At 41.1% G+C, this 51192-nt stretch overlaps 1 protein-coding gene across 1 annotated transcript; it reads left to right on the top strand.

Moving 5' to 3' along the window:
- The first annotated feature begins 12509 nt into the window (after positions 1–12509).
- SLC30A8 (solute carrier family 30 (zinc transporter), member 8) lies at positions 12510–32803 on the top strand. Its single transcript, XM_009878600.1, has 9 exons — positions 12510–12589; positions 20162–20184; positions 20947–21107; positions 24775–24913; positions 28024–28177; positions 28612–28801; positions 29196–29301; positions 31546–31680; positions 32658–32803. Exons 1-9 carry the CDS (start codon positions 12510–12512, stop codon positions 32801–32803), a joined length of 1134 nt encoding a protein of 377 aa, XP_009876902.1.
- Positions 32804–51192: the final 18389 nt, after the last annotated feature.

Here is a 51192-nt window from a genome sequence, read left to right as displayed (position 1 = left end):
GAAAGAGTAAAAGCACTGCAATGAAAACTGAAAAGGGGATAACTGGTGCGGAGGATGCTTGGCAGGTTCAGGGCTCCACTCTGGAGCTTAACATGTACCCTGTGATTTGTGAATGTGTGGGGCAAAAGTCATGAAATTTCAGCCATGAGGTCTAACATTGAAATTCAGGTTGTCCTACAGCTGTAACTGTGGTGTGGCTGGGAATCAGGGATGTACTTAGGTGTGTACTCAGCACACTGAATTCCTGCTCCCAGAGCTGTCTTTGCACTCATGAAACAAGGGCTCTGCCCAAGACACGAGACTGCATTGCAACAAGTTCCTTGCCTGAGCTCCCAGCTCCTGCATAGCAAAGCTGTTGGGCATCTGCTTTAGGAGCCTTCCAGGTGGAGTTTCAGACTGGCATGGACATTCACCTGGGCAGCTCCTGCTGTGCCTGGATGGACTGACAGATGGGCACAATTTATGTGTTAGATGTGTTGCTTAACCTGCCTGAGAATTTGGATGTCCAAGAGACTTACCCAGGAAGTTCCTGCTACAGAAATGACCAGACTGCATGTAGGTGAGACACTTGAAAATACTGGAAATTGTACTTGCAGAGATGCAGAAATGGCCACATAACACAGTCTTTTGTACATAGTCAGGTTAGTCAGATGTTTCGTGCATAACTTAATACTATCAGTAGGAAGAGACCATGCATGTGCAGGAGTGGTCATATAGGACCATGGTCCAGATGGAACATAATAAGCGGGCAGAGTTTAGGGGAATTTCCCCAGCCTCAATTGAAGATGCTGCTGAAAGGGCCCTCAAAACAGACATTTCCATTACCATCTGGGCAGTAACCAACCATGCTATTTGAGAGACTGGAGCCTTACCCTAAGGAAACAACCCTCCAAACCTATTTATTTTTAACAAATGGTCTGTCTGTGAGTGTCCATGCAATGAGCATACTATTTGCTCCTGAGGCACTGAGAGAGCATGCGTAGGAGCAGCAATACACAGAAAAGAGAAACATGATTTACCTGATCTAGTTAAATATGTCCCTGCTTACTGCAGGGGAATTGGACTAGATGACCTTGAGAGGTCCCTTCTATCTCAACACATTCTATGATTCTATGATTTCACCTCCATTAGAGTATCCCTCCTTTGGTGTAGAAAGCAAATTGAGCCTGTATCTTACTCCTGAAACTCCTGCTTTGGACTTCATCTCTTTTGCTAATGCATATTTTATTATTTTACTGAAAGCGGGACGCCTTTAGCAAAGATCTGCAATCTTATAGGCATCATATGGTGATTAGACAGTCTCCTGACAGGGAGAATTGTATCAAATCTTTTCATGGATAATTAAACAAGGGTCATTCATATCCCAGGAGTCTATTGTAACTTTGAGTGAGATCCCCTGCAATCTCCTCTGCCATCTTGCTTGGCATTCCACTTAGCTAATATTGGGAGTCTACTTAAAAACTAGGAACTCATGACTTTCTTTATAGGATGCATTTTGGAGGAGCAATTCCTGTCTGTCTTAAACATATCTCAAAACCTTTAGTTACTTGTTCCGTTGACTAACTGTTCTTCTAACTAAAGAGTTTCCTTGCCCAGTTTCCTCTGTTGCTGAAAATTATCCTCATCTTCTTCTTGTTCTTCTTGTCCTCCATCCCTCTGCACAACCTCTGCAATATCGCCTTCTGCCTTCCCATTTTAGCTACTAAGCTAAGTCAAACCCATTTTATTTCAGCCGTCCCCTGTAAAAATATTTTCTAAATGCCACTTTTCTTAGCATCAGACAGAGGGTCTTCATCTCTGTGGGCATGTAACATCTAAACAAGGTCACGACACTCCTTGTCAAGCTTCAGAAGTGCTGATGAGAGGAGAACTACTGTCCATTTTCCAGGATAGAAGCTGCCTTTCTGACAATAGCATGATGTCAGTGATATCGTGTTTAGATTATGATCCCTAAATCCATCTTTTCTGCTCTGCTGCTGCCATGTTCTTTTTCCTTTTTCAATTTATTCCTCTTTCCAAGTGTAGCACTTTTTGCACTTGTCTATGCTGCACTTCATCTTCCTGATTTTGGAACATTTCTGCAATATATCGTTTTAAATTCTAACCCTCTCAAGTGCCTTCAGTCCCCCTTTGCTCATTATTTTCACATTTGAGGATGTCCATGGTGTTCTGTTGTCCAGGTTGTTAATGGGGATATCAGGCAGTACATCTGATTGTGCAGGACACAGCCTGTTCTGAGGTATTGAAAATTCAGTGCAGTCTTCCAGCAGTTTGTGCATTCACCTTTATAGTTTTAATCCACTTAATTCATGCTTATTTCATAATCTTCATTAAAAAACCAGAGCTATGCAAGCTAGGCAGTCAAAACCAAACTGTGGTTATGAGGAACTGGGCAGCCAAAGTACCCATTTAGTCAGATTTTCAGCAATAAAACACTAATCAAGCTTTTTCTAGAAATCTTCCCAAATCTTTTGCAGAACCTCTAGTTTCAGCAATGGAAAATCTGTGGGAAAATGGGACTGACCATCTCATACTTTACTTACAACACTTTATGCCCCAAATGCCATGATTCAGTATCATTGCTAAGCTTATGTTTTGAGCTCTGCAGAATGTCTTTACTTTTTATTTAAGATCTTTTTTTTTTAAGATCTACTACAAGTGAGCATCTCTCTGAACATCAGTGTAATAGAGATGTTATCTACATACTTGTAGTAATAGTTCAAAAAATTTTGGCTGAGTAAAATCTGGGACTCTGGCTACTGTTAAAGTTATTGCTGGCTCAGGTTACTAAATTTTTTAACTCCTTGGTAAGTCATTCGAAACATAAGCTTCACAGACTGTTTCAGTTTATTACTCTTTTTAAGTGAACTGATCTAAATTAGAATCTCCTGAGATCAATAGCTCATTTTTATCACAGAACATTTGAACTGTACCGTATAGATCAGATAAATCATCTTTCACTGCACTCAGAAGTTTTAAACTGCAAATCTATGGTTTAAAACTACTGTAGATCTGGTGTTAGGAAAATGATACATTACCACTATTTCTACCTACCTATGGCTCTTCCTGAATAAATGCCATGTTCCAGCACAGCAATTATTTTAATTGCAGATGTTTCCTCAGACTGCATGATGTATTTCTATCTCTTAAAACAGGTTGTTTACTTCTACATTACAATCAGTGTCTCCTCAGTGGGTGACATAGGTGCTGTTCAGCTTATTTACACCGTGAGAAACACTAAATAATGTATGTGACTACCTGTGTGATACGAAGCTAAAGGCATGAGCAGATTCAAAGTGAAAGTTAAAATCACTGCTGTGACATGTGCTGGTCAGTGTATGAATCATAGAATCATTGAAAATTCATGCTGAAAGGGACTTGAGATGATCTCTAGCCGATCTCTAGCCCAGCATCCTGTTCAAACCAGAGTCAGCTCTGACGCAGGTTGCTCAGGGCTGTAACCAGCGGGGCTTGAAATGCTTCCAGGATGGAAACAATGCAACCCCACTGGGTGACCTGCTCCAGTATCTGACTGTCCTCACGGCGTAGAAGATTCTCCTTATAACCAGTCTGAATTTCTCTTTTTCTCATTTTAGGCTTTTTATCTCTCCTCCCACCAGGCACAGCTATGGAGAGCCGGGCTCCATCTCTTCAGTGACCTCCTCATAGGCACTGGGGGCTGCTGTCGGGTCTCCCCTTTAACCTGTCTCCTCTCCAGCTGAACCAGCCCTGCTCCCTCAGCCCCTCCTCACAGGGCAAATGCTCCCACCCTGAATATCTCAGTGGCCCTCATCTGAACTCCCTCCTGTTGACTGATGCCTTCCTTGTGACATTTTGCCATCCAGAGATGATTGCTCTTTGATTTTGATACTGCTTCAGTTCATGCATTAAGACATTATATGCTGTTGGCTGATCAAGGACTGCCACAGCTAAGGTCATTACAGGGATTTCAGAGGCAGATGACATGAGATGGCATAGAACAACTTGAATTTTTTTTCTGAAACACTTTTTTAACAAAGAAAATTAGCTTTGCAACCAAACCAGATGTGGTGTTCATAGTAATTTTTCATTTTTTTTCTCTTTCACTTCTTTCAACAGAAAAAGTTCTTAGACACATTGGAGATATTGTTTCCTTAATTTTGCCTAATTTGTGATATGTAATGGACTTTCTATGTCAGTTTGAAGTATAATTCTTCTGAAGCAACTAAACCTCACTTCAGGCCCTATAGAAAAGCTAAAGGCTCCTGTGAGTTCCAAGGCAGCAGGAAGCCTGATGTAAATGGAGACCCTGCAGAGCCACATGAGCAGGAAACTGCTCAGTACTGGGAAGGTTACTGGTGCAGAGCTGCAGTCACTGAATCTTCACAATTAATCTACTCTCAAAGCATTCACCTAAGTCTTTCCATGTGGCAAATGTGAAGAGCAAATTTTCAGAAAAATATCAGATACAGACCAACATTTCCCCATGTTCTTGGACACAAGTGTTGAAGATAATCCTGAGGACTTTTTCCAGGACACCTCGTATTATCATGGTCAAAGTGTGGTTCCAGAAAACATTTACACTCCTGGTAGCACATAAGGATAACTTCAAAGTTTTTCAGTTTGTTATCATTACTTCTGCCCAAGTTGCAGCTGTGTATTACCATATTACAGCACGGCCATAGTGATCACAGGAAATGCAGGTAGGTATCCACGTCTGTGAGTTCAATGCTAAATCAGTTGCAAATTGTGTGCTTTCATGTACTTTAATTCATTAAGTTGAGGTTTTGTTGTGGTCTGTCCTTCACCAGCACTACTCAGTATTTTCATTATTGCTATGAACAGAGGCATGGAGAATATGTTTATTAATTTTTCAGATGACCTCAATCCAGAAAGGGTTACCTGGAGGAGTGAAAAATAGGATTAGAGTTGAGAATACCTTTGTCAAATTGAACAAATGATTAAAACAAGAAAAGACAATGCAATTCAATCATACCAAGTGTAAGGTATTTATACACAGGTAGTAATAATCATCTGCTTAAATATGCAGTAGCCAAAAGTGGACTAAGCACCAGTCCAACAGGAGAAAATTTGACTGGGGATGGGAGGGCACTTAGTAAATCACAAGGTGAACCAAAGTGGGTAGCATTATATTGCTTCCAGAGAAGTATCTATTACCATGAGACATATAAGCAGGATTTTGTCTATGTGACACATAGTGGAAATCTTCCGTATTTCAGTGCTGGCATGACCCCAGCTGGAGCATGTGCCTGGCTGCCGCAGCTCTGCAGCCGCTGGTGAGTGTCCAAGGGAGAGCAGTCCAAAACCACAGCCTGGAGGAACTGGAATTGTTTGCCAAGAGGAAAAGAACAGAGAGGCACGACTGTGGCTTCTAACACATAAAAGGTAGCTGCAGAGAGGGAAGGAATTAATTCTCCATTATGAAATAATGGCTTAAGTTACAGTGAGATTTAAGTTAGGCATTAGGAAGAGCTTTCTAACAGCAAGAGTAATTAAACACAGAAATAAACTGCCTGAGGAATATCCATCACTGGAGGCTTTTAAGAGGAACCTAGAAAAGTGTATGTAACCTGTGCAGAATGGACAATCCAGACATGGGGCTGGAAAGAGGGAAGAGCTGTCCTGATTTCTAGAAAGTGGGAAAGATTTACACTTTTTAAGTGCAAACCTCATGGTTGTGATATACTGTTGTCTGTGCTGCACTAGCCCAAAAATGACCTGGAGCAAGTACTTCATTTATTGATGTGTACAAATCCCCGTTGAAGGCTCATTTTTATTGATGACACTTCAAAATATTAGGCATACATGGAACAGGGCATCAAAGCAAACCCACCGATTCACCCCTTGGTACGAGGTTAGCCAAGATGCTCTGCAGGAACTGGGGTCCCACTGATGCTGCACTGTACTAATATTTATAGCCACTAAAAAGCCTAGCAGGAGAGTGCCACCAACCTTTGTAATAACCAGCATGTTTTTACTTAGATGACATCCTGCCGGATTTTGCTTGGATCAAATTTTTAATTGATACTTGAAAGTTGTAGACAGTAGGGAAGTGTGGAGGGAGGCTGGTGAAGAAGGTTTTTAAAGTAGGAACACTAACTCGCCTTTTACTAAATCATCTCACATGTTGGTATCATAAAGATATCTACAAAGCCCAGCTACTTTTAAAAGAGAGAATTAGATCCAAATTTATCAACAGGCTTTTAGTATTAGAAAAAGCAAGAGCTAGACTCTTTAAATGTCATATTAAATGCAAACTTATCAGTATTTACCAGCTTCACGCTACCCCTGGTATCATCAGGTAGCTCAGGGACTTGATTACAGTCATCATGACAACGCTATAATAAAAGATTATGAATAGCTTGTTGCTGACTTGGGAGCAATCTGGAAATCTCGTATCATAAAACCAGCATTCAGTCTCTTTAACTTTATTATATTAAAAAAGTTATAAAAACTCACTGCGTAATTTTAACTGTGCTCCATACACAAGAGAGCCATTATTTAACTCTTCATTTAATTTCCAGGTGCTGTATATGCACCATGTAAAAGGTACCCAGAGAACCCAGGCAGGAAATAGGCTTATGGTAGGCAGCTCAGAAGTATGCATGTGTGGAAAATGCTGTTAATATTCTAGCTTATCTAGCGTGTTTTGCTTCCCTGAAGTAGAAGCCTTTCAACTGTTTCCATTGCTTGAGCTTCAGGCTGCAAGGTCGATGTCCCTTCATCCCGGCTGGGAGTCCAGGTGGGCGCTGCCTGAGGCTCACGCATGAGCTGCACCTCTGAGATGCCACATCCAGGGTCCTGTGGTGTCGTCTGCCTTGAAACACAGCTGGTGTGACCTGCTGGAGTCCCTTGCATGGGTGCACTGCAGCGTGTCATCAGAGAGTGCAGGAGTGACAGTCTTTGAAGTCCAAGCCCTGGGCTTAGACTGAACTTTCAATGTTTCCTTTATCAGAAAAGAAAGAGGAAAATATGTGGCTGTAGAGAAAATCGGACTCAGGTAACAAAACACAGGGGACAAGAGCAATGTGGGCTGCATTTCACCAAACAGTTTTTTATCACACCCTCCCTGTGCTTGTGTGGCTGGGGACACCCCACACTGCAGCTGGGATGCACCTGGCTCTGCTGTCTGAGCACATTGTCCAAACTCAGAAGCTGGAAAGGGAACAAAAGAAAAACAGCTCACTTTTCCGAAGTCTTACAGTTCTCGCGCATTTGAATTATGAGCCCTGGTTTCCGACCTCCCTGTAATTCGACCCCTTATTGCAAAGAAAAGTTTAAGTTCTGCAGGAAAGAAAAAGTACTCAAGCAACGGCCAGTGCCTGCACAGCACAGGCGAGAAGGTTGTGAACACTGTTTAAACATCAATTGCAGTTCGACAATTGAGAAATCCTGGCTGCTGGGAAGCCTTTATGCAGGATGTCCCTGCAGATGCTTTTACCAGGTTGTTCTGAACTTTTCCTAATTCAAACTGCAATTATAGGGATGATAAAATGGAAAATAAAAATATACGCAGTAGCTGAGAAAAACCAATTAGTTTTGCACTGGCGAGAAATAATGCAGAATTCCTCATGTCTTTTACAAACTGGCTCTCAATATATATTGTCATGTATCTTCATGACCCAAATATACGTAGGAAGAGTACGACAACAAAATGTATGTTGGAAGTGTAATAAAGGAACTACTGCAGTAAAGTTACTATATTTTATTAGTAGAAGAAAACAATTAAAATGATATCCAGGTAGTAAGTTAGGAACCAAATGTCATAGCTGTCTCTTTTGCTGCCAAAATATGTGTACTCTGTTCCTAACAGCGTCTTTCCCCAAGGAAAAATAAATGTATCTAAGAAATACTTGTTAGCAATGCAATTACAGGCTTAATTCCCCAACCAACTTCAGACATCATAAAAACAAAAACAAGCAGAAGCCCTTTGCAATAGCAATGAAAAAGAGACAGAAAAACACTGAGTGTTCAGAGAAAGATAATAATATATTTTTATAACAAAAGCTGACACAGTCTTTGACAATAACATTTGAGAAGTCATTAGCATTTGGTTTTCAGCTGTACTGTCTTTTTCTTTTAAGCTACAGCCTAGAATGAAAAACTCATTCTAAGGCTAGACCCTTGCTATTCCTGAACAGGTCTTCTGGGACCCTCAGACACCAAAGTAGCTTGCCAGGCTCTCAGAAAAGCAAAGCAGCTGTATGAAAATGAAATTTCTTGACATTACTTACTCCTGAAGGTCTAGTCCCTCCAAGGAGCTTAATGAGAGCTGTGTTATTTGGACAATGTGGATTCAACCGTGAGACCCAAGATGCTGGGAAGCTAATTCAGAGCGCTTCCAAAATGTTGTCCCTAAGAAAGTAAGATTAAATGAAGATTTAAATGAAAAAAAAAAGTGTAAAAAGTGCTAAACCTTATTTTTCCTGTGACCATACAGATTAGACTCATATTCATATCACACCTTGGAGGAAGAAAATCTTCAAGAGGCCTGACACAGGCCATATGAAGTTTGTAGCCGTGCAAAGGCTCGTGTATGTGGTGTCCTTCAGGACTCCCATGCTGTGGTGTGCATTCATCCCACATCTCCTCATGCACTCACCAGTGTGCTCCTTGCCCAGCCCGGGCACCCTGGTCTCTCCTGCTTTCCATAGCCAGGTCTTGAGCTCCTCCAGAGGTACTTGTCTTGGGAGGGGCTGTCTCACACCATTGTCTTCACTAGAAGAAATGCTGAGCTTGGTCTTTCCACTACCTGAAGGGGGCCTGCAAGAAGGCTGAGGCAGGACTTTCTACAAAGCCGTGTAGTGATCAGATGAGGGGTAATGGGTGGAAGCTGGAAGAGCGAAGGTTTAGACTGGATCTAAGGAAGAAGTTCTTCACCCTGAGGGTGGTGAGGCCCTGGAACAGGTTGCCCAGGGAGGTTGTGGATGCTCCATCCCTGGCAGTGTTCAAGGCCAGGCTGGATGGAGCCTTGAGCAGCCTGATCTAGTGGGAGGTGTCCCTGCCATGGCAGGGGGGATGGAACTAGATGATCTCTGATGTCCCTTCCAACCCAGATCGTACTACTAGGATACTACGATTTCCCCACTTGGGGAGTAGGTGTCTGATATACTTGGCCTGAGGCTCCAGCCTCTGTAGAAGAGTTGATTTCATAGCAGCATAGACTTTTACTGTTGGAGGCAGTGGTGTACACCACAAAATGGCATGTTCCTGCTGGATCACCACTCCCAATGCAAATTTGAATTCCTTTGACAAAGGCCTGAAAAGTAAAAGGTTTTTTTCTCCCCAAATACCCTGTGTAAGTTGAAATATCCATCTAAGTCACTGCAGGGGCCTTCCGCCTCTCAGTGGAGGCATAGTCAGTTGCTATCAAAAGTCTCCGTTCTTTTGAAACATTGGCATCAAACCCAAGATAAAAATACTGAAGTTTAAAAATTCAGTATTTTAAATATTGAACATTAACACCCTTTTAATGATTTTTAAATTGGCTTTAAATCAGGGTAGATATTTTCCTTTTGACAGTCACTTACAAAAGGTTACTGCATTACTAGTTTCACAAGAAAAGGGAAGCACTTTTTCTCTCAATTTGTCTTGCCTCCAGCCTTGAATCCCAAAAAGACAGATGGCTGGAGAGGTTCCAGTCAAAGGCACTGGGTGAAAAAGCACTATAAATGCAAAACTGTAATAATTAATTCACAGAAACCACAAATGCCTGAATCTCAAATTTCAGGCAATGCAGTACACAGCTACATCGAGTTGATTGCAAAGAAAAGTGGAGGACTTTGCAGATGATCTCTAAGACATTTCATGCCTGATAAAATTGACCAACTTCACTGGCATTTTTGATTAATAGATGCACCAAATTTCCCTCTGTACATTTAAGCTTCAGTATCCACTCCAATAATGGCAGATGAGAGTTGGTTGGGGTTTTTTTTCATATTTAAAGTGTGGCTGATTAAAGTTGAAATGAGATCAAGGGTATGTTTTTTTTAGTGGTGGAGATTTTGGATAATAATGATGAGGAGCTTTCATTTGCAAAAGCCAATGTGATGCCTGACATGTCTGCACTGGATGAAAATCTTGAGAAATGTCCTTGACAGGGGTCATTAGAAACAGTATGATTGGATATGTGACATTTTTGATGTAGACTCAGAAACAAACTGCATTATTACTGAAAGCCAAAGATGAATTTATTAAGATGGCCTGAATAGTTTCTCTGCAGCAGAAATTCCACAGACAGCTGCTGTCTCTCTTTTAATGAGTTTCAGAGTTTGTGTAAGGAGGAAACCCAAGTCTTTGTGGAAAGCTCTGAAGAGACCTCTTTCCATCCTGCCTCACAGCATGTTTCCTGCGAAGCACAACCATCAGCACTGACAACAATAAACACAAAATAAAGGTCTAGATTAAATGCTGGGAATGATCTAGGACTTTTTTTTGCTGGTGTGCACCTGAGGCTCAATACCCTTTTGCAAAATGATGGAAACTGATCCATCCCACTAACAAAAGTTACAGGCTTCCACTGATTTGAAACAGAAACAGGCTTTATCTGTAATATTCTGAGGTGGATTTTGAATTTTCTTTAAATTGAGGGTGCTTGGGCCTAATATTCTGCCTTAGCACCTTAGAAAGACTGAGATCCACTGTAAATCAGGTCCCAGGCCAGGTTTATTTTTCAGGCATCCCCAGTCTGGGACAACATGTTGATATTGGTAACTTCTAAAGGAAAGATGAGTTGAGAAGCACAGAGGGATACAGTAAGAATGGCAGTATTTATGGGCCCACAGAAGACTTTGTTGGGTATGAATTTTATTGTATTGTAAGTGTATTGTAACTGGTATAGCTTGTGTCAGGCTCCAGGATGCAGAGCTGGAAAGGCTATCTGCTTTGTCCTTCCTTCCTCCCTCTTGGCAGCAGAATAAAATCACTGCTTAATGGCATTTCTAGGATAGTAAGTAACGTGAAACTTCTATTTTGTAAGATTTCTACAAATGCCTTGAGTCCAAACTATTCACCCTTGGACCTGATTATCTTCTCAAGCCAGCCTTGCCAGCCATCCACATTAAGTCTAAAGTCCAGTAAGTGGCTGATACTTAAAAAAAAAATCGCATTAAACAGCAGCATTTTAATGTGAAGAAGAAGCTAGGTAGTCCTAGGAATGAGTCAAAAATATGATTTCTTCCACAAAAGGGGCTGATAAGGATGTGTAGGTGGATATAAGGCACCTGGGAAAAGGCTCTTGAGAAAAGGACTTCAGAGAGGCAGAGGTGAGAGATCATTGTTTAAAAAACCCCATGTATTTCTGCTGCTTGCTAGAGCCTGTTCAGAATGGTCTTCGAGATACCATCAGCTCGCTAGCTCACAGTTTCCAGGGAAGTGTTTGCACAGCTGACATGTGGGAGTTGACATGTGGGAGGCAACATGTGGATCTCTGATGGCATAAACCCAATTCTTTGCATTTATATAGTGTATAAATGTTTCTCCCTGCACCCATGAATCTCAGACAGAGTATGTGTTCTGTAAGCTCGGGGAAGGGAGGGAAGATCCTGTCTCATCATATATGGATTAGGCTACCTATGGTAACAAAAAGGCTGCAGAATTTACATGCAGCACCCAGCGTTTACTCACTGCCTATTTCTAGTCCCTTCTGCAAAGGCAGTGGACAAGTAGGGATCTCAATCACAGTCTGCTTCTGCTGAGAAAATGGTGCACAGACAGTGCTTGTGCAAAATTTCCCATTAATGCTGAAGAGTGTGCCTGAGGCCAGAGTTGTGAGAGAGGTGAGGCTGGAGGTCTCCTCCCCTCCAGTAACAGCGGCTGTCGACAGAACTAAAAAACTGAGTAAAGCAGAAATAACAACCCACAGTCCTTCCTGGTGAAATGAAGATTTCAATAACCTTTGTGGCACATGACAATAATAAGCAGCCTCTTCTCTTTCAAACCATTAGGAGAGAACGTGCCAGGGATAGAAATAAGTCTTTAGAGTGATGGCTTAGATTAAAGAGGCTTGTGATGAGCTGGGTGGGAGAAGTGTGCTTTCCTCCCAAGCCGAGGAAGAAGAAAGGCAAACAGTATTTTGACTGTTGCCAGGCAAATTGGACTGTTTCAATCACCTTCACTCTCTTTTCCTATACCTGTGCCCTTTGGTGTGTACACTGCAGTGCCTGACCCCCAGCCAGCGCCTGGAGGAGCACGCACCAAAGAGCATATCACAGTGTCAAATGTGGGAGGAGGGAATGGAAAAAAACAGGGAGGGAGGCCCAAAACCTCCAATCTGGCATGCTCAGCAAGTTGCTGGTTGTCATGTTAGTGATGCCACCAGTACTAGGAAAGCAGCTTTCTCTCACAGTGGGTTTGTTGAGAAGATTATTAAAACCTTTTCATTTAGAAATATTTGGCAGAGACTTCTGCATAAGTCAGGAGGATGCTTTTGCCCACATCTGCTTCCAACAGAGCAAAGAGAGTTTAAGGGGGAAAAAAAGCAAAACCAAAAAACCCCACCAACTTTCCTCATGGCTTCCAAAAGGGGTCTTGAAAGAGCTTGCCTTGTGAGTGAGAGGGACACCAAGAAGTATTCCTTGAGCCTAGACAGGTAACACAACTCTCTGTTTCCTTCACTGTCATTGCTTTGTCACTGAGAGCAATCACCGTGATCACTGATCTGCTGACGCGCTGCAGAAATGAAAGTATGGGGAGTTTCACAGTGTGTGCAGGGAACATCTTTCGCTTCTTTCAAAATGTTTTGTTTGATTTTTTCCTTTCTGAACTTTCTCATTAAATGTTCGATGCATTTACTAGACAGCGGCCTGATGTGTCTGCATCTGTGATGGATTGAACCAATCTACTACTAGAGCAAGTGTCTCCTGCTACGTATTTTGTAAGCTTAGTAGATTTATTGTAGGATGCAAAACTTCATGGATTATGCTGCAGTTTTAAGCTGAATTATAATAGTGCTATCAACATCATATTTGATTCAAGACTCCTTCATGCTTGAATGTCTAAATTATCTACTTGGTCTGGAAGGAATGCAATGTTGGTAAGGACTTGATCCTGCAAAATATTGTGGATGGTCTATCAGACTTGGAGCTGATGTACCCCTTGTGTTCCAGAGGTCCTGTAAGTAAATGTTTGCTTGAGTGAGGAAAGACCCTGTGAAAACATATGATATGCTTTAGCTTGCATTAAAAAATGAGTGTAAATGTCTGTCACAAAAGAGTTTTGCAGTTGAACTTATTTTCAAAAGAAAATAGCTGCTCAGTTACAGCTTAGCACCTCTTGACATTTCCATTATCTCATTGGTTTTCGAGTTATTTATTGCTTGGCTCTCTTTAAATGCGTGGGACAGAAACTTGGTGTAAACACTGTCAGTTCAAATAGAAATCTGTCTCTCCATGTTCGTATACTGGGGTTGCTGCCATTGTATTTCAATTGCTTGAGTGTCTAAGTTATTATTTAACTATTATTACATGGCTCCATAAGTATATATGGCACTGTCCAAAATGAGTTTTGTGGTAATATTTATATTTTTAAAAGATTCCATATGATTCCGCAATTCATTTTAGTTACTGAAGACTCTTAGAGCTTTTTTGACAGCTTGCAGTTTCATGGGCACAGCTTCAGTGCCTGAGGTCTTTAGGCCCCTTGCCACCTCTAGACACAAGGACATCTCTGGGTGAACCCTTTACATAGTGAGGGGAAGGGTGCTGTGAGACAGGGTCAGTTGTTAGGCTGTGAGGAAACCCTTATTTTCCCTGGGTGACCAGGAAGAGGAAATATCCCAAGTGCAAAGAGGGGTAGGATGCACACTGGGGGCAAGAATCCCTGGCAGCTGATCTCCCAGCTGAGAGCTTCTGGAGGAGTCGGTTTCTTTCTGACAATTATTTCTTAATTTAGGATTTAAGTTAGTTGGGGTGATTTGCTGAAACGGTGTCAGTCATTGAGCTGAATGCTGCAGATACATCCAACAGTCCCTGAGCTCCAGGGCTGGTCCCAGGAGGGTCCATAGCAGAGGTCCAGAGACTGTTGAGTTCTGGCAGTGGTAACACATTTCTCCAGAAGCAGCACTTGTCATCCAGGCATGGGCTTTTGTGCTGCACCTCCTCCTGGCTTTTCTTTCCAGGTGAAATATCAGCAGCTGCACAAGTTAATTACTCCATCCTGGTAATAGCCAGAATGGGGGAACCTGAGAGATGTGATCTCCCTCCTATTTGGAAGAGCTCAGGGGAAGCCCTCGCCCTGCTCCCCTCCCCAGTCCAGCCACCCGGGATGCTGGCCTGGGGGCTGGGGCCAGGGTGGTGGGGGATGCAGCCTGCTGGGCTCAGGCTTGCGCAGACTGGCTGCATGCACAGCTTCAGGTGTCTTAAGCCGATCAGTAGCAATAAGCTCATCTTAGCCTTTGATATAAATTACCACATTTTTCCATTCCCTGCATGTAGGCTTAATGAACAAGCTCTAATACTTTCAACAGAATTTATTTTGCACACAGACTTCTTATTTCTTTGTCGTCCCCAGCCTCTTTCCTTTTAATAAATGCCATTATTACAACACACAGGGAACAAAACTGGTTTTAGCTTACCCGTGCGAGTAGGAAGTCTGAATATAGACTCCGCTCCCTGCACGCAAGGCTGTGGAGGAGAGTGTTTTGTACATGCCAAGAGGGGCTGTAGTCACTAGTAGGTTTGGATGCATTGACATCTCCCATGCCAGATTTGAAATGCTTACAAAGGCGTGGGATTTAACTGAGTTCTCTGAAAATCAGGTCAGCTGTAGGCTTGTAGGATAATTCAGGCTGGAAGAGACCTCAGGAGGTCTCTGGTCCAACCTCCTGCTCAAAGCGGAGTCAGCCAAGAGATCAAACAAGGTTGCTCAGGACTTTATCCAGCCTAGTCTTGAAAAAATTTCTCAGAATGAAGACTGCATGACCCATCTGGGCGATCTGCTCCAATACTCCAATTATCCTCACTGTCATTTTTTTTCCCCTTATATTCAGTCTGAACCTCTCTTGTTTCAATTTATGACCATCGTCCTCATCCTTCCTCCATGTGCAGCAATAAAGCTCCATCTTCTCAATAACCTCCTCAAAAATATTAGCAGATTTCTGTGAAGTGTCTCCATCTCTTCTCTAGGCTGGATAAGTCCACTTCTCTCAGGGCAAGTGCTCCAGCCCTCAACCATCCTGGTGGCTTCTGCTGAACTTGTGACAGTTTATCGACATTTCTTGTGCTGGCAAATTCCAAAACTGAACACTATAGTCTAGATGTGGTTTCAGAAGTCTGTTCCAGGTGCAGAACTTTACATTTATTCTTGAATGTCATAAGGCTCCTGTTGATTCCTCCTGCAACCTGACTACGGGGTAGCCTTGCACTCCAATCTATCAGCTACACCCCCAGGCTGGCATCATCTGTCAGACTGATCAGGGTGCAATCCACCTCCTTCTCTAGGAAATGGATAAAGAGATTACACAGGACTGCTCCCCAGATAAGACACCACTTCTCACTAGCCTCCAGGAAGAGTATGAACCATAATCGTAACAGAGTGTGAAGCTGAGTACTCAGAATCTCATGTCTTATGTAAAAATATTGTCTGTAAGGTGTATCAAGTAAAATTTATATCATGTCTCTGTAACTTACCTCTGAATTAGGTGTCTAAGATAATTTTCCATGGTCTTTTTACAGTCAGTGGTGGAGGTGGGAGAGGATAGATTCTTCAAATGATTAATCATGTTATTTATTTTTAATTTTTATCAACAATCTAGTGATCAGCATAACTATTTATGAAAAACTAGAGGATGCCTTGCCCAAATTCCTGAAGTTTCCATGAATGAAGATAAGAGAGATGATTTTATTTCTTGTTAACAACAGAATAGTATGATATTGACCAGAAATCTTTAATATCTCACTTCATAAATCAGCAGATTTGCATTAGATCCTACCAGCTGCATTGTGAACCAGATTTTGGGTTGATCCAACATGGACTTCTGGTTTTCTGATCATGTTCTTTAAGTGTCATTATAGTGGGATTTTGAATACCATCACACAAGTGCAGCTCAAGACTTCTAGCCTCAAGCTTTTTAGTCTTATTTTGTCTCTGAGGCAGGAGACAAGAAAAAAAAGTAAGGGGCAATGTTGAAAGCAGGAAAAGTGTGTAAAAACCTCAGAGCTTTTAGTCATGTAAAAATTTTTAGTTCAGGACACTAATGTGACCTGTAGTTATTCCTATCCATCAGAGAAGCCTCAGGCTTATAATTGATTCCTGTCTGCCAGGCTCATACCAGTTGGCAAAAAATTTGGGGTGATGATTTCTTCAGGTAGAGATGGATTTTCTATAATAAACATTTTTCTGCCTTCCTGCAGGCAATATGAAAACTGTTACGGAATCAAAGAGTCCTCATCAAATAAAGGCTTTTCACTCTTTGTGCTTTGCAGAAACCAATGCTTAGGGAAATTTTAGGTGTTTCTTGTGATTTCTGAAGGTGTTTAGCTATGTACCTCGTGATTATCTGTCCTTTGCACTAGCTTGCCAGCTGGACTTAGAAGCACACAGTATTTTAGAGGACTCAGCAAACCCCATTGCACTGCTTTTGCCCTTGTGTTAGCTGACATGAGGACCCCCTAGAAAGGATTGTGTCCACCCAGTACTGGTCTTACACCAGCTCCATTATGCCCACTTCGGTTATGCCCACTTTATCCCAGAAAGAAAATTAGAACTGAGACAGCAAAAGGTATGAAAGAGAAATTAAATAACTAGGACACCAGCTGAGGAAATCAGTGATTCAGAGCTATAACAATCCTATGCAAAATCATGAATGATGTGATGAAGGTAAACAGGGAACTGTCATTCATTATTTCTAACAGTACAAGAACTAATTAAAATATCAGGCAGATACCTTAGGAAAAACAAAGGATGCATTATCTTTACACAAATCATTATTATACTGTGGAAACACTTCCAAGTCAGCCACATTCATGGAAGAAGGATCTGTAAAGGGCTATTAGACACAAGCTCCAATTTAGCCTCCTTCCAGCCTCCAGATTTGTGTGGCCAGGGAGCAGCACTTTTCTAGAAGTGTTCCTCTCTTGTACTTTGTCCTTACATATTCCACTGTGCTCTCAACAGAGTTTGGACACTTGGCTGCATGCACCTTCAGTATAACTCAATGTTAAGGGTTAGAGCTGGACTGGCCACTAAACACTGACAGATGCTCTCTAGACCCTCCCTCTATCCAAAGGGGAAGGGAAAGGCAATAAAGCAGAAAGGCTTATGGATTGGAAAAAAAGAAAACTAAAACAGTTTTAATAAAACAGTAATAGCCCTAATTAAATAATGACTGATATCAAACCTGACTCCCACCCGACAGCAATCCCTACTGGTGCTGCAGAGTAGGGGGCACCGAGGAAGCCTCAGACTCAGTGGCAGAAGTGAACTGGGTACAGGAGCTGGATTCAGGAGCCAAGGATCAGAGTCAAAGGCAGAAGATTGGACAGACTCCTCCTTGGGTGTCAACGATTGAAGAGGAGCCACTGCTGTGCTCTTCTTCTTCAGAAGAAGAAAATTTACTGAAAATGCTTTTATGTTGTACATGGACTAAATAAAATAATCGTAGGACAAATTCACATCTACTAGACATCTAAATGTAGGCAAATACATAAATATTTGCCTTTGTTTTGTGCCCATAGTAAGGAAAAGTAAAATCCGCACAGCCAGGCTATAAGCAGGGTCGTAAATGACTTGGAAATATTCAAGACTGGTACATGAGTTGAAATTGGAGTGGTGCCAGCATAAGAGAGGTGGCTATGGCTTTGATAAATTTTTCTCTGAAAGCAGTTCCATTATCCTTTCAGGCATGGAAAAAATTACTATTTTCCCTTGTGGAGGAGATGATCTCCTGTGGGAAGTGCAGTGATTTTGCATTTTGCTCTTTTGACTAGGGATCTCATAATGGTCTAGGAGGATGGCAATTATTCCTGTCAGCCTGCAGATCAAGGCACCAACAGATCAAGTGAAAACAAACAAAAGGAAGTTGTAATCAAAAGCTCTTGCTAATGATTTGTGTGGAATCTGCAATATGTATTAATACTTTCTACTTCCCCCCTTCTGTGCATGACTCAGTAGGAGCCTTTCTGTGACATTCCCCTTACTATCTTTTCTACAAAGGAAAGAGAATCTGAAATGGAGAAAAGATTATTTTTTAATCTGGGCCTCTGCTTGCAGTGTGCTGGCGCAGAGATCTGATGCTTAAAGGCTGCATCTTGCTCTAACACACTCAGAAGGGGTTTATGGTTTGACAGACCTGATCTCTGAACCTTAAGCTTTTGATTCATGCATTTATAAAACTGTCTCTTAGATTCTTTTAATTAGTGGCAGGCTGCTCTTGGAAATAAAATAATAATGGTTACGCAAGGGAGCTGGCAGGAGACGTCCTAACTCGTCAGGATGGATGCTGGTCTGTGAGTTCAGAGGGAGCAGCGAATGCTCACCACCTCTGACAACCCGGCCACTTTTATTTAGGTACCCTTCAGGCAGAAAAATGTGACTTTTGTGGGTTTATGCTGTCTCTGTTTGCTTTTGCATCCGTCCAACAGGATCTGTGGGCAGTGCTTTCCTACCCCTCAGCGGTACTCTGAGGTTCTGTTAGCTCAGGGAGAGACCTGAAGATTAAAAAAGGCAGGGGAATCTCAAAGCGACCTATTTTGTTAACAGCAAGGAAAGGATTTGGTGGCTCAGAAATCTGCAGGGGTAATTTTGGCATCCCTGCCCTGACAAGCTGTTGAGCTGATCATGACTCATGTTGTTAAGATGATTTTAACATTCAATGCCAGCTAATGAAAATTGAGTTAAAGGAAAATTAATTTTACATGCAAAGTATACAAATGCATTGGAAGTTCACTCCAGAGAGGGAACATGAGAAATAAAAACTTGCATGCCCTGATCTCCAGGGGAAAGTGGGACAACTACAATGTTTTATTCAGCCCTCTGAAAGGAATAATTTTGTAGCACCTTATAATTCATCAGGAAATTGTTGTACATAAGTGACACGGTGCACATGAGGAGCCTCATAAAGGTAAAACTAAAGGACTGGAGAAGGACCAGCTAGCAGGGACCCCGGCTGCCAGAGGGACAGCCCATTCCCCAGACAGCCCAGCTCCCACTTATTTGTTGTGGTGGGGAAAATAAATGAAATCACTGATAAAAGGACTAAGAAAATTCAGTTTCCAGGCATGAGGCATTAAATCTTCCACACAAGCTCCTCAAGTACAGGGGGAACCGGTTGCCACCTGAGCAAACAGAGACCACATGCTAACCTGGCTGGGAAACAGGCTGACTCAGGGGAACATGTTGCATCCTTGGAACAGCTCAATAATATTTACCAAATCCACACTGACTCTCTGCAGTTGCAGGGCTTGGCTGCCAAGGTGGGTCAGCTCTTTTCCTTTTGCTGGTACCTCCACGGTGCTGATGGGCACAGCGAGGGGCTGGGGCACCCGCTGCTCTTGCCTCTCGCCTATCAATGGGGTGGGAGCTGTGGGGCTCCTGGCAGGTCTTTGGACATGCTGAGCAGCTTCAGTTCCCTTAGGCTGCCCAAAAAGGAAGCTGGAAAAAGTTTGTGTTTTCAGTGATTCCTTATTTTTTCTAGACATCAACTACAGCAGTTTGGCAGCCAGTGGCATGACTTCTTTGCAGATTTTATGCATCTTGATACCTCTATAAATAGTATAGACACGCTACAGAAAGTCACCAAGATGCATGTACTTCCCAGAGCACAGGTCTCCTTCATGCAGCTGAAGAAACAATTCTTCCTAGTCCCAAAGGAAAGTCCTTAGTCAGAATGGGGAAGAGGCTGTTATTATTGGGGGCAGCTAAGTCCAGCCCCACATCATGCTCCCAAGGTAATTTCAGACTTGGAAACAGCAATGGAGTATATGGAGAGACAGATAGAATTTTTTTTCCTGGGACAGAGTTTAGGATGTTTGTGGTTTTTTTTGGCTTTTCTCAGTTGAGAGATAAGGAGGAAGGAGCATTTTTCTTATCAAGTTACCTTGGGGCCTTCCCTGGAAGAGTCCCTGGGCTGCTCTGGTGTTAACAACCAGATGTCAGTCATCTAGAAGTTCCTGTGGTCGCAATGCCATGTGCTCAACCCTTATTTCCCCTATTTCCTGTGCAGGAGCTCTGAGAAAGACAGCACTGAGAGTTTGTGGCAAAGCAGATTTGTCTGGGAAATTGCCTTGTGATGGAGCAATGCTCAAAGAGCAACTTTTGTTAAACTTCTCGCCTTTCTATGAAGTCCGTAGCACAAAGGGGTCAGAATACTATGAAAAATTGATTTTTTTGATTTTTTAAGTGCCTTTAAAACTCTTAGGTTCATATTTTCTGTGCTCAGACTCTGCTGGAAGATCGACAGTTTTCGTACATATGTGGAAACCTGGCATAAAGTAGTTCTGCATGCAAAGAGAGGAAAGTTATACTTAACTATATTGAAAAAAAGAAGGTTTATTATTTTAAGAGTCTTCCTGACAAAGCTGTTGGGAATAAAACCATGAATTTTTCCATAGAATTGCCTTGATGCTATGTTGAATTGGGTTACTATTTGAGATAGGTGTAACTTTTTTAAAATCGTATGGTGTGTATAAAATACACAGCCTAGGAAAGTCACTCTGTGCTTCATACACTGCTAAATGATGTAGGAGAGCCCAAGGAGCTGGGAAACAGCCAGAGCAGTCATTTCATGTGCAGCTCTCTCCCACAGAGCCCTACTTCTGCAGGCAAGCCTGCTCCGCTGTTCCCAATGCTGCTTTTATGCTCTGAAAACATTAATTACATAGTTTCTGGGGCTGCAGGGCTAGATGCCCAAATTACGAGGGGTGGTTTTTTTAACCTTCTGTTCCTTTCAATCCCAAAGGATGAGCTGGCATCAGAAGAATTTAAATGAAGAGAGGCAGCAGCAGGAAGCAGAAGTTCCTGAAGTTACTGAAGCTAATCCAGCATATCACTGTCATGGCTACTCCCAAGCCTATGAGAACAGAAAGCGGGAGCAGCATCAAGCCAGGAGGAAGCTCTGTGTAGCATCAGTAATTTGCATCTTCTTCATGATTGCTGAGATTACAGGGGAGTATGTTTGCCCAAAAAGAGCTGGGTTCAGTGCCCAGCAGAGCTGTTTTCATGCCCCTTTGTACACACTCTGACTGCAGGGACCCATGATGCACAGAGGTGAATTCACAAAAGCATCATGTCACAAAAGGTTTCTAACAAATAGGGTTACTTTTTTTGGAAAAGTTTGAGAGATTTTGCATGTTTACTCAGGCCAATGAGACCTCAGCACTGATGAAGGCTGCTAGCAGCAGGATCTGCTATCAAATGCAGCAGTCTTTACAAAATCCAGGGAAATCCAGGGCTGGATTAACCATCTGCTTTTCTTCAGTTAAGTCAATGTATTTATACCAGGGCACATTTTTCTTTTAAATTAGCCTGATAGTGTGTCTCTGTATCAATGGAAGATTATTCCTCTAACTAGCTTTCACTTCTGGACCCATCCTACAATATTTGGCTCAGTTATAGAGCACTAGCTTTCCTTTTGTCCCACTGATCTGCTCTCTGTATGGCTTCTGTTATACTTACACCCACCTGATAGTTCCTGGCTCCTTAATTTCCCCTTCTTTGCAGTGAGGGGAGGTAAAGTAAGGCATGAGGAATCCCACAGTTTTTTGCTGCATGTGCTCCAGGGAATGTAACAAAAACAGCCAGGGAGGCCTCTGAAACTTGTGTTTTCCCAGCTTCAGCATCTCTGGAGCCCCGTGAAAATGAAATAGAAAGGCTTTGTCTACCCCACAGGTGAGAAGTGGAGGCACTGAAAGAGCCGCCGAATTTCTGCCTTCTCCCTTGGCTGCCAAACCCAGCAGGGACTTCTCCAGCTTTTGCCTCCCACACGCTCCATCTGCACGAAGCCCCGTTGTTTGTGGGTCACGTGCATTTCCCCCGTGAACACCGGTGCATACCACTAATCTCCATGCAGTAATTTCCCGTGCCAGAAGTAATGCATTATTAACAAAACCGTATAATCAGTAGGCTTAAGTTTGGTGGATGTGGCAATGCTAGAGGATAATTGGAAGGACAGATGATATGTTAACTAAATGTTTCATTTTGCTTAATGAATCATACAGCTTTTTTGCAGTGACAGCTTAAGTAACAGGCTTGAAGACCATTTTGCTTCAGCCCATTAAACTTTGACAAACCAGTTATTAACTGTAGTTACAGACAGCAGTCTATGGAGATTTTTGTAATTATGAACCATACATTTAATTTTTTTAATCGTTAGGCCAGACCGCCTGTGCCTGATGATTGACTGTGGAGTGACTGACAATTTCGACTGCTTTGTGGTATACAAAAACTATAAACATCCATTTGTGGGTAATCATAAGTCATAAAGGCCACTTGTTCCAAGTGTTGATACAAAGCAATAAAAGCCTGTAACTATTACACAGGCTTTACTATTGAAAATAAAGAATATATTCCCCTTCCTTCTCCTTTTAAGGGCAAACAGCTTCTGTGGGCATTATTATGCTAAATAGAAGAAAGCAAGTTGCATCACTCTCAAAGAGGTTGAAAAGTTGTGCTTCTTCAATCTCGAGATCTTTCTCGTGATATTTTTGCTCAAACCATCTGTGCTGGCCCTTACTGGTCTCTCAAAGGGGACACTTTTGGCTGAGCCTGATACACCAACTGTCTCCAAAAGACAATTATCTTCTGTCCTTCTAATGCAGATCCATCACAATCCTTTCAGAGTTGGAGCTACCAGTCAAACATGAAACCCTGTACACAGCCCTGATATAAAAGTGCTTTCCAAGGATTTTTAGTGGCTAAAGACCAAGTGTGGATTTCAAAGTACTTTATTTCAATTTGGGCAGTAGAAAGAGAGACAAATCCTGTATGTGTCCTCATGTCAGAAAGGAATATAAAGACTTGACGAGGTTGTTAAGATAAGCAGACTAAGATCTCAGAAACTCGCCCATGGCATTAGTTATGCCAGCAATATATAAAATTAGACTTCTCCAGCGTTTTTCAAACACAGCAGGCTAGAAAAAAGCTTTTGTAATGCCATCTCAGATGGAAATATAATATCTAAAATGCAATAGGGTTTTGCAGGCAGCTTTTGCTGTACATATTTGTTTGTTGAAAGATAGCTGATGCCTTGGTTGTTAACATCAATGTACTGTCAGACAAGCCTTCTTTCCTCTACAATGCAAAATTTCTTCCCACTTGAGAACCAGTTACCCTGAAAATAGTGAAAGTCTAGGAGCTGTGTCATGACCAAAAACTATATGTGCATTTATATCTGCATATGTTCTGGGAATCTCTATTCTGTTGAATTTTTCATTTTACTGCAGGGAATGAGATGCCCCCAAATTCTGCAGTCATGCTTGCTCCCTTTTGGGAAGTAATTTTCACGCAGTTGTAAATAGGAAATATAGCGAGGCAACAGAGAAAAATAATATATGCCTTATGTGCAATATACATTCCCCGTCAAGGACAAACCATACGGTATTAGGTATTCTAATATAAAATCTGCATATGGGAGGAAATTAAACAGACAATCCATCCTGCTAGCATGAAGACTTTCCTTATATAAGGAAGCGAAAGATACGTCTACATGTCCCTTTGGGAGTCACACCTTGCCAAAGGTTTGAATGAGGCATTTTACAGTATTTTTCAGGTTTCCCTGATTTTCATATGGGTTCTGTTCAGGAGAAACAGGTAAGCTGAAATCAATTAAATGGTTGAAGAAGGATAGAACTATATTGCCAAATGTTTTGGCTCTATTATTTCACATTTCCATTTTTCTGCATTCCCACTCTGATTACAAGATTCCCCAGCTATAACAAATTGGGACAGCTTCCTGCCTGGGAAGTTTAGAGCAACTAGGGTAGTTTAAAGTAATCTTTTAGTTTCTTTGGATTTTCCTTTAGCCCCAAGACATGAATAGAAGAATTTGGTAAAATAATGATATTTGGTTTACCAGTTGAAACAAATGTGGTTTTGGATAACATAAAATGATCTGGGGTTTTGGTGTTTTGGGGTTTTTTTTCTTCCAGAATTTACATGAAACTGAAACTTTCTAAAGTAAAATGACATTCAGCCACACTTTTTCCATCTCTAGCAGGAAAATTAAATCATGCATTACAGATGCAAAGTGACAGATTAGTCCTGCATACAGACCATTTTTCTCTATGCCCTCACCAAAATTGTTGGTTGTTTATCACAGCTCTTCTACTTGATTCCTGTTTTAGTGCTGTTTGTGACAAATAAACAGTTAGGCATGCAGCCATCCAAACCTCAGGAAGAACATGCATATTTTCCTATAACAAGGAGGAAATCAATCTCATAAGCTAAGTCTCTGAGATTTTGTACATAGAGAAAAATACCAGTAATCTGTGAAAAGATAATGGGATCATACTGGAAATGTGATCTTTAATACTGCTTTTTATGAAGAAATCTGATGTTAAAAAATATAGCCTCAGAGGTAACGTATCACTACTCTTACTGTCCTTAGGACTCTCTCTCTGGGACAAAGTAATTTAGCTTAATTCTTTCTGCTAATTCTTACCTTTCATTGCATGAATGAGGTAGAAAATTAAACTATCTTTGAAGAGTTTCAAGTCATGAGTATGATCACTGAAAACTGAGTGTTCCCTTCGATTCACAGCCGAGCAGGTCTCCAGTTTGATCTGGTCGACTCAAAGTTCTGACCAGAGCCGTGATACAGACACGTTTCCCACAGGTGGGCAGATCGCCGGGAGCTTGGCGGTCATCACCGATGCGGCACACATCCTGGTGGACCTGACAAGCTTCCTGATCAGCCTCTTCTCGCTCTGGCTTGCCTCCAGACCTCCCACCAAGCAGTTAACTTACGGGTGGCACCGAGCAGGTAGCAAACATATGAACATGTAGAAAGGGAAAGGGAAGTCATCATCAAAAAAAGCCAGGGACCAAAAACCTGCTGATGTCCAACTTGGGTCTGTAGATATTTAGCGTTAGTACACAAATGCACTCAAAGTCTACAGCACACGTGACAAACAGAGTAAGCCACTGAACTTCAAATGATAAAGCAAACAATGCAATTATTTTTTAAAAAGACAACAATGTAATGTTTGTAGAAAACTGAGATCTTTTAACAATTGCCATTTTCTAAATCCTCTCCCTGCATAACTTTGTCACTGCTGTTTTTTATCAGATGGAAGCACTGGTAGGTTTTTAAAGTTTTCTGTCCTCAGACAAAATCAATATATTTACAGATGACACTTAATACCAGAAGCCTCACAATCAAACACACATGTTTTTACAAAAGACGAGACATCAGCAAAATATTAACTGTAAGAAAAATTTTCTGGGACTATGATTTTGTTCAAAATTTAGTCTCCTAAATATCAATGTCTACATTACATGAGAGCATAGAAGCACAAGTTCCAAGTTTCTGATACATTCAGCAGCAATCTAGACTGAACATAGAAGTCTACTGCTATATCCCTAGGGTGTCTGAGACTTACAAGAATGGTGACTGTCACACAAGACCCACAGGAGACTGCACAGGATGCCAAGCACAAGACCAGAGAATCTAAAATGCTACCAGACACTCATAGTTTAGAAACCAAGATATGTTCCCAGTCAGTTATTGGAGCAGGGATCTATGTGAATCATCATTAATTTAATGTCCACAAAGGGAGCTTAGACACAGCTAACTTCTACATATAGATATTTTAATTTAGTTGTCTCGATCTGGAAATGAATCCCATGATGGATATCTTAGGACTCAATTTTGTTGCTCATGTGGAAGTGATTTGTGCTGTTTAAAACAGCCTAACGTATTCCACAAAGTCTCCAGCTCCCACTCTAGAAGTCTATGGGTCATCTATACATTTGATGTCAAGCCATACATGGAGGTGTCAGGGTATCTCAAGTGGTTCAAAACACCTGAACTGGGGACTCAAATGATGAATGCCTCAAGGATGTTCAATATCAAGGTCCAGGAGCAGCTTCTGTAGGTCAAGGTTACTTGTAGCTGCAGAATGTACCAGGGAAGACATATGCCATACTCACCCTGCTTTTTATATTGCTTTCTAAGTATATTCTACCAACTATGCTAGAAAGAGGCTACTGGATGAAGCGGAGATGTAGCATGACTGAAGCATGGCTGGCGTTATGTAGACAATACGCAGCTGAATTTTGCAGCCTTGGCAAAATACTACTCACCTGCAGTTGTTCCACAATTACTTTTTATGTTTATGCTCTCTTAGCCTGGGAAGAAAAAAAAGTGAAGAGAGGCTTCTCTCTTGCTCGTATAGGCAGGTTCAGCCACATCATGTAACTTCACTCTCAGCCTGTTATATTTTTTAGTTTTTTGTCAGTGTAATGCAGAACTTCAAAACCAATCTTTTGTTGCGTTTTTTTCCTGGTAGCAAAGAGAACCTTGCATCAAGTGTCAGTGGCTATTTGATTGAATTCCATGACAATTATCCTATTTCTTGCTTATTTTCCCAGCTGTATTTCCAGTTTAGTATGCAGGTGGGTGCCCTAATGAAGTAGCTGAGGGCAGTCAGGTGGATGGCACAGTCATTGTGCACTGACAGTCAAGGTCTTGCAGCTGCAGCCTTCCATGATAGTGGAAGCTGCTTTTCACTGCTGCTTTTCTCAGACTGGTAGACAGGGTTTGTCATGCAAAGACTGTGTATGACAGGGCTCAGGTTCCTAAGGGCTATGAAGATGATTAGGGGATTAGAACATCTTTCTTATGAAGAAAGGCTGAGGGACTTGGGGCTTTTTAGTCTGCAGAAGAAAAGATTGAGGGGAGATCTTATAAATGCTTAAAAATACTTGATGGGTGGCTGTCAGGAGGATGGGGTCAGCCTTTCTTCGATGGTGGCCAGTCACAAGACAAGAGGTAACAGGCATGAACTTGAACATAGGAAGTCCCAACTAAACATGAGGAGGAACTTATTTACATTGAGGGTGGCAGAGCACTGGAACAGGCTGCCCAGGGAGGTGGTGGTGTCTCCATCGTTGGAGACATTCAAAACCTGCCTGAATGCCATCCTGTATAACCTGCTCTAGGTGAATCTGCTCTGGCAGGGGGGCTGGACTAGATGTTCTCCAGAAGTCCCTTCCAACCCCTGACATTCTGTGGTTCTGTGATCCTATTAAAAACAGGGTACGTGTTCATATGAGCATCCCTGGACCTCTCCTATGGCAGTGCAATAAAAGGTGACCTTGGGGACTGGATTTGTTTGAGCCCAACTCAGTTAATAGAGACAAAATTAAATTCCACTACCCCAGGGTAAAAAAAACAATTTCTTTTGTCCTCATCACTCCTAGTGGCACCAAAATGGTTTTGTGGCATTGGCAGGATGACTCTCACGAGAGAGGAAGGAGAGTTTTTGCTGGCAGAACTGCACTGGGGGCTGTTACTGCCATTCTGAAGTGTGAAGTGATGAGACGCGTGCAGAAATGAGGGAAGCTATTGGAGAGGGATTACGTCTGCCAGAGGGTTTGGGTGAGCCATGCCTCTTTACTTCCTTCCCACCTCTGCTCCCATGACCAAGATAATCTTGTTGGGGAAGGCTGATTCCTGGGGTCTTCACACTATAATGGCAAGGCTAGGCAACTACACAAGATGTAAAAGAATTGCTCTTTTATCCTTTCTTTCTGTTACAACTCCTTCAGCTCCTCCCCAAACTCCCCAACTGATCCTTTTTGTCTCTCCAGTTTCTCTGAATTAACTCAACACTAGAAAGAGGACAAAAGTAGGAGCAAGTAGAACAGGGTTAGGCCACCACATGCATAGGGCTGCCCTGGGCAGCCACTGGATTTGCTATGTCCAGGAAGGGTTTTGGCTCATTCTTTGCGGCCATCAGGGCTACCAGCGCACCAGAAGTAACTCTCTTGGCTAAAAAGCTCACAAACCTGGAACCATTACCATCAATTTCTTAAAATTTCTTGCATTTGTTATGAGTACTGTTAATATCAGATTGTTGTAATTCCTAGAAATTCTGGGAGCTTTGATGTCTATGATAATCATTTGGATGGTCACTGGTGTGTTGACATATTTGGCTAGCATGAGGCTGCTACACCCTGATTACAACATTGATGCTACAGTGATGCTCATTACCTCTGCCTCTGCCGTGCTCGCCAACATCCTGTAAGTTGCTTTGTTTTCCTCTCCACATAACTTCTGAACCTTGAACCTGCTGTTGTATTTAAATAAAAAAATTATATAGACCTATTGGCCTCAAAAATATGAACTGTCTGTGAGTTTTACAAGGATACAGCAAGGGGTAGAGAAGAGAGATCCTGCTTCTCATTGAAGGTTGCAGTTGCTCTCCTACTTTCTGTTAGCTGCAAAGACTCTACAGAGAAAGAGGCCTCTAATTATGCTGTTCCCAGACTTTCTTGGTTTTATGCAAAACACTGAAATGCCTAGGAGGTGTGTGTTTAGCCACTCTGTTTTTTACTTAATGTGGCTGCTTGTACTGTTCAGACTTCGGAAGTGAGAGGGATGATGATGTGTCTGACATCACTGCTCTCAGACATGGAATAACGCCACTGACATCTGCAGCTTTACATCTCTTGCAGACTAAGCCTCATCCTGCACCAGACTGGCCACGGTCACAGCCATGGGGCACAAGCCAGGGACCATGTGTTGGCCTCTCCTGAAGAGGCAGCTCTGAGCAACGCCAGTCTGCGGGCAGCCTTTGTGCACACCATGGGAGATCTGTTCCAGAGTATTAGTGTGCTAATTAGCGCGCTTATCATCTTCTTTAAGGTTAGTTTTATTAGTTCACTTGCTCTCCTTGCAATTAAGAATAACAATTATTTTCATAGCATTGTGACACCACGTGTTATGTAAACATTTTCTCTGTCTTACTGATATACATTGTGATTTAGTCAAAGACAATTATTCTTGGGAATTGAAATGACTGTTGAGACTATAACACCTGTTTCGGTGTTTCAACTTCAAGGAGGATACATAGTGTCTCTCCTTTTCTTTGTCTGTAGTACCTTTATTCCCTGTGCTGAGGCTCCCTAACTGACAAAGGAGCTCAGCAATCATTCTGTACTAATGAATTGAATATATTACTCTTTGAGATTAACTAAATAAAAATGGCAATAAGCAACAATAATAAAATTAACAAAGTGTTGTGTTCATATTTTTCTAGCCAGAATACAAAATAGCTGACTCAATCTGCACATTTGTGTTTTCCATCTTTGTTTTGGCAACCACTCTCACCATTTTAAGGGACCTTCTAATTGTGTTAATGGAAGGTAGGACCTGATTCCAGAATCAATACAATTATATTTTGTTTTTCTCTCTCTGTTTCTCCATAACACTTGAGCTTGCTGACAAAAGCGTAACAGCACACATCTGTATCAGTTTCTAATATTCTTGTAATTCTGATCATACATTAAACTGAATTACAATTTTAATGAAAACTGATTTCTACCATAGCACTAAAAGATATATACATATGCCAGTTTTTGTAAAGATCTGTGTACCAGTGTTTTGCTAAGGAACTCTCAATGTATTCCTAAAAGTGAGTCGCTTTTGTGTGTTGTATGTCTAACATGGCTTTTTATCACCCCCTTTGGTACATGAGATGTCTATTAATTTGTTCATTGTGTAATCGTTTTACCCATGTGAAATACTAGTCTTTGACAAACGAAAAAAGCAAAGCAAAGAGTATGTTTTGAGCTCTGTCTGTGAAATAGATTGAGTGCAAGAGGCGGAAGTTTGAAAGGATTTTGGTTATGCCAGTCCAGAAAAGCAAACTGATGGAGCTTTCCAGTCACATTCAGGTACAAGGGAATAGATAATTCTCAGCACATCAGCAGCAAGAAGAATTAGGCTTAGTAATATTTAATCCTGTCAGCTATGGGCCTGAACATTTGATTTGCAAGGCCAAATGACTCGAGCAGTCATAGATGCATGTTTTTGGCCTCCTTACACTGAATAATATAATGCAACCTCTTTCTCATCTATGAAGACATAAAGATTAAAGGGAAAAGTAGCTGTAACAGTGCAGGTTTTCAATGGATATAAGCTACTCAGAGTGACTGTCTGCATAGCTATTTTTTTTCTCTGTTTCACTGTGCACCTACTTCTGTTTCAAGAGAGAAATTTTCCAATATTATTTTAAAGTAAAGCTTCATTCTAGGGTTGGTTTGCTTACAGTGATTATGAGATAGAGATACATCTGCGTAGAAGAGTACCAGGACAGAGTACAGCAACCAGTTGTATCTTGGCTGCCAAAGAAATCAAAAAATCTCTTGATTACTAAAAAAAAAATCAAACTGCCAGGAAGCTTGGGCAGCCCCAGATGCTCAGGGGTCTCTTTCTCAGAGCAATGACTTCCAGCTTCCATTAGCAGTCCTGACATGCCAAAACTGGCAATGCTCTGTTGCCCTCTGCAACTGTCCTGCTGGGGTGATCTCAGAAGCACCTCCTAAGTAGCATATTCTGCCCAGGATTTTCTAAAGAGAAATTGGATGTTGGAGCCGGTATTGGAGATTGCTCTTAGCCCATGTATCCAGTCTGTCCCAAAGCGTCAGCCTCACAGCTCCTGTGAGTGACTGTGTCATGCAGGCACTGACTGTACGTGTTTTTCTCTAGAGAGTACGTGCATGTCAGCATCATATTCTACTAAGTCAGTAGTCCATATAGCATATCATTATTGTAATAAATGGATACAACAAAGCATACAGCACTGAGGTCATTAATGATTACAAATTATTATTAGTTATGGCACGAAGGGTGAAATTAATCAATACTATGCTTATAATTATTATACTTCATAACTGTTGGCATTAAAAATATTTTTCAGTTTACTGATCCAAGCGAAGCATGGTGAGAATAGCTGTTCACATGGGCATAGAGGTGCATTTTGAAACTCCCATGTCTCACTCCAGGGAAAATCTGTAGTTAAATTCCTTGGTTAGATTTGGATTTAGATTGAATTTCATGTTGCAACTCACCCTATCACAATTGTCCTCACTCTGAATAAGGGTTATCACTTTCATCATCTTTTGTAAGAAGGTCCATCTAGAAAAACAATCACTGATCTACTCAGTAACTAGACCTTGGATCTGATCTCATCTAAGAATCCTGAGTCGAAACATTTTAATCTTTATGTTAGTCTTTCCCTCCTTGCTAAATAGGTGCTTCTCTGTTGTTTAAATGTATTGAGGACAGAAGCTCTCAGAATTGCTCAGGTGATGCCGTAAAATCAGCACTCACAAAAGCTGCTAGTGAAACACTAGTACATGATTTGGCTAAACAGGTCTCTTCCCTATGGATATTGGACCTTCAGACTATCTGCTAAGACATGAAGGAGTCTCATTCTTCCATGGAGAAGTATAAAACATTTCACAGTGAACTCTGGCTTTCAAAGTGTTGAGTATTTTTATAAAAATCATACATCTACCTGAATAAATGCCCATGATGCATTTTCCACTAATGATCATTATTCTTATCTCTTATAATATTTTTTCCCACCAATTTCTCCTTTTAAGGAACATCAAAAGGATTTGCTTATGATGCAGTGAAAACAAGAATTTTAGCAGTTGAGAAAGTGGAGTCTGTTCACAACCTTCATCTTTGGTCTCTGACAATGAATCAAACTATTCTATCAGCTCATGTTGCCACAGGTCAGTAAATTTCTGTAAAAATGGTGTTAAGTATTCAGCTGCTGCCTAGTAAAGGTCAGTCTCTCCTGCTTGGGATACAACTGACTGTATCTGTTGCTTGCTAAAACAAATGTCATTATTTTGTTGGAAAAATAAAAACAAACAAACAACAAAAGCTCTCAAATCCTCCTTCCCAAAATCTTGCCCAAAACAATAGAAATGTCTACTTAGCCCAGAACTTGAAAACTGCAGAGGTTGTGGAGCAAGGAAGTAAACTACAAGATACTTTAAATAAATTAGAAGAATTAGGTCTAGACTCAGTTTTTCTCACCATAGATTTTCAAGTGGATTTGTCAAACTTGAAAATGTTGATCTCTATAAGAAAAAACTTTCAGGGCAAATCTGCATTCTTGAAGTGTCTCTAGCTGTAAAACAATCTTTGAAGCATGACTTGGAGTGTAGAGGTAAATCCAGAGGAAAAGTTCATCTTCAGAAATACTCTTAAAAATGTAGTCCTTATCCCTGTTGACAAAGTGTCCACTACCCAGCTGAGTTTTCTTGTTTGCCTGTTTGTTTTGTGTATGTTAAGGTTTATTTAAGAAAAAATTGGACCTGTGTTTGGCCAAGAACGGGTTCAGAGGCAAAGCACTCCATGGAGTCACCACTTCCCAAAAAGAGTGGATCTGCCAGCCACCTAAATCCCTTGGCGCTGTTGCTGCTCCCTGACTGGATGATCTAATAGTTAATAAGTAGTCCTGCTTTCCTCCAGTCTTCTGCCAAATGGAATTTCTTTGGTGATTACTCGTAGCTCAGCTCTTGCCAAAATTGCGTATTCCGACCACATTTGAATGAACAAACTTTGCTGACATGCAGTCTCCTGAAAGGAGGATGAAAAAGACAAGAAACACTTCTCAAAAGTTTCTGTCAGCAAACACTTACTCTTCTTTAAAGTATTATGTTATATGCTTTCTGATCATTTTTCTGCTTTCTACATATAGCAAACACAGTGGACAGCCGGGAGATTTTGAGAGATATTACCCAAGCCCTTTTTGAGCACTACAGCTTCCACTCCATCACCATTCAGATTGAATCAGGAGAGGATCAGAAACAAGACTGTATATTCTGTCAAGAGCCCCGGAACTAGAGGGAGCTGTACGCTACGCAAAATAACGACCACCCCTCTTACAGGCCAATGGAGACTATATATGGTTAACAACAAATAGTAACTAACAACAAATAGTAACTAACTGAACTAAAAAGCCCTGCTACTGCAAGCAGTGCACGGGCCTTTATTTATTGGTACCCTCTACCAGGAAACAACATGTATTTGGTTCATCCGTCAGCTAGATTATCTGTCCATCAGCAGTTACTTTCAGTTAGAAGAGAAAGTGCCTAAATTATTCTTGACTAGAACAGCACAGCAGCAGACCAGCCTTAAAGCAACATTTAAGAGTGCCTGTTTGTAATCACAGGTAACAAAGAAACTAATCAGCCTTCAAATTACCACGAGACCAATTACCACAAAGCGCAATGAAATATTGGTGTTAACAAAGCTCAACACTTGCATAGAATAAAAGAGAAAATTTAAATTAGCACAAAGGATGAAGAGACCTTGGAAAGAAAGAGGTGGCATGTGCTTTACCTACCTTTTGGCAGACACCCCTCTTTCTGCATGTTAAGGGAAATGTCACATGTGCACCATATTCTGCAGTGCAGATCACGAGAAGATTCACTCCATTCACATTTCACAGACAGCTCTTTGGGTTTTAGGTAACATTATCTATTTTTCAGCTAGCCCTCAACCACATTCTTTTCTGCCAGACATGGGCCTATTATCAAGACAATCCATAACTTGTATTGCACTGCATCATGATAAGTTGTAATGAAACTTTTATGGTGGATTTTTGAGTGTCTGTGTCACAAGGTGCCATTGGATCCTGACAATAAAATAGACCAGGTGCTCCTAGAAAAGGAAAAAAAAATAGGACAAGAAAAGACTGTGGGCCACTGTGAACATCACATCTAGTGTCCTTCATAGTGTAGTTTGTGGGGTATTACCCAGCAATGCTACATCCCTGAAGCTACATTAGGTAATTAAAAACCCCTTTGGCCATTCACTGTACAGGGTAAAATATACCTCTCCTTCACACAACTAATTCCCAGATTCCTTAACAAGATATGTTAAATCTTTCTCTTCTGCAATGGTTACTGCCAAACTGGGAACAGTTAGGTCTTGCTGCAGTGCCTCTATTTTTTTCCAATCAACAGAATTACACTCTCAACTGTTAGCAGGAACAAGGCTTGTGCTTCAAAACGTGTGCTCAACCGCTTCTCCACAAAACACCTTCAGTTCTGCCCTTGGCCATAACAGTGCTGCTTCACTTTCTGTGCAGAATTAGACTCAACATTTTCCCACTGCACAGTCCTCACCACCACAGCTGCAGGGCTCATTTCATTAACAGGTTTGTTAGAACAGAATAAAGTATGCAATACCGAGTGGTACTGAATTTCCAGGCTGACAGCTGGAAAGAGCATTCTGTTATTAAGGTATAAAGAGGCCTTGCTTTTTAGGGAATTCAGTTTTATTTGCAATAGGTTCACATTAGTTTTCTGCTTTATCATCCTAAGGAGATTAGAATTTATTGTTAGAGCCTTTTGGCTATGGATGATACATAACTATGTGATGATAGATTGATGTATTAAGCTAGCATTTGTTACCTGGTAGGGGGAACAAGAAATTATTCTTCTTTGTGGAGGCATCCCAGAAGATCTTAGTCAGATAAACCTCCCACTGAAATCAGATCATGTATTAAAACACAACACCCACTAAGAATTTCATGAGTATCTCATTATTTACTGGCTTGAAAGAACTGGGAGCGTAGCAGTGCTGTTCAGTACAGTGGTAAAGACAATTCAGTGATAAAGACAATTTCAGCTGTAAAAGCTGAAACTCCAGATGATAAGACACAGATAAATCAAAGCATAGTAAGAAATCTTAAATGAAGAAATGAACTCGTATTTTGGCCAGTTTCTCTGCTGGTATAATTTAGCGATAGTTTCCTCCTATCAAAGGCAACTCAGCTGTGCTTGTTAAGTGACCTGAGCATCCTTTTCATTAGTAGGGGAGGACAGGATAATAGTGTGGCCCTCATATTAAAAAAAAAAAAACACTTTCAAAATGTTTTGAATAAGATGAGGACACAGACCTGGATATAACAGGAAATTTTGGGGAACAGTTTTATGGTTAAGGACAACGTAAAAGATAGTGAGGGGGTGACACAAGCATCCATACAGGACACAAATTCAGTTCTGAGATTTAGGCTAAGGTGGAGATAAAGACCAGAAGTTTAAGAGCAAGTCTTGATCCACAGTAATCCCAGTGATCCATCAAATCCTCAGAATGGTAGCCTGGGTATATAAGTAGTAAAGATCAAGGCAAGAATGCAGAGGAAGAGGAGAAGTTTGGGTTTGTTAGCAGCAGTAGAACTTATATTTCAAGTGAAAGAATGTAATCATTTATCTTTAGGAAAAAACAGAGACAGTGCAATAGTCTCTACTTGCTGTCTACTCTAGCAGACTGTAGTAGTAGAAGTAACACAACAGCTTATGAAAACCTAAGGAAATTTTACCTAAATATGATAGATTGGAGATAAATTTAGAGCAAATATTTACCTGCAGTTATGAATATTGCTAGAAGAAGTTGAATCTTTAGTGTTCCCACTACATCTATGAGTGTAAAATGTGTATTTGTTCTTCATCCCTGTGTAGTCTGATCCTCAGGGATATTATCTTAGTACAAGGTTGTTTTCAGAATACTGTCTAGCTGAGGAGAATTTGTGCAGAAATGCTACTGGGATATATGGAGGCCAGGGCTGAGAAATTCAGAGACAATTTCTAGGCTTCTCTGTTTTTATTAACTTCACAACCTTTTGATTGTCTGCAGAATTACTATAAGAAAATTGACCCAAAATTGCTATCTCTAAGACATTCTTTGAATTTTTGTAAAACAGAAAAGTATTTGTCATATAAGTGGTCTCTTTTCCATGTCTGACAATTTTTTGGTAGGGTTCAGTTCATATGGGCAAGTACAGGGCTGTATTGCCTAGTATTGAAATTTTATGTTCATAAGTATATTCATCTTCTTCTAAATTTTAATGTAGTCATTTTGCAGCTTGTAAATTATAGCATTCTCTTTTTCACTTTCCACAATCAAAATCTAACATATTGAGGTGAGCCTGAGGATAAGGAGCTTGCAGAAGCTCAAGACTTTTTGGAATAGAAAACATGAAACGGAAAAACACAAAGCTAAACTTTCCTCATTCAGTACTGACAAAAGGCCAATCTTATGCTGAGATAGCCATCAAACAATGCTAAAAGTATTTATAATCATTCAAACTGGAAACAGTTAAGGCACAGATCTGTCATTTGCATCACTGGAATAGGCTCTTACTGTAACTATGATCGTAAACATTATCCAGTGTTCTTCTGTCTGAAATGTGACGATGAGAGTTGCATATGCAATCAAGGGTTATACCGCTCATTTAGTCATCATGACAGGAATTTGTCATCTCCAGAGGAAGGACAAAGAAGATGTTGCAGTCCTGTCCATGGCAGCAAATAGTGGCCTAAGCAACAAGGACCATGTAGGTCAGCAATTTCATTCTTATCAATGTGAAGAGATTGCATCAAACAATTTTGGCTCTAAGCATTTTCTCCTGTGTTGTAAAAGCTAGCATGCTCCAACATACCCTCTTCAATGCCTTTCCCTCAGCAAAAGCAGATGTGCTCTCCTTCCTTTTCCATCTCCTTCCCCTATTGTCCCCTTCTAGTCTCTGCTTTCCTATTTTCCCCCACTTTTCTTTTTCTTTCAGCAATGCTTCAACTGACTGCCTATTCAAATTTCAGTGCCAGAATGATATTTATCATATATCCTTTCTGCTTACAGCTCTCCTATTCCTCTTTGACTTATGTGGTCAAATAAAAGTTCCTCATAAAGAAACTTCTTTTTCCTCCATGTTTGTTGAAAACATGGTATAATGAAACATTTTTTTTTTCACTCTATTATAAGCACAATAATAACAGACACTCAATAAAAATAAAGAACAGCCATTCCAGACATCATACATTTGCCTGTTTCAAGCACTGCTATATATTTGCTTTGTATTAAATTTATTTAGAACTTTCACAATCAAAAAATTATTTGAGCTGGCTTCAGCTTACTGTGCTCTTTCATGTTCTGAAGCCTGCTGATAATCTCTTTCAGCTAAGAAAAATAAAATCCTTTCCCACTTGAGAACTCACAGTTTCAGCAAGACAGGAGTTAGAGACGTCCAGTTGCTTAATGCCTCCTTCAACTTCTCTCTGTTTGGACTTTGTGTCAGACAGTCAGTGTGTAACAAGAATGCAGTGCAGCAGAGAAAGCTTTGGAGAGCAGCCTGGTGAGAACAGTGAGTGGAATGGAAACATAGCAGCTGGGTTTTTTACATGGTTACTAGCACACATTCAGAATTTTCTATCCCAGGTATTGATAAGAAACATGTCTAAGTTTCACTACAAGGGGTTTGCCTTTTGGTTTTTAAAGGAAAAGAATGAAAAGAGATGAATGAACGGAAGTTCAGTGGATTGTGAAACATTCCTGGTGGCGTCAGAGGCATTTTGCTCCATGGCTTGCACTCTTCTCTAACAGCAGATCTTTGTAGCTTTGTCTCTCAAACTGCACTGCCACATGCTCTGCCATGATGTGCTGTCTCTCTGCAGAAACTGCCACAGCATGCAATGAAAGGTGTCCAGCTGTGACACAGGCCATATGACTCCTTGCATGCTATAAGCTTCTCAGCTCTGGGGACTCTTCCTGAATTGCGTGGGCAGAACAATCACCCAGCCTTTGGTGAAGCACTGACTTCTTTTTTCCTGCTGTGTGGTTATATTATGTACTAATTTTCCTCTTGGAGACTGAAGCTGACTGGAACAGGTTGTGTAGCTTCTGTCTAAATGAGAAAAAGCAGGAATTCATTAATCATGGCACAACCTGCTAATCCATAAAGAGGTACAAGGCACTCTGGGTTAGCTCCTGGTCTAGGCGGTAACTCTGATGTCAAAATGCTTGGAACCAGCACGCTTCCCAGCAGCAGTGTGCAACCTGGGTCTTTAACTTTTGGCTCCCACTCTGCTTTCTCACTTGCTGACAGGCAAGCGTTAGAAGTGCTCTGAAGGATGTGCTGTGCTCTGAAGGATGTGGAGCACTTTGAAAGAGAACTGGAAACTGCTGATGAACTTATGAGGACTTCGCATCCAGCCCTCCTCTGTCATAGAGATGGTTTTTGCAAAGGCAGATCCTTTGTAAGAAGTATGAATAAATGATAAGGGAATAAATGGGAAATCCTGTGGGTTTCAATGCTATTGCAGTGCTAAGCACCTGGGAAATTGCTGGGAATGAGCTGCAGAGCTGTACTCTGCCTGCAAAGGGGTGCTTTCCCCCTCAATATGCATGAGCAGCAGTACCAATTCCACAGGAGTGCCAACGGGAGAAGAATGTGGATGGGAAATGAAATTTAACAACTCCCTCTGCCCTTTAAACTACACTTACAGAATTAAATGCAGAATCAGGGATCATTAAAAAAAAGTTCTCTTAAAAAGAATAGTGTTTCAACTTTCTCTGAGTACTTTCTTCACTATGTTTTTAAGAATTGATCAGGCACACTCATTTTTACTCTATATTAGCAGAAAATAGTTGATCATCCATTAGTTCCCCACTGAGTTTCAATTGCAAAGATATGACTGAAAGCTGGTATTAACTGTGACAGAGAGGCTTAAGAACCATACAGGCTTCAATATTGTATAAAAGACATGAGTCAATAAGGCTTTTCAACAGTAGTTTAATGTCATTAATTTGTATTCTCCTAGCATGCAGAGTTTGTAGCAGGCACAGCCGAGGTTCCCATGAAAACAGACATTCTGGGCCCCAAGAAGGCTCTCTCTACTAGGACAAACCAGGGCTGGGAGAGGGAGTGCAATGGGGAACACTGGAGTGGTTTTTCTGAGGACACATAGTGGTCTGCAGTGGAGGCTGTTATACATACTGCTTTTCTATGTGTGTGCTTTAATGCCTTGTCCAGGAACAGACATACAATCATATATACCTGTTAGCATTTACGTGTATGGACTGGATTGTGTTAAATAGCTGCTTTAATTTTATGAAAAAGAGGAAAGGAAAATCAGAAAGCATCCATCCTTATGGAAAAAAAACCAAACAAACACACACCAGACACAAAGCGAAAAAACACATAATAAACCCAACAAACCAAAAGCTTCCTTTAAAGCTGCTACTGGAAATGTGTATAGGAACACACGCTGATGTTGAGGACAACCAAAGGTGTGCCTTTTAGCCTTGGGGGAGAAGGCAGTCTTATGGGAGATTTACTTCCTCCAGCCCTGTGTTACCTCTCCTTGTATAAGCAAGGAAGTGAGACTGTGTAGTGACACTAGTCAAGGAGACAGACAGGAATGAACAAAGTACTTGTCTTCATCCAAACAATGTAAAGATCATTTCATATTTATCATGGATATGCCCTTTCCTTTCTCTGCCAAAAGAAGAATTTAAGAGCTACACAGCCAGGCACATTACTGAGCCTGCAAGCATGAGTACCTTTTTTTGTACTAGAAACAAGAAAAATTAAGTTTTCTTTTTATGATCCACTAAATGGTGAGAAGAGATGCCCTGTCACGGAGCAATAAATTCAAGTTTAAATCCTGAGGCTGGAAAAAAAAATTTTATCTTTTCTTGTGTAATTCTTCAAGAAACTTTTAAATTTCCCCAGAGTATTTTAAGCCTCAGCTAGTACAGCATTATTCCATACAGTCTTTGCCTGTAGAATACTGTATTTTATCTTTTCACTTCTGTAATTCCAATTCTTCTGTATTACAGAAATACCTTTTAATCAGGCCTGGGTTATTGTAATGGAGTTTATCCCTTACTGAGCACCTTGGCATAAAACCTCACATTTCCTGCAAGGGAGAGCTGCATGAAAAAAAAAATATTGCCCCCATTTTAGGGCAAGGGCATGGAGGAAATTAGTCCTGGCATTCCAGGCACTTTCTATGCAAACCTTAGACATAGACAGGTCTCACTTTTCTAGCATGCCTGAGGAGCTCATCTGTAGGTGATCATTAGCAGAGAGTGCTTGGACTGTTTAAAGTATAAGTCCCAAATTCCCTGGGGTGTTATGTTTCCCTGTTGGTGGGTTATGTAGCTGGGAAGTCCCCGAGACCAAGGCTACTTTCAGTCCTCCTTGTCACCTCCTCCTTTTGTGGTGACCCTGCTTGGAAACCGCTTGGGCATCAGCCATGGAACAAGGTTTTGGCTTCTTGGAAAGCCACCACCAGGACCTGGCAGGGATTTAGTCTCATGCAGCTGTCATTTGTGACGAATCCCAGGGATCAAATACTTTCTGTATAGCCACTGCAGCACATCTCATTTACAGCTTTCCCTTCTCCAAAACACTGACCTGGGTTAAGTGAGCAATATAACACTGATGAAAACATTTTTTAAAAAAATTGGTGGAATTATTAGCTACTGAAAGGCAGCAAAGAGCTAGGAAGGTTCTTTGATTATTTTTCAATTTATGTAACAAAACATTATTGAGAGGAAAGAATATAATCAATACTGAGTGGCATTATAGCCAGCTGTGCAGAAATCTAACGCCAGAAATGGATTAAGGTGACAGGAAAAGTCAATGCAGTCTTAAATCAAAGGTGAGGAAAGTCAATGAAAAGTGAAAGCTAGTTAGGAGTCCTTCAAGTAATAGAGGCTAAAGCTCTGGCAGGTACAAAGTCTGTCAGTAACCTTATATTATCACTGAAGCTCTATGTTTTACATGTTTGTTCAAAAGAGTAGCCAGTTATATGTTTGTTCTCAGTTTGAACCATTAAACCATTCATTGGGTTATTTCAAGGAGGATTTGCAAAAAGGGAGAAGTCTGGGTTTTATGCTTTTTTTGTTTAAGGAATAAAAATGTGGATTTTTCCCTCTAGGTTTTATTTTTACTTCAGAAAATCTTTTTTCTCTGAAAGAATCTACATACTGAACTCACTGGAAAATAAACAGAATTATAACACTGCTAGAGGAGGCAACTTCGGTTAAATAAGGGGGAGATGTGTTTACTTGTCTTTATTATGTTAAAACAAATGATAAGGAGAAAAGTCTGCTGCATTCCGGCAACACCTCTGCTTCTAATTCTCCAGAGTTTAGAAACCCTCTGATAAACTCTAATAAAGCACAAGCTAATATTGCTCTTATTTCTTCTACAAAAAGTAGCCTTGTCTCTGAATCCTGTCATACCACCCAGAAATATGGGTATTCAGCAACCCTGGTCTTCTGTCAAAAGCCTCTGCTGAGGAGTCCTTGAATTCTCATACACTTACATAAGGTTGACCAGAAGAGACTGAAAATGGCCTGGTCAATTTATTATGATTTATAGGCTAACACTTTGAATGGCTGTTGAGATTTCAACATTTCTTAAACGTTGACTAGTTCATAGCAAAAACCAGCTCTGAGTTTTGCTAGTAATGAGGAAAAAACATGCTGTTGAGAAGGGGTGGGTGCTAGATCTTTGGTTGCTCAAAGTGATGTTTATGTAGTTTTATTTTTGATGATACTGAAGCTTCAAGTTACGTGTCAAGCTAGCTTTTAGCGTTCAGTAAGAGACAGCCTGGAAAATCTGTTTAGCCTGTCTTGCAATTGTCAGTACCTGAAACATCAGGCAGAGCTTTCTCTTGCTTTTAGCATCTCCCAGGTGTGTAACAGAACTTGAAGGATCTTGCGTCCCTTGCAGCCAGTGATGCCAGAAGACAGGACGTTATTTCAGCACAGGCTTTGCTCCCTTGATGCTTAACACTTACCCCACTTGGTGAAACAGCTGTAGTAGCCACAAATTATAGTTTCTCTGCTAAAATATTGTGTTCAACAAAGCTGCTTTACCTAGGCACAGTCCGCAATGGGATGGCAGTGGAATTTGCCCTCAACCTCCAGGATCAAGAGGAGGCATTTCAAAACATTGCACTTTGTGACATGAAATATCAGTAAATCCACATTGAGGTATGCATCATGTCTTTCATCTGAAGATGACCATGTTTTCTGACAAATGGGAGATTGCAAGCTCTGCCATTACAGACTATAAATAATGAGGCAAAGCACTTAGCACACAATACTCAATTCCAGTTTACAAAAAGCTCTTTGCACCACAAGAGCAAGAGATAAAAATAGGTGTATGTGGCAGTTGCATCCTCCCTGACAAGAGGCCTTGCAAAAGACCAGAGAACAGGCCCTGCAAAAGATCTGGCAATGGGCCTGCTCCAAGCACCTGGCAAGGACGGCCATTGAGGCCTAATGAGGCCTGACCATGTCTCTTGCGCACTGGCTCCTGAGATAATTAGAAACTGACCCCAGACAGACTCGACTCAGCTACAAACGAGGCCCTGCCAGAGAGCCAATTTGAGATTTGAGTCGGTCCTCCTCAGAGCAGCAGATCTGCAGTCCAGGAGCCCCCTCCCCTTAGATCAGGAGCCATCCAAGGAAACTACCTGGGACTGAGAGCACCCACCAGCCCCTTCTGGTGAGCGAGACTTCTGGATAGATCCTTGAGAGAGTCCTTGTCCCCCCATGGGTGAGTGATTTGTGGGGTACGCTTGAGTGAGGCATTTTCACCCTTTTTGTGAGTGAATGTGTGCGTATTTTGGTCATATTTTTAGAGAAATAGTCGCAAATTCCTAAAACCAGTTGTGTAGCAATAATTCCCAACTTGCATCCGAATCTGCAATAGACTTTGTCTGTCCCAGTGCTGGTCCTTCTTGGATTAGAATAAATTGTGACCTTTTGTAGCAGCCCTGTCTGTTTTTTCTGTGTGACTCCATGACAGTGTAACAGATCTAATGTTTCACTGTAGTCTTGCCAACTTCATTGACACCTCCAACTGGCATGACTGGAAGTGCAATTGTAAATGATTTTGGCTTTTATTCCAGCAGCCAAAGAGCTCAGTGCAGTGTTTGCATGCCTAGTTCCCACAGAAACCTAGGGGAGAATGTCTGAGGGGAGAAGACTTCAAGACTTGGTTTGCTTGCTAATTGTTTTTCCATCATTCTATTGATCATTTACAAGAGCACACACAGAGAAGGCAATGGGCCACTGTCAGGTTGTAAGCACTGATTTATTTATCCTCTTTTCTTGTAGTGGAATACGTGAAAGATGTTTGAAGTCCATTTCAGTGGCAGTGTTGCTTTCTAAGAAGGAAATGCATACTGCTATTTAGAGGTAAACACCCGGTAGAAGGTAACTTAAGTTGCAACAGCAACTTTCATTGTTACATGAAAGGGTGAAGAGGAAAACACACTGTTACATGAAAGACTTTAGAGGTAAACACCTGGTTATGTGAAAGGCCCCTCTTTAAAATGACCTGTCCATACCTACTTCTTCCTACAGTGAAATCAGATCTAGACTTTCCTCTAGTTTTAGTCAGTTCATCAGCAGACTCGTGAGGAATTTAGGCTTAAGAGACCACTCCAGCTTGTTTCTGAATCTGAAAAATACCGTGAAATACAGTGTGGTAGCCTCAACACCCTGATCTCCTTTATGGATGACAATTGCATGGGAAATGTACTTCTCCCAGTCTTACTCGTCCCACTCACAGCCTCAATGCTCAGGATGCCTTTGGTCTGGTGATGGCTGAGGGTAATGTGACATTAAGCCTGTCCTCCCTGGCTTGACTTTCCTGGCTGCTTCAAAGGCAGAGAGGGGACCCACAAGCTGGAGGGCATTTTCAGTGAGCTTCAGTCTCACTGGTACTGCATAGCCTCTTGCACCAGCCCATGTGTCCAAAGGGTGTCCAAAGCGTGTCCAAAACATGTCCAAAGAAAGACAATGAAGATGGCGAAGGGACTCAAGAACAGGTCTTATAGAAGCAGAAACTGGGGTTGTTTGTTAATCTTGGAGAAAAGCAGTACCAGAGGAGACCTTATCACTCTCTACAGCTACCTGAAAGGACATTGTAGTGAGGTGGAGGTCGGTCTTTTCTCCCATGAAACAAGTGATTGGACAAGAGGAAATGTCCTCAAGTTACACCAGATGAGATTTAGATTGTATTTTAGGAAAAAAACCTTCATCAGAAGGGTTGTTAAGCACTGGAACAGGCTGCCCAGGGAAGTGGTGGAGTCACCATCCTCAGAGATATTTAAAAGATGTGTGGATGAAGTGCTTAGAGACATGGTTTAGTGGTGGACCTGGCATCTCAAGGTTAACAGTCGGACTTGATGATCTGAAATGTCTTTTCCAACCTAAATGATTCTAGGATTCCATGTTCTTGCCATGTCCAGACTATGCAGCAGAACATGAGCACTCTTCGAGATGTTTCAGCATGCCTCTGCAGCAATGGTATCACACCTAGCCGTGGCATCAGTGAGAGCTTTTTCTTGCTCTCTCTGCTCTTCCAAAAAAGAACACATGAACTTTGGAGTACTCTTCTTGTGAAGGCATCCAGAAGATTTGGCCTTAAGAAAAATAAGTAGGGCTAGGAGAGATAGTTACTGAGGTATCAAGTTATTTTAGCTGCTTTAGGGAAGAAATAGAAACTAGAGAGGAAGGACAAGGGGTAACGGTTTTAAACTAAAAGAGGGTAGATTTAGACTAGGTGTAAGGAAGACTTTTTTTTTTACCATGAGGGTGGTAAAACACTGTAACAAGTTGCCCAAAGAGGTAGTAGGTGCCCCATCCCTGGAAACATTCAAGGTCATGTTAGACGGGGCTCTGAGCAACATGATCCAGATGAAGATGTCACTACTCACTGCAAGGGTTGGACTAGATGATGTTTAAAGGTCCCTTCCATGCCAAGACGGTCTAGGATTCTATGATGCATCAATTTTAATGAAATGTTGCTGCACTGAACACAGTGTTGCAGAGATTTAAAAGTTCACATGTTTTTCAATAGTCAGGCCTATACTTCTGCTAATATTGTTCACATTTAACCTTGCCTTCATAATCAAACTAAAATAGAATGAGTTTTCAATGCACAAATCCATCACATATGCACACTATTCTAATCTTACTCACACACCGAGGGAATTTGTTTCTCTAGCTAAATCCCTAACACAACATCACACAGATAACTTGACAGCTTATGTAACAAACACAATTTGGGTTGGTGAATGGGTATGGGGAGTGTGGAGAAAAAGAATAAAATACGAAGTAAGTTCATATAGGAAGGAAAAGAGTGCTATAAATTATTCTGCTATATAAATATTTCCTTCAGCTGCAACCATGGTACTATAGAATGAGATGAAGCACTAAGATTAACCTGAAAAACAGAGTAGTGCTTAGTTCTTAAAGGACAATTCAGGTGAAATGCTCTCAAGCCTTATTTACTTCCATTTACCTCACTAATATATTTCCTTCAGACTTCAGAAGAAGCAGGCATGGTCACAGCAGAGGTTTTTTGGTTTTGTTTTGTTATTTAATTATGGTTCCACCAAATGGCCTTAATCAGTTTCTCCACTCCCCCTAAGAGACTGAACCAGCAGCTGCAGCTGAAACGCATTTCCTAACACCTCCAAAGACCTTACCTTTTCACTTTAAAAAAACTCTTAAGGAGCATAGCACAGAAACAAAACTTCTATGCTCCAAATGCTGAATTTACCCATGCTCAGTCCCTTTCTTCTGCTTGAGTGTGGTCTGGGCATTGCTCAGGACTACAAAATCTGAAGCAGGTCATGATGGTACCTACTGTAGAAGAAGCTGGGAGCAAGGCTTACTTCTTCCTTCTCTGATTTCCTCTCTGCTAACTTTTCATAAAGACAATATCTCAAAGTGTGGAGACCACAAGCCATTGAATCAACCAGTGAAATTAACCAGTGAAAACATCTTGTTGAACTGACTCATAAACTCACAGTATGATTTAGGTTTGAAGGGTCTTGTGGAAGTCACCTAGTCCAAAATACTGCTCAATGAAGGCCTAATTAGACTGAGTCGATCAGCTCTGGTTGAGTCTTAGATCTCTGCATGGATAGATGCTGCACAACATCTCCAGGCAAATTATTCCAACGTTTGATCACCATCACAGTAAATGTTTTCTTTATATCAAAGAGGAATTTCCCAAATTTCATATTGGGTCTGTTGCCTTCTGATCCTGTCCCTATGCACCTCTGAGAAGAGCCTGTCTTTGTCTTCTCTGCACCCTCCCACTATGCAGTTGCAGACACCAGTAAGATCTCCCTGAGCCATCTCTTCTCTAGGCTGAACAAACACAGCCCTCAGCCTCTTTTCCTGTGTCACATGCTTGAGACCCTGATGATTTTGGTGGCCTATGCATTGACTTGTCCCAGCCTGTCAATGCCTTTCTTTTACTGGGGAGTCTGAAATGATAATCACAAACAAGTCCTTGACCCAAGGAAAGAGCCATCAAAGAATAATGAAATTTCAGCAGGCACTTTAGGGTGCTATGTCAAAATTTTCTTTAGTCTTAAATCAGGACATACCCATGTTAGCACTAAGATCTTTACAGGTTAAGAAACACCAACCTTACCCGTGAATTCTCACTGAGAGCTGAAATTAGGGCCTTAATATAAACTTTAACACAGAGATGAATGTAACCCACATCAATCCACTGAAGTTGTTTCTCTAATCCTCTTATGTGAATCAGTCCTTCTGCCTCAGGGGACACAACATGCACACAGAGCTTCATTATCTCTACTGTTCCGAGCTTAACTGAGGCAACCTGTTCACAGATGAAGGCAGAGTCTTTTCTGGTCACAAATTTACTGAAGGGACTAGAAGGGCCCTGATGCAGTGTGCGTGCTGTTTCTGCTTTTGTAAGGCACAGGCTGATTTTGAAGGGTACTTGTTCAGAAGATCCACTTTTGACTTTTTCACTAATACCATCAGCAATTTCATCAATGTGCAGCTTATGTGAAAGCAGCAAGGTCACTTGTTACAGCTTCAGAAACTGCCTTTCTGAGAGCCCTGACACAGGCTGGAGCTGACCAAACATCCAGTTTACCCTAAGTAAACTGCGCTTGTCAGTTCACATTTGGCTTTCATGACCTTTTCATTTACACTGCATTCTGTAAATCTGAACAGTTTCAACATGCCCTTTGTCCCCTTCGATGTAAAAAACTCTCTCCATGGAAATATTTTTCTCTTTAAGGGCACTTTTAAACACTTCCCCTGAGACACTTTAGACCACAGCAGTGCCTCAGGACAGCTCTAAGCTCTGTTTCCCTTTAAGAAATCAACAAAATGAGATTTTGATTCTAATTATAAAAATTAAGCTGCCGGTAAAAACCAATTATGTATTGTGATTCCTATTTCAGGATGAAGTACATCTGACACAACTTAAAAGAATGGTGCCCATTTCTCATCCAATGTATCTTTTTTTGCCTTTGCTTTCATTTTAAAATATTTTTCCAATAGAAAAGACAGTTTCATCTGAGATAACACAGACAGAACTAGTTCCTATTTTTCTTTTTTTTTTTTTTAGTTTGCCAGCTATATTCATTAATTCCAGTTCTGCTCTCTGCACCGATCCCATGTCTATTGGGAATTTTCTGTGTACTTTTGTTCAAAGGCTGGCTGGCAGACTCAGTATGACTTTTTTTCTTTTTTTTCCTTGGCATTAAGAGAAAGGCAACTTCACTTTGGTTCTGAGTGTGGTGATTTTAATTGCTAGCACCTCAGGTAACATGAGGGCTGACACAATGGGAAACCAGAGTGGTTTGGCATTTGTGATGGAGAGGAGATGGCAATTACTGTGTTCACAGGATCAGAGCAGTTATGTTTCCTGCTGTGTTGGATGCTTTCTGAGATTTCAAATGCAGAACACTTCACATACTATTATTTGCTTTATCACTGCAACTAGCCATCACAAATAGGCAATGACATATGGCAAATCTAGGGTTTTGCTGTGGCTTGTACTATGTAGCTGTCATGTAGTGGGGGTTTAGAACTCTGGCGCCATGGAGAAATTTTACTGATTTTACCTAAATATCTTTTGTAACATGTCCATTGTGGAAGGAAAAAAGAAGCAATCTGTATGAGCCATTTGTCAAGTATGGGGAGAGAAAGGGAAAGAAGGGCATAGCTATGACCTTCCTCAGTCTCTTCCATGCCCTGCAGTGTACTGACACTAAACAAATCCTGTGCCAGATGTATAAGATCATGAAGAAGACTTTGTGTGAAGAGCCTGCAGCAGCTATAAGTTGCAAAGAACCCCGCCACAGCACTGAGTGCATCCTAATAATTACGTATAATACACCACAATTATACAAAACCTTTCTGATAATCTTTTCAACAGCAAACTTTTGGCCATCAGAGTGTTCTGGAAGATGATTAAATCCTCACTGGCAACAAAACGTAACTGGCTAAGTGCTGTGAAGATAAGCAGATAAGCAGATACTCGCTGTAGACCAGGCTGAATTATGTAAAACATTATCAGTGTGTAATTTATACCAAAGAAAAAACAACAAATTCTTTATCCAGGGTCTTCTTTCCCTTTCAAGTGTGCCTTGTCACACTGATGAAATGAAGTCCTGCTACTGGATATGTAGCAGTGCTGGGTACTCAGAAAGCCTTTGGCTTCTGAAATTAGTTAGCTCAAGGCAGAATCTGGCTTAATGTTTGAGAAAGAGGGGACTCTGCACCTAAGACAAAGTGAACAAAGTTCTTCATCTATCAAGGTACAGACTGATCATTTTGGGTACAGTCTCAGACCAGTCACAATCTATGATTGTTTCTAAACATGAAGAGAGCAAAAAATTCACTTTGGAAACAAACTGTTGGCAAAATAGAGTTTGATCAACTCCACTTCAGCTCAAAGCAGAGGTAGAACCCTGAGCTGAATAACAGTGTGATTACCATATGAATGTTGATATATTCATTCTCACCTTTAAGGAGTTATTTCTACTTCAGTTTACAGAGAAGTGAGAAGCAGGGGGAATAAGTGATTTGCCCAAGGTCACTATCAAAATCTATTGCATGGACAGGAACTGTATCCTAACTGAAACCAAGTTGTGCATTTGAACTGCAAGATAATGTTTTCTTCATTTTATGGACAGATAGTTAGAGGACTTAGCAATGTGAAAATAGTTTAACAAACTTGCAAACAAATCCATAGCTCTTGTATATAAATACCTCTCAGATATCACTGCACATCCTAGTCAGCCCTCCAGTCCTTTTGCTGGCTCAGCAAGGTGTCACATAAAATTAAACTGAGAAGGTAACACATTAAACATTTATTGATCTCAATAAGTTACAGTCAAATATGACCAGTTTCTTAATGAAGAGAAATAAAAGGTCATCTACAAGGCTCATACTGTAACCATAATTCAATATAAAATATTAGTTATTTATTAGAAGTGAATAATAGAAGTATTAATGTCTTTAACTCTTACAATACCAAATAACTAAGGTAAAGATCCAAGATTATGCTAAATTTGTTTGATCTACTTGCAAGACATCCCAAATAACTTGTATATGCTCTGTTATGACTCTAAAAACCATTGCCTAAAGTTACTTCTTAAAAAAGTTATTTCCACTCTAAGCTAGCAACACTAAACAGAGGGTAGTCACCATTTTGTCCTTTCCTTGGGCAGGGTATCAAACAGGAGAGTAAAATAAACGTTATAAAATGCAGCTGGTTTTTCGTTGTTTTTGTTTTGGGGGTTTTTTTGGTAACGAAAAGGTTTTCTTCACTTTGGTTCCCCAGGAAGCCCACACTTCCCCTCTCTGCACATATTAGCAGAGAAGAAAAGTCTCAAACTCTGCAGGTGAAATCTTTACCTTCCTCAAGGTGATGGCAAAATATCGATCAATTTAAGACTGTAGCTTTGCTCCTGACACTTAGCAAGAAACAAGTGAAAAGCAGCCCATAACGAAGGCCTTACAAGTCCCAGTCTCTGACATTTAGCCATCTACTGAAGCTACATGTTTTTGCCAGCTGCTTTGTGTGACTGAGAAGCATCTCTTTCCACAGACAAGGAAACTCCTACCCTTTCTTTGATCTAGGAAAAACTTTGGAGCAGGGAGTGATGTGGTACTTACTGACCTGCAGATCTTTGAAGTGAGAAAGTCTGGGAGGAAGGTAGGACAACTCCTCTTCAGTCCCTGACCCTTAATGGAAAGGTAGATTAATTTGTCTTTTACAAATACTCAATTTAGTTCAGCGGAGACATGGCCGAAAGGGCATCCTAGTGACACTCGGTTATGTATTTTTACCTCGGAAATCTTGATGAATGTGTTTGAGCACCTCAGGAAAAGTTTGGTGAGGAGCTGGATGAGAATGAGGTAACATCAGAATAACTGAGAATTTGGGGAAATCTAAAAAGGACATTAAAAAAGTGACATTGTGTTTTTCCTGTCACAGTTGCAGTCAGTCATTTGCAAGTTCTCCTAGTGCTGAGAATTCAGGTCTTCAAAGTCACAGGTTTCAGCAAGAATTAAGGACCTGGTTGCCTTTTGGAGAGCTCGTTCTATCCTGGCAGCTCCATAATGGATTCTTGCTTGGAGCCCTCACCACATACCACAAAGTTTCCCTAACAAGGGTACCTTGGGGACATCAGCAGTGAAGGTGTCTTGCTGTCCTTTAAGCTTCCTCTTTGCAGCGCTTGCCCTGCCCATGTTAATATTTGCCATAACACCATCAAACCCAGTGGACATTTTTGACTGGATGCCCCAGATTTCCATTTCCCTCAGCCCTAGAAAAAGCAGATGAGTGATGAACACTTTGTCATTCCTCCTGACAGTAGAGATGTCAGAACAAATAAAAGATCTCTTCACAGCAACTGAGCCATTTAAAGTTTAATAAACCGTCTGTCTCAGCCTTACCCTTCTGACTGACCTCATCCCTAGGCAGAGAGGAGCTGAGCTGGCATTGCTGTCAGCACAGTGAGGGTACCTCAGCCCAGCACCAGGCTCCACCATGCAGAGCTGCTGCTCAGGTGAAACTCCCTCTGGTGAAACATCAGCAGGGCTCTGTGAGGACTATAGTCATGCTGGCAAGCATCCAGAAAGAACAAAACAAAGAAATGTAAAAATAAAGAGATTAGTAGGTGAATGTGAAGTTACTTCAAATGCCTTCCTTCACACCAGTGTATCATTGCATTTCACTTCTGCAAAACTGGTTTGGGCTTAGACCACCATCACTGAAAACAGACCTTGGCCCACATCTGGCAAATAATGGGGCTGGAAAAAATATTACTCTGGTAGGGCAGTTTTCTGTCCCAGAGGATGGGAAATGTCATTAATACTGGATTATTAGATATCAAGTTGAGTATATAGTAGTGTTTGTGTTAAAAAAAATAATTTTCCTCTGTAAGACAACTTCTGCAGACACAGAAAAACTCAGATAGCAAAAATTCCTCATTAAAAGACACCTGGAAAGAAAAACTTGCTGATAACAGAGAATACTCATCTTCAAACTACCCTAAAAATCTTGTGACCAGTAGAAAAGTTTAAGGCAGGCATTTGGAAATGCAACCACCTGGGTAGTGGGAGAGAGC

The sequence above is a fragment of the Apaloderma vittatum genome, unplaced genomic scaffold (assembly GCF_000703405.1).
Source record: "Apaloderma vittatum isolate BGI_N311 unplaced genomic scaffold, ASM70340v1 scaffold15341, whole genome shotgun sequence".
Classification (NCBI taxonomy): domain Eukaryota; kingdom Metazoa; phylum Chordata; class Aves; order Trogoniformes; family Trogonidae; genus Apaloderma; species Apaloderma vittatum.
This window is presented reverse-complemented; position numbering and strand designations above follow the sequence as displayed.

What these genes read in the sequence shown, in the direction of transcription:
- SLC30A8 (XM_009878600.1), top strand. Translation starts at nt 12,510, where the DNA reads ATGGCTTCCAAAAGGGGTCTTGAAAGAGCTTGCCTTGTGAGTGAGAGG. An exon ending in TATTCCTTGAGCCTAGACAG is followed by an intron (nt 12,590 to 20,161) that starts GTAACACAACTC and finishes CCTGTGCAGGAG; the next exon opens with CTCTGAGAAAGACAGCACTG. An exon ending in TTACGGGTGGCACCGAGCAG is followed by an intron (nt 24,914 to 28,023) that starts GTAGCAAACATA and finishes TGTAATTCCTAG; the next exon opens with AAATTCTGGGAGCTTTGATG.